The sequence below is a fragment of the Haliotis asinina genome, chromosome 11 (genome assembly GCF_037392515.1).
Source record: "Haliotis asinina isolate JCU_RB_2024 chromosome 11, JCU_Hal_asi_v2, whole genome shotgun sequence".
NCBI lineage: Eukaryota > Metazoa > Mollusca > Gastropoda > Lepetellida > Haliotidae > Haliotis > Haliotis asinina.
Window position 1 is genome coordinate 16,691 of NC_090290.1, and position 72,089 is coordinate 88,779.

Consider the following 72,089-nt stretch of genomic DNA (forward strand, 5'->3'; position numbering starts at 1 on the left):
ACACCAGCTCCAAGTAAAAAGTTCATCAGAACTTATACTTACTTCCAACGGTCCTTTTCAGGACCACCCAAATATCACAAAAGATCACTTGAAAACTTGATGAAAGCAGTACATGAATGAATGAATGAATGAATGAATGAATAAGTTAGTGCATGTCATCATACTAATAGCCACAAATTGGAAAACCCTACGAATCATGTAAAACAATGTATGATTTACCTCTAGCGTTCAAACTAAAATGTTAGGTTCATGTTACATTATTTCAACGCAATCACTTACCGTAAGTCAGTGAATGACAGATGCAGTAGTGTAGTGCAGTGCACAGTGACCTTTCGTTTCGTGTGCGCGCTTACCTCAGTCGGGTGAGATCGGGACGGGCTTGCCTTCCTTTCCTTTGCCGATGGGCGACGGTCGCACGGACGGGCCCGCGTCGTCGGGATGGAGAGTACACCATATCGAAAGCTTATCTTTGATTGATTGATTGATTGATTGATTGATTGATTGATTGATTGATTGATTGATTGATTGATTATTTACTTACACACACACACACACACACACACACACACACACACACACAAATACACGCATGTGTAATTCTTATTATTACTAATACATATAACACCTCTGACTCTTTTTTATAATTTTACACATACATGATGAACGTCACTTGTCATAGGTATAAGTATCCCGAAATTCTAGCTGCATAATTATATACAAAATAATGTTCACATTGACTGGGTGACACCGGGGTGTGCGTTTGAACTAAGTATGGGTGTCTGACATTCTACAACGAATAATCAGAATATCTTATTTTCCCCTATGCTACATTATCATATAGTGTAGAAGTATACATGTTTGACAATTTAGAAACGCCATTCAATGGCTTACCGACTGCAAGGATGACGACTGCACTTGTTTCATGGTGTAGATAACTTGATATAGACTCGTGACTGGTTCATGACTCTTCTTATTCAATACATATTTTACACAGAACTACACATTCAATTATTCAATCCCAGATCACCATATCACTGAGAAGTAATTATGGGCGTTAATAAGTTATTTAGTGTATACTTAACTATAAACTAAACCCTTTTTACTTTTCACGCATTCTAATGAAAGACTGGATGCCCAGGACATTCTTTTTCTGAATTGTAATCAAAGTGATATACATATATACATATTATGACATCATTGTGTTTTCATCACATGTTAAAAGTATTCTTTTGTGAAATTTGGTGGTCCTGAAAAGGACCGTTGAGAGTGTTGGTGAAAACAAAGTTTTCAACCTCCGAATCCGTAGAGGGTACGTCCCTGGCGTTTCAAAGCGTAGACGACGTCCATGGCAGTGACAGTCTTCCTCTTTGCGTGCTCGGTGTAGGTGACGGCATCACGGATGACATTCTCAAGGAAAACCTTGAGGACACCACGGGTCTCTTCGTAGATCAGACCAGAGATACGTTTTACACCACCTCTTCTTGCCAGACGACGGATGGCGGGCTTGGTGATACCCTGGATGTTATCACGCAAAACCTTCCTGTGACGCTTAGCGCCCCCCTTTCCAAGACCTTTGCCTCCTTTACCACGACCAGACATGATTGCGCTGTGAGAAATACAGACTGAATGCCCTGCCAAGTGAAATGTGACATTATATAGGAGGCGCGCGGACCTCGGAGAAGACAAGAAAGCATTACATTTCGTGCTTTTACCCTTTCTACACGAAAACATAGGTTCTTACGTCTATATTTGTCACAGGCGGGTATTTCTTACCATTTTCTATTAGCCTGTATCAGTTTTATGCTGTTTCGCAATGTCAATAGTAAGTTATCACAAGAAATCACACTATAATCACGTCTCGCCAGAGTGCATACACAACCATTTGCTGTACAAACTCGCTAACACAGACAGGAGCTTAACCGTACTACGGCGAACACAAACCCAGCCAATCAGGACCGCTGATTATAGACCAATCACTGGCTTCCCCGCGCAAGTCCGACTTCAAGAGAGCGAGCAGTAGACTTGTGCGACTCAGTTTCACTTGTGAATCGAGATGGCACGTACAAAGCAGACAGCCCGTAAATCCACCGGAGGAAAGGCTCCCCGTAAACAACTGGCCACCAAGGCCGCTCGTAAGAGCGCCCCGGCTACCGGAGGTGTAAAGAAACCTCACAGATACAGGCCCGGTACCGTCGCTCTTCGTGAGATCCGTCGTTACCAGAAGAGCACTGAGCTTTTGATCAGAAAGCTCCCCTTCCAGCGTCTGGTCCGTGAAATCGCCCAGGACTTCAAGACTGACCTTCGTTTCCAGTCTTCGGCCGTCATGGCTCTGCAGGAGGCTTCTGAGGCTTACCTTGTCGGTCTGTTTGAGGACACCAACTTGTGCGCCATCCACGCCAAGCGTGTCACCATCATGCCCAAGGACATCCAGCTGGCCCGCCGTATCCGTGGGGAGAGAGCTTAAACAGCAGTCTGCTCACAACCTTCATAACGGTCCTTTTCAGGACCACCAAATGTCACAAAAGAATGCTTGATCACATGATGAAAATGCTTACCAACAACACCAGCTATATGAATACTTATGGTTGTAATTATAGTAACAATAATAATAATAATAATAATAATAATAATAATAATAACAACCACGATCAACATCACCACACAATCGACACACAGGTATACAAATGTAAAATACATATATCTATATGTGGCGCAAACATGCACTGACGCATTCTCACAGCATATTACAAGAACTAGCCCCAGCCCCAGCCCCAGCCCCAGCCCCAGCCCCAGCACCCGACTCACACCTACATACATTCTCTATTTCCGAATGTCAAATAAATAACCCTCTCCCTGACCTTAAACTGAACACTAACCCTAGCCTGAATCCGACTAGACACCCCAGCCAACCCACACCATATCCATTATAAACTGAAAAGAAGTTTAATTACGTTGTACATATGTAAATGTACTATAGCATTTCTCTGATCATCCCGCAGACGGTTGTGATATAACATATAAAACCTCAAGAGTTGTCTCCCTTCCACTATATGTCGAGGGAGGGAGGGAGGGGTGGTAATACTTTGATACAACAAGTACACGACAAACAAATATACGTAGTTTCTTTCGAGATGCAGTGTAAAAGATGAGTGATAATACAAAGCATGACCCATCTTAGGCGGAGGGGGGCAATGGTAATCACTCTGTGTACCTATGATTTCGGTCTAACATACGGTTAGCTAGGGTTACGAATGAGGTACCTTGTGTTAGAAGGTGTTAAGACACCCAGTCCTTCGCGTTAAGAAACTTGCCTGTTGAAGACTTAATCTGAACAGTAGATCGACGGGTAGACCTGCGCATCCACTCGCAGACACCTGTAATTCCCTACTAGTACCGATGTGTGAATACAAAATAATGTTGTTTATTCATCTCAGTCTGTGTATGTATGTATGTATGTATGTATGTATGTATGTATGTATGTATGTATGTATGTATGTATGTATGTATGTATGTATGTATGTATGTATGTCTGTCTGTATGTCTGTATGTCTGTCTGTCTGTCTGTATGTATGTCTGTATGTATGTATGTATGTATGTATGTATGTCTGTCTGTATGTCTGTATGTCTGTATGTATGTATGTATGTATGTATGTATGTATGTCTGGCTGGCTGGCTGGCTGGCTGGCTGGCTGGCTGGCTGGCTGGCTGGCTGGCTATCCCTCCCTCCCTCCCTCCACAAGTTATTTATCTCTGATGCTATGCTATGCTATGCTATGCTATGCTATGCTATGCTATGCTATGCTATGCTATGCTATGCTATGCTATGCTATGCTATGCAGTAAAGAAGGAGGGAGCAAGGAATAAGGTTTGTAGGGTTATATATGCACGCATTTCTTTGATTTTCATCGAGTTTTCAAGCATTCTTTTGTGAGATTTGGTGGTCCTGAAAAGGACCGTTGGAGAAGAAGGGTGGCAGAAAATTTACTTTCCAGCAGACTTCTGGGTCTTCTTGGGGAGAAGAACAGCTTGGATGTTGGGGAGGACACCACCCTGGGCGATGGTTACTCCGGACAGAAGCTTGTTCAATTCCTCGTCGTTCCTGATGGCCAGCTGCAGATGTCTGGGGATAATTCTGGTCTTCTTGTTGTCTCTGGCGGCGTTACCTGCCAACTCGAGAACCTCAGCGGCGAGGTATTCCAGAACGGCAGCCAGGTAGACTGGGGCTCCGGCACCCACGCGCTCGGCATAGTTGCCTTTACGGAGGAGACGATGGATACGTCCAACGGGGAACTGAAGTCCGGCCCGGGATGATCGGGACTTGGACTTGCCCTTTACTTTTCCGCCTTTACCACGTCCTGACATTGTCGCTTATTGTCTGTAGAGAGATGCAAAACGAAATCCTCCGTGTAGTGATAATTTTAACCCGAAGACTTCATTTGAGAAACTTCGTTCTGCAAGTATAGCTGATGGTTTATTAAAGACATCGTAAGAGATACCCCTACAGCGTTTGAATTTCTATGGCATGATACCGAGGTGCTGGTGGGCTGACTCGGCTATTTCTATGGCATGATACCGAGGTGCTGGTGGGCTGACTCGGCTATTTCTTTCCATCGGAAGTGTGATACATGTGCTGATGTTTGATGCTATAACGAAAGCGGCATTCACCTGGAATAGTTGGTCCATAGATGAAATCACTTGCATAAACGTCAGCTGCTCAGCTTTCCATTTTACTGTTTCAGTGCTTCAGAATGAGACAGCATATATCTTTGTATTTTTATCACTATCCAGTGTATGAAATAGCATATGCCCGGCGACCCGCTGCTTCCTAAGTACGTGTCGGGCTTATAACTTTCTCTTATAGCCGGCCCTATCCGCCAGTACATTTTCCAAGGGTATACATTTGACCGAGTCATTCGCTACAGGAAATGTTTCGAAAATAATGAACAGTTCTGGCAACTTTGTGCTATCTGTATACCAGTAGTTCACAATCAATCAAACTCTAACCTGAACAGATAAACCGACCCATTTATAGAGCACTACATGTTACTGGCCTAGACAATTCTTTCAGCTAATACATAAAATCTTTCTTTTCTGATGGCATTGACAGTAAATGAATTAACAGTCACCACCAAGTCATTTCCTTTAACTTTACTTCACTACAAGTAATTCATTACTTTCTTTTAATACAATATCTCAACTTCATATCTTTCATACAGGGCTGGTTCCATGTTAACAGGGCCGTCAACATAGTTATCACCCCTGTCGGCTTCCTGTCTGTTTGTAGGAGTTTCATACACTGAACTATGTCGTTTCTCTGTCTTTTATATTGACTTCTTCACGATGTTTTGATACGATGAGATAGAGAATTAACAATTAAACTCTATATTATGTTAAATTCCTATTTAGCGTATGACAGCTCTGGTAACATGTATTTTTGACACTTTTTAGCCATTTCCCTATCGCCTACCAGATACCAACTGCTGCACCTTTCATACATACAACACCTATGTATGTATACTCCGCTACAGCATGCCATGCCATGTCATCCCATGGTATCAGTGAACATGGGGATTGTGATCGTGATGTATATACCCTCACACACGCATCATTTCGCATTCTTTCTGATTTACTTTTCTATTATTTCATCACATTTTATTTTCTATGGTTGTTAGTTAAAACGATGTTTGTTTCTACGTATGTGACCCTTGCGGATCGGCATGAACGTTGTTGATAAAAACAGCTGTGCACTATTATCCAGGTCATTACAGCGTATTTAAACAAACATATGTGAGACGTGCCCCAAAATCAAACAAAAGAGTGCTAAACAAAATAACACACAACGCAAGGTACACAGCGAGAACAATAACAAAAACGTGCTCATAACAACGTACCGGTCACGTGAAACACTACTGACACAAAAACACTCACAATTTTTAAACATTAAGAAAATGAGGACTACTTTATATCACCGACGGCCCTAGGATACACAACAAAATGTGTCAAAAGTTTCTCCGACATTTACGATACGAGCGAATACCCTTGCTCACTAGGCAATAGTCTTGAACGAAAGCGCGAGGACGATTACGGACGTTTACTTGAACAACGCACGCGCAGTTTTTCACCGATTCCCTACCACACAGGGGAACGTAATGGACGTTTATTCAACATGGCAGTATAGATAGCAGTGGAAAGCGAACAGGTAAGAATGCAGTGACTTCTTCATGACAAAAGTATTATATTTACTCAAACTATATTGGATAAATACCTAGACCAGCTTGTATCAATCTAAGCATCAGCTTTTTGCCGCCATTTTCCCTCCATAATTGAACTGACCTTTTCATGTTGTGTAGGTAACAATTTAATATTTTATCAAGTCTCCTTGAGCTTCACGGCACAGTCTAAGACGGGTAGGCATACTTCCTATCAGAGAGGTTAGTGTCTCGTGAGTTATGCTGTCCCAGTATCGGACCACTTCTCTCTTCATGTCTTCAATTTTTGTCAACCCCTTTTGATTCACACATTCCTTCATCATCCCCCCCAAATGTTCTCAATGGGATTTAAGTCAGGACTATATGCAGGAAATGGTAATGCAGTCACATTTTTCTCCTGAAACCACTGCTTGACATGTTTTGCGGTGTGTTTAGGATCATTATCTGGCTGCAAAATCCAGTCATTTCCATAAAACACATGTGCACTTGGAAGGAGAAAATTATCTAATATGTTAGTGTAGCGTTGACTTGTCAGATTTCCCTCAAACACAAACACCGGGGTCGTTCCTAATAAGGATATCCCTCCCCATACATGAAACTTTGGGCTGTATTTAGGTCGTCGATACAACGGTGCTGACGCAGACTTTGTCCATATTTTCACATTATTGGGATATACCCATATTCAGCTTTCATCAGTAAAAATCACATTTTCCCAGTCAAAGTTTTCATGTGCCAAACACCACTCAACACGCCTGTCTTTATGTTCTTGTTTCATAAGAGGAGAAGGAATTCCAGTCTTTTTCTCCCATCCAAGATCAATCAAATTTCTTCTAACTGTAGATTTTGATACAACTGTTGATCCCCTTTCTATCATTTCATACCTGATGTTGGAGATGCTTGCCCTTTGCTTTTTAGACGCTAAAATTCCCAGCCGGACGCGATCTGAGAAGTCCAATTTTCTGGGTCTCCCTGCTCCTTTCTGGTGCCCAAAATACTTTCCCTCTTTAAAATTCTTCCTAATTCTATACACAGTAGAAAGAGGAGTTCCTGTTCTCTCTGCCAATGTATTTACATCATCAATTCCTTGATTACACAACTCAAAGATCAACCTTCTTTTATCTTCAGCAGACATTGTTGACAGTGCTGAGGAAAATGACGTCTGCTACAAATTCAGGGGAGGTAACTCTAATTGTACTATACTCAGTAGGCCAAGATGAGTTACCTCCCTTATACCATTACTTAGTTTTAAGTATCAGTGAATCAGTTGAGGTGTTAGGATAGCTCGAAGTAAGAAGAAAAATTCTCAATAATTATGAACCAGACTATATATATATTATGAAAACAGAGTATACAGTTCTTTCACTGACTGAACTGGTAAAATGAGACAAGACCACCATACTAGCCTAGCCTAGTATTCAGTCTCCTTCATGATTTTCCATGATTTTCTTCTCAAGTTCTTGTACTGACGAGTGATTAACAGCTCACCTCATATACACCATTACTTCTGCAGTATGCAATGTAGGTGACTATGCAAGTAATGTGTCGATACTGTCAGCACTGTCCAGACAAACCCTTGTCACACTGCAGTGTTCCATGTTCACACTGATACTGACCACCTGACTTTGGTGCAGGAAACTCAAAGAATACAACAAAACTTAGATGTGATGGGAACTTCTTCATCTTTAGGGAGCTTTTTCAAACACTTGTCTACTTTCATTCATGAACTCATAGGCATTTCTTCATTTATGATATCAATGTCCTGACACAGGGTGTATTTCTCACACCTGAATCATACATTATCAATTTAAAACATTCCTCACATCTTAAACCAGATAATGCTATCATTTCCATTCTCCCCCTTTAACTGTATTCACGCAAACACTTTATATATTGCCGCGGACAATTAAAATGTTTATTCTTGGTTCAGTTCATAAATGCCAGGTTTTAACATCAGGGTTAGGAACTATCACTTCCTGCATAGACACTTTCACCTTTCACTCTTGCCTGAGAGCTATCTTATGATGTCAGGTGAGGGTTAGGGTTAGCGTTAGGGTTACTCAGTCTCAGGTCAGGTGAGGTGAGGGTTCCAGTGAGTGTTCCAGAGAAATCCCTTATCTAACTGGCATACTGGTCTACTTGGAGGAATTAACTCAGCAAAGAGTCCGAAGTCACAAGAAGCTAATTACAACTATTAACAAGAGATAGAATAACAAGGATGACCACAGAGAGTCGGTACAACCCTCTGGACTAAGGGCTAGAGCTGACCTGTGTTGACAGTATAAACTCTACTGATGGACAAATGGAGTTGTTGGAGGCTATTTAACTACAATTCACACAATACAAAGATTCTGATTTGCTGACTGATACAAAAATGGGTGTAACCTACAGTAGCCAATGACATACAGGATAAAAAAATGGGGTGTGTCCTACCAAAACAACTTCAATGACCAGACAGGGGGAGTACTTAATCTTTTAATCCTATTCTAAGTGGCATTGATCTTTTTGGCACATTTACTGGATACTTGATACTTGATTCCTGACTCTAAGCTGGATCTTTACCGGTGTTTGCATAATGTTATTTTACTGTAGGTGGTGGCATGTTTATATCATCAAAGCAGTTTATTAACCCGTACAGACATAACCCTTGTCTTAGTCAATGCTTTGTCTTACAGTGGTGTTCTGATCACCTCAGGCTAGGATTTTAACTCTGTCAAATTGTGTGGTCATAACTTATACCTTTTTCAATAGAATGTCTGTGATATAAGTTTTACTACTTTTTCACAGGAGTCTTTCCCTCAGGTATTACTGATACATGATGAAACTGATATTCTATATTGATATTTTCCTAATATTTCAGTCCTACTGCATTACTTGTACTGGTTACAATTAATAATGAATTTTGGTATAAATTATCATTTCATGATAGCTGTATGAAATACTTACACTGGAGCAGTGCCTGAAGGCCATATGCAATTACACATCACACAATACACATATACAAATAATATGGAAGGTAAATATTCAAGATTTGTATTGTACTATTATAAACTGTAATTATTCCTTTCACAATACTTACATAGCTCACATACAGTAGTATACTAAAAATCATTCTCCACTATGAATATTCAAGGTTGAGCAAGTACGTTCAGTAAAATATAGCTCCTTAAAAGTTGCTTTTATTTTCTATTTAAAAAGGACAAATGTGACACTTACAGAAGCCATAAACAGCTATTACAATAGCCTATAACACTTTTCTCCAGCCACATTTGACCAGACGTCCAATACCTCTCTATATTATTACCAATTGAATTAGAGAGACTGCGGCTAACTTATGACACCATACAATAATGTATTCTGCATTGCCAGTCACTTCAACATGGAAAGGCATCAAATTATCTTCCCACATCAAGTTTCAACATCTTGATTCATTTCTTCATTACTTCCATTGTGTGATGAGATAGTCTAGTCTGTATGCAGAAGAGCAGCAGTCATGTTGGGTGCAGCATTCATAGTTTCTTCACCTGTGTCTCTCTGTATCTGACTAAACAGTCGTTAGTGACATGATGTGCAAAGACATTAGTCCCCCCTCAAGGCAAACACACAAGCAGCAACAGCAGCAACAGCAGCAACAGCAGCAGTAGCAGTAGCAGCAGCAACAGCAGCAGCAGCAGCAGCAGCAGCAGCAGCAGCAGCAGCAGCAGCAGCAGCAGCAGCAGCAGCAGCAGTAGTAACACTGAATCTTTAGGTGCCATAATAATGTGCCTCTGGGCACAGATTGTACATTTGTCTTTTACAGATTGTACATCTGTCTTTTACAGATTGTACATCTGTCTTTTACAGATAGTACACTGTGTAAGTGTCATGTCTTCTGACTAGTTAAGTGCGAACTTCTGTGATGCAATGATACAAGTATACCACATGCTACTAACTGTTTCAGGATGTTCGTATCACACCATGACTGTTTTGCATTTGGTACAGTATTAGGTGGTAACGCAAGGTCTGTGTGAACCACTTGTGACAAGTTTCATTAAAACTCAAGCCCAGATGTTACTAGTACCTCTCCAGATGGACTTCTCAAAAACTGCATGGACAAAAAAAAGAGAACTCTTCCAGTGAAAGCCACTGCCATATTCCTGTTCATTTTCCTGTAAAATCTGCACAACAAGGATATTCATAGTATATTCTAAACATGAATAAAAACTTCATTTCTGTTATTTTATGTGACATATTTGCCTATATAACCTATATAGAATAAAGTGTGATGCGTTTCGGTTTATTAGCCACAAAAAAAACAACTAAAACAGGACCAGGACACGCTTCATTCTTATGTCTTATGGCAAAATCAGTTCTAATCCACATTTTCACGGGTTGGACACTCCCTGAATTAAGTATATGGGAAAAATGAATGAACACATTTTCACTAAATTTAGGCATCTCACTGGATGTAAGGATATAAGAATATAAGAAACAGTTAGAATTATATCGAGACTTAGCATCGAGAAAAAAGAAAAAGCATGGAAGAAATTGTCAGTGTGAGCTGCAACAGATCATATTTAATCACATACAAGACATCCACATTGCTCAACACAAAGTAAATAGAATTAGAAATCAACAGGGTTTGCAAAGTATACTTGCAACTTTTACATGTAACCCAACACATGTGCCTATACTTTTAATAGTGACAGGGTGTTAACATGGTATTACAGAATCAAAATGGTAATTATATTATTACTGAGATTCCTGTTACTGTGGACAATAACAGATTCACCCTGACAAATTCTTATGGACCTAATACTGATGATACAAATTTTTACGTAATAGTTTCTCACAACATTTCAACTTTTCATTACCTATCCATATACAATGTATAATGTTTTCGACTACAGTTTGCTCAATGATCCTTCAGCTGATTTTGAAAACTTTACAAATATCAACAATACTCAGGCCAGAAATACAATCTTAGACCAAACTCAATCCCTTCATCTCATAGACATTTGGAACGAACCAAATACTAATTTAGAAAAGTGTACCTCCCAAACAATATTGCCTACAAAACAAGCTGTCGTGTTATTGTGGTGCATGATTACGCATGCCAGGCTTGATGCACGATCAAGCGAGCAAATGACGTGACTTCTGTATCTCCACAGGTCCATACAGGAAGGACCATATTCCTATGCCACGCATATGTATGCGGTGGACTAGATCTGAAGCTGCTGACAGAACACAGTTCCTACCAATAGCCTATAGATTGCTTACTTCCTCATCAGCTCAGGGCCCTCGCCCCTTCTACACGCAGCCCAGACAGCGAATGGGACTTCTCCCAGAAAACACTGCCTAGTCAAACCCACCAAGAACTTTCCAGAGATTATGAAGGCTCCCCAACACTGCAGTCCTCTGCGTTACCCAGATTGTCAGAAGGCCTGTGCTCCCAGTGGAGAACCTGGGCCCTCTCTCCATCTGTGCCAAGAGATCAGGAGGTACCAAACCAAGGGCACCAAGAACAATGGTGAGCCTGACAAAAGTGTACTTGGGATGCAAGCATTTAAAAGCATCATTTTCCCGGATGCCCGGGACATGTTCAGGGTTGTACCATCGATGGGCCTTCGGGTCAAAACCACAAACATGGCGATGATAATAAAATTATCGAGCCATGCCATCATGTCTCTTAACATATGCTGTTTGTGGCAAGGAAGGGAGCCACTGACAAGGTGTTGGACAGTCTCTGTAAATTCATTGCAAACACGACATCTCATATTCATATTTTCTTTAAGAATAACATTCTCGCAAATGCAAGTGGGAAGTGACTTGTCCTCAACAGCAGAAAGGAAGCTCTTAGTTTCACATTTCAGACCAGCCAACTTCATCCAGGCGAAGGAGTCTGTTGGATTGCTGTTCTGTTCCACACACTGCATGTAAACACGATGCAATGGCTTCTCAGACAGCTTCTCCACAAAGGACCGACTCTGGGCAGACTTGGTGAAAGACTTCACCTGGTTTACTCCCATCACTGTACCGTCCAGCAGTACATCGCCATCAACAAAATCAACGTCAAATTTCAAATTGTCTCCAACAACCTTGGCACGCTTAAAGTAGCTGTGGAATTCCTTGCTTTCATCATGAATCTTGACGTGCATCACCAGAGGATCATCTGACAAATAAATATGTGCAAAAGTACACAATAAAATTCTGTCATGAAGAGCTTCCACATTAATCAAACCCCGTCCTCCTGAATTGATTGGCATATATAAACGATTAAGAGAGGAACGAGGGTGGTGTGCTCTGTTATCAGACATGATCCTTCTGGTCAGGCGGTCAAGACTCTGGATGTCTTGTTTTGTCCAATCAACTACTCCAAAGGAATAGGAGAGGACTGGCACAGCAAAAGTATTGGTGGCTTTGACTTTGTTTCGAGCATTTAGCTCTGAACTCCAGATTTTCTTTAAACGAGATTTATACTCGGCCCGAAGTTTATCTTGAATCAGGGCATTCTGGAGCTTGTCTCGAACTTGCATTCCAAGATAGGTGTAGGCCTGATCTTCCACAAGATGCTCAATAACTCCTCCCCCTTGTAACTTGACCGATCCATCATTAGTTACCTTGCCACGTTTCAAATGAAGAGTATTACATTTGTCGAGTCCAAACGTCATGCCTATATCATTAGAGACGGACTCGACAAGGACTATTATTATTATTATTATTATTTTTACAGATTAGAATGAAAATGCAGCAGAGAGGGTTCGGGTGATCCTGGCACAGTCAGGCTGGTCAAGCTCATCATCAGCTCAGGGCCCTCGCCCCCTCTACACGCAGCCCAGACAGCGAATGGGACTTCTCCCAGGAAACACTGCCTAGTCGAACCCACCAAGAACTTTCCGGAGAATATGGAGGCTCCCCAACACTGCAGCCTTCTGCATTACCCAGATTGTCAGAAGGGCTGTGCTCACAGTGGAGAACCCGGGCACTCTCCTGATCTGCGCCAAGAGATCAGGAGGTACCAAACCAAGGGCACCGAGAACAATGGGGAGCCTGACGACAGTGTACTTGGGATGCAAGCGAGACATTTCAAAGGCGAGGTCCGCATATTTATCATGCTTTTCCTGAATCTTGCCAATCACATTGCTGTCAAAAGGGACAGAAAATTCAATGATATAAATAATTTCATTGGTTTTATCAAAAAGGACAAGATCAGGTTTGTTGGCTGGAATTCGTCTCAGGCTGTATATTGGCCTATTCCAGAGAAGTTTAAAAGCATCATTTTCCAGGACGCCCTGGACATGTTCAGGGTCATACCATGGATGGACCTCGGAGTCAAAGCCACAGGCATGGCGGAGACGATAATAAAAGCAGCGAGCCATGCCATCATGTCTTTTAAGATAAGCTGTTTGTGCCAAGGAAGGGCATCCACTGACAAGGTGTTGGACAGTCTCTGTAAATTGATTGCAAAGACGACATTTCATATTGATGTTTTCTTTAAGAATCACATTCTGGCGATTGCGAGTGGGAAGTGACTGGTCCTGAGCAGCAAAAAGGAAGCCCTCAGTTTCACATTTGAGACCAGCCGACTTCATCCAGGCGAAGGAGTCGGTTGGATTGCTGTTCTGTTCCACACACTGCATATACACACGATGCAGTGGCTTCTCAGACAGTTTCTCCACAAAGGACCGACTCTGGGCAGATTTGGTGAAAGACTTCACCTGGTTTACTCCCATCGCTGTACCGTCCAGCAGTACATCGCCATCAACAAAATCAACTTCAAATTTCAAATTGTGTCCAACAACCTTGGCACGCTTAAAGTAGCTGTGGAATTCCTTGCTTTCATCATGAATCTTGACGTGCATCACCAGGGGATCATCTGACAAATAAATATGTGCAAAAGTACACAATAACATTCTGTCATGAAGAGCTTCCACATTAATCAAACCCCGACCTCCCGAATTGATTGGCATATATAAACGATTAAGAGAGGAGCGAGGGTGGTGTGCTCTGTTATCAGACATGATCCTTCTGGTCAGGCGGTCAAGACTCTGGATGTCTTGTTTTGTCCAATCAACTACTCCAAAGGAGTAGGAGAGGACTGGCACAGCAAAAGTATTGGTGGCTTTGACTTTGTTTCGAGCATTTAGCTCTGAACTCCAGATTTTCTTTAAACGAGATTTATACTCGGCCCGAAGTTTATCTTGAATCTGGGCATTCTGGAGCTTGTCTCGAACTTGCATTCCAAGATAGGTGTAGGCCTGATCTTCCACAAGATGCTCAATAACTCCTCCCCCTTGTAACTTGACCGATCCATCATTAGTTACCTTGCCACGTTTCAGATGAAGTGTATTACATTTGTCGAGTCCAAACGTCATGCCAATATCATTAGAGAAGGACTCGACAAGGAGAACCTGTTCTTTCAAATTGGTCTCTCCTTTGGCAAGGAGCTCGATGTCATCCATATAGAGGAGATGAGTAAGAGGTGTTGGGGATCTGTGCTGAGGAGGTCCGGGATGGTACCCTTCCTCCCCGTTGAGCAGGAAACTCAAAGGATTTAGAGACAGACAAAAAAGCAATGGACTGAAGGAGTCCCCCTGAAATATTCCCCTTCTGATTGGAATAGATTCCGAAGTTTTTCCGCCGTATTTTGTTCCAGCCCTACAAAGAGCACCAGTGGACAGAATCGCTTGAAAAAAATCAGGCAGATGCGCACCGAGGTGTAGATATTCCCCATTAAAATCTCTAGGCTGTGGGCCCAATAGCAAAGGGCAGATAAATCAAAATTAATTCAAACTTTTCAATTTGAAATGCAAATATGTCCAAAACTACTGCTGCAATGACTAACAAACTTCTTGAGCAGATGCGCAATCAAAATGTCTACAATTTTGCCTGGACGGGTCGAGTCGCTAAAATGCACCGTTTGGCCGCTATTTCCGATTGAAGTTTTTGCTGCTGTTTTTCAGCCCAATTCTGACTACTTTGCTCCCAAAATCTGCTGCACTACAACTACAACAGCTACCGCTTTCAAACTTGCCACACTTTGTCTCTAGGCACCTCCCTACGCAACGACACCATTGTTAAAATGCTTTGTTTGACGGTGATACACACTGCATTAGCTAAAAAAGAAGAGAAAACATTTGAGACGTACCCCAAATGAAAGGAAAGAGTGCGGAGGAAATTTATTAATATTTCTGCTTAGACCGCTTTAAATATCTATCGAAAGTGCTTGCCTCTATGTACACATCACCGTAAACAATACTAGCCATCAAAATCCCCAAGTGTCTGCATATTAAGAAAATGGGCACTACTTTTTATCACCGACGGCCCATGAATACGGGGCGGGATGTGCCAAAATGTGGTGCAGCATTTAATGTTTACCCCTTGCAAAGAGCACGAAAATCTGAAGGAAAACGGGACGACAATTACGGCTGCTCCTTCAAACATGTGTCTCACAGGACCGCACACCAGCACTCACTGTTGTCTATGAGTTCAGTCGTTTCGTTCAAAGTTGGCGATATGTATGAGTTCTGTGTATATAAGTATAACGTGCCTGTGTGTATGTCAAAAGTACTAACGCTTACCAGATACATTTGATCTGAGCTTCAATTGAAATTAAGTAGAATTATTTGCTGAAATACCTTTTATAGGCCTATGAATCTATCTGACAACTAACTGAAAATGCGAAAAAGTTAAAGGTTTTTGTGTGTTCTGTAGTGGATACGTGGATTTATAGAATTAAGTTCATCAGCAAGCAAAGGCCGAAGTGTATCGGTCAATATTGCTTCTGTTCTTGGCGTGGGGCCTCCGATGAGTCTCCTTGCTTAAAACAGTGTGGATATTTAACGATGCAGCGAGGAAACCATGAATGTAACTTATGATTACTTATACTATATTTTCGCTCGAGCCTCCGTATTCTATCAATATTATAAATAACTTTACATGCATTTGATTGAATTTCAAGATCAAGACTTATTGAAAATCAGTTTACTTCCATTTCTCTCCTTTTCACCCTCATTGTCTCTGCATGAGCATGAAATGCACGTGAAATTCATTCCAAGCCGGGAGATGACAAATCGGGAGCGTCTCGCCAAGCACCGATGCGACAGGCTGACTTGCTGGGGTCATTTAAAGTAATTAATCACAAATGGCATTGTTTTCACACTCAGTTCCAGCCCATGCTTTAATTAACGAGTTCACAGATGTTAGCAAATTTACACTGTGTAGCGTGTCGTACTATGAAATTTATGATATATAAGCGTTTATTAAACTTCTGACAACTTAACTTACGAAGATAACGCTTCTAAGCTTGCGAACCTAAACTACAATTATTTTCCACTTTAAAGAAAAACAGATGTAGGGAACAATTCCATGCGTCTCGCAAAAGATTATATATTTTTGAAAATCCCTCAATTTGTACAACCCTGTGGCTGCTCTAAAAATGTAATGAAGGTGCATAAAATATATGCATGTCATGTATGTACTGTGATTGTTTAATTGTATGAATTGTACCAGAAGTAAAATAACATTTTTTACAGGTCCCATAGATTTTTCACTCATCCTTTTGAAAATGGCAAAAATAAAATGTTGCTCCAGGTCGACGTGCTAGAAGGCGCTGAAATACGCAAATTCACTAGGTCTGGCAGTACTTCATCAACCAAATCTGACCTTGTTTGGACTGATGTTGTTACCTCTTAATGCATAGACTTTTTAGTGTAACATGGAGTAGCATATATGCGTTCATTCTCGAAATTCCTCATCTGTGAAACAATAAACCGAAATATAAGTGGAACTGCGGTATTTTGCCTTCTGTTCCATATACCTGTCTTGTTTTGATAGTTATGGTTTCCTGTTTAAATCACAAAGCAGGTTTTAACAGCACAGCCCGAAGAGCTACATTCCAAACATACACAACCATAACTTACGCCACATCAACCATAGAAAGATTAAATAGCCATTTTGTTCAGGTTTTATTAGTCATTTAAAGTATTCTGTGTGATTTAGCATATCTACAAACTGATGTATCTTGTGCTGATGATTTAGCGAAATAGTGTCACTGAAGCAGGTATAGCTGCTGTTAAGTTGTTTTTAAATTCATACACAGTCACAACCAGTATCATTTGGACTATAGTAACGTGCTATCTTCCTATGGTATTGAGCATTCAGCTGGTACTGGTATGATCTTATGAGTATTATAAGTCAAAGTTACATCAACTGAACCACGAAAGTGAACACACTGAATGGCGTTGTCTATCCATCTAGACTAGTCCTACGTGTGTGCTGGTAGTGTGAAATTTCCAAGATTAATCACAAGCTCAGGAACAATTCAAGTACGAGTATGTCAACAAGATCAATGGTGTTTTTTCCTGTATGTTATTGAAGTTAGATCAAAGGACATGTTTGTTATGTTCATTGATAAAGATTTACTTAATATAACATATATTATATATATATTTAAGTAACATAACGTGAATCACATTCACCTTAGGCTACCAAGTTTTATGTTTTAGACATTTTGAAAAGATTGTTGTGAAGTGTGCATGCTTTGATCACTGAATGGACAACCACTAAGTTTTTTCTCTTTTCATGTTATTTTACAAGTAGCATCTGTTTCAAAGCCAATAAGAATTGAAAGCGACAATCATTATGTTTGTTTGATTGATATCCTAATACGGGTAGCATTGTATTTAAAGCCAATATGAATTCAGAGTTAAACAATGACACATTTCCCATTACTGACAGTAGCATGTATCTATATTATCTGTAGCCATGACTACTATTAGAAGTACGTCACAGATGCAAATGGCTGTATTGCATAACATCCAAGAAGCCCTCATCGTTGCTCGCAGCTATATTTCACATTATTATCCCCTGCTTAGCACTAGTATTAGGCTCTGTCTGTTCCTCCATACATATGTATTGGGATATCATAAGAAGCATTCATAGTTCAGGAGGAGGCAGCAGAAAAAATTCAAATTGTAGCCTCCCAAGTACTGATTTTCTTGGGCACTATTTTCAGTTATAGTCTGGCAAAAAATGTTTCAGGACTGTGTTTGATAACTTTACTTTAAAACTATATGTGCTATCCATTTCCAATTTGGTATGAGGCTTTATAATTCTTCTACCATTGAGGATTTTAATTTATCACTCGATAATAAGAAAGTTGTCTATAAGAGCTGTCATTATTTCAAGTTATTTCTGAAACTTCCAAAACTCTTTCACCCATACTTGTCATAAGAGGCGACTGACGTGATCGGGTGGTCAGGCTCATTGACTTGGTTGACACATGTCATCAGTTCCCATTTCCGCAGATCGATGCTCATGTTGTTGGTCATTGGATTGTCTGGTCCAGACCCGATTATTTGCAGACCGCCGTCATATAGCTGGAATATTGCTTACTGCGGTATAAAACTAGCCTGTCTGCCTGCCCGCCTGCCCGCCCTCCCTCCCTCTTTGCCAAGTGATAAATCTGACAGTTTGAATATCATGGATATCGACAAGTGGTTTGTTTGAAACCTTAGAGTGTATTGCCGAGCATACAGATCTTGAAATTGTTCAATTGTTATTCCTATGTTCATAATTTATGGTGTCAGAGGAAAATTGTTTTGCAGCATTCTGATCTCTGCATAAGGTCACAGGTTCACTATAAAAGGTTTTGATGTTGTTTGCAAGGAATATACAAAAGTCTGCATTGTTGTTCTTTGGACCATAGAAACTGACAATAGCACGTTTATATCTGTCTAGTGCCATTTCAGTTATTTTTGTATTACCTTCTTCATGACAGCTTACCCCTTGCAGCTTGAAGTCAACTGTTTATCTATATAGCATAAGATTACTACGCCACAAGAATTACTCTTAAAAACATGCAAAAGCAGTTCTTATTTCTACATTCTTCAACAAAAATGTCAACAATTTTTACGTTTAAATTTGTCATTTATGTCCCTACAGTTTTATGATATGATATATAGTGTGTCAGCCATTGTCATTGATATCAAAAATGAACATAATGGATTGCATCAATGTTTGCATAGAAATCTCTACAGAAGCATATCAGAGGTTTTGTTCGAGCACATTTGGTTATGCAAAATGACATAATAATGTTCAACATAGTGAAAATGGAAAAAAGTAGGTAAAAGCAGTGAAAATGATCTGGCTGGTTGTAGCAACCTCTAACCCATAAACCACTCACAGCTTGTGATCCAATATATATGCTCCATATGGTCATAAATCAAACTGAGAGATACACAAACACACAGCTGAGAAAAACATATTTCATGCCACATGTTGTAAGCCACAGACAGATTTCTGTGCAGAGCATGCAAAAAGTGTTTGTGGTCGAACGTTAGGACTGGGCAACTAATTGCACAAATATTATGTAGTGTATACTAAAATTGTTCAGCTACTATATCTCAATATCATAGATGAAAATCTCTGTCTGTATTGATTCCCAGATGGTCTCAATACTGTGTAGTATCTTGGGGGTTGGGTGGTGCGCATCAGCTGGTTAGTCTGTGCTCACCATTAGGAAAAAAAAATCACATGCAGGTGCCTGTACTGCCTTGTCAGGGAGCAGGTTCCAGTCTTTTATTGTCCTGGGGTAAGAGGATTGCTTAAATGTTACTGTGTCACAATGCACATGTTTAAAGTCAAGTGTATTATGCTTTCTGGTTCTGGTGATGTTTGGATTCAGAGTTGATCTTTTGATAGTGACTGAAAAATCTTATCAGGTCACTTTTTAGTCAACTGTACTGTTTATCATAGGATAACTGTATATGGATGACAACTTCTTTAATACTGGAACACGACGTTTCGATACAGGTTCTTGTATCGTGTTCAAATGTAAATGATACAGGGAGAGAACAGGCGATATATATACATAAACTAATTAACAAGTGATGATAAAGACAACGGGTAAAAGGATAACATGGAAGCCAGTAGTGCACTGAGTCCAGTATGAATAGAAGTTAACAAAGTGATGATAACTAAGGAAGCCAGTGAGGTACACAGAGTGAGTTGTTTGTACTGTAGGCTAGAGTGGTTTGATGAGCTCATCGTAAGCTGTGGGGATGGGGTAACCTTGGTCTCTGTTAATCAGGGGTCGGTATCTTTTGATGTTGATTGCTTCAGTTATTTTCCTTTTGGTAAAGTCTGATTGGTTCTTTGAGAGGATGGTGTAGTCAGTCCAGTTGATTTGGTGATCGGGATGGGCCGCTATGTGATCTGACACTGCTGATTTCTGGTCCGATTTGATGGTAGATTTCTGATGTTGTCCTATTTACTTCCAACTTCTAAAATATGCCTCTCAAGCAAGTTGTACTGTTTATCAATGTCAAGGCAAGAATTCAAAACACATGCTCAGGTGTATTACCCACAATCCCTCATTACAAAAAGGCAGAGCAGCACAGTCCACAGTTAAAGGTCACATGCAACCACAAAATCAAACATAATTACAACACATTTATCACTTATTCATGACATATAATATACATTGCTGCTTTTTAAAAAAAACCAAACAAAATTATAAGCGTGCAATCGCGATTCAAAAGTGCAATATTTTGTACTTGGGCTTACTTCTCCCGAAACGAAGCCCTCGGGAGACCAAACCCAGTCGTAGAGGGTGGATCTGCACTCAAGTGTAACGACGGCTTCCGATTGGCTGTTTCATTTGCTGATATGCTGAGGGTTCATTGTGTGTACAGAAAGATGATCTGTTTGATGGGCACTTTAGAAGTATGGCGAGTCACAAGAAAGTAAGATTCTTTATTGATAACAACTTCTTTTTGTGTGCTTGATGCATCGTTTCAGTATGGATTCATATACTGTTGTCAAACAAAAAATCATATACACTAAAAGAAGTTGTTATCCATGAAGAATGTATATAGAGATGTTAGGTTTTGAAAATATATGTTCTCTGAATTTGCACTCGATCGAATCAGATATCATCTCAGTACAGATGGTAAACTACTGCATGGTTGGAATCTGCCATTTGTCCAAGTACAAAGCAATACTTGAAACTGAGAAGAGTTTGCACCAGTTTCTGTCAGATCCACTTTTCCAAAAAAAATGAATGTTTGCAACCCACAGACATAAAAACATGCCATGTGTATCACACCTGCCTAATTACATAATGTGGCAGACACGGGACTCGGGTGCACGAGTCATAAATCAACTTATTTTCTTTATGTCGTATAGTCTGATAGGTGTTAAGTTCAAATTGCACGTGATCAATGATTGAAGCTGTGTATTGCATGTTGTCTTTAGCAGACAGGCAGGCAGACATACATATATGTGTGAATAAACCAGACACTGATCATTCTCTGAGACAGGGACTGCTTACCACAATGAACAAGTTTTTTTACGTAATGAGTAGATTATTTACTCGTTTGTGTACACAACCAAGATTATACTACTGCTCACGACCTCAGACTCTGGGCATGCATACTGTTTCAAGCTCCACGAACCTATTCACTGCGCATGCATTATGGACGCAGCGCAGCACAGCTGTTGAAACCAGTTTTCCCCCCAGCGCTGGGGGAAATTTAGTGAAATGTTTGAACTCCAATTTCGCGGGCTTTTTTTTCATCGCGTTTTTTTCAACTTTATAGGTTGACTTGGCATTTTTTATGATTTGTTTCGGTAAGTGCATACCGAAAGGTACCAAAATCTGCAAAGTTGTGTTTTACGTTGCATGTGACCTTTAATGTTGAGCATTATTCCAATACAGATCTTACAAGAGATTGATAAGCTGTACTCTTTAGTGTCCTTGGGCACTGGCATAAGTTACACCTCAGAAAGCCAAGGGTTGAGTATGCTGTATGGACATGTTTGTTGATATGAGTACCCCACTTGAGGGAGTTACAATATGGATTACTCTTAAGTAAGGATTATTGTTAACTTCTTCTAAAATGGTGTTACTAATTTGATAGATGAAGGTGCTTGGAGCCTTAGATCTCGATACTCTGAGAATATAGCACTTCTTGGAGGTAAAAGATTTTCGATTCCTTGGCCAAGTGTTCCAGTGAGTTGAGGTCCACTTGTAGCTGAATGTGGTCCTCAAATGTATCTATAGCTCTATTGAGTAGGCAGTCATCTGCAAATAATTCCACTGATAATTTTATATGCAATAGTAAATCGTTGATATGGATGAGAAACAATTTCCTTGTGGTACTTTCTGGACTGGGGATGAGGCATTTCCTTCTACTGCCACGCTGTAAGTTCTTGTTGCTAAGAATGACTTTATCTATATTAATAAAGTCTTGTTGCTTCATGTCATACACTGACATAATATTGTGGTAGTAACTAGTAATTGGGATTGGGATTAGGGTTAGGTTGATCATATATACTTGATCTATATTAATAAAGTCTTGTTGCTTCATGTCATACACTGACATAATATTGTGGTAGTAACTAGTAATTGGGATTGGGATTAGGGTTAGGTTGATCATATATACTTGATCTATATTAATAAAGTCTTGTTGCTTCATGTCATACACTGACATAATATCGTGGTGGTAAGTAGTAATTGGGATTCATTATAAATACCTCAGATGGAAGTTCAGGTGTTCTGGAAACAGGTTGATTTTGTTAACTATGTAGATCGGTATGAATGTATAGTGTTGGCATACAGGAAAAAAGTCGAGTGTACGACTATAGGTGCAGAAAATATGTGTGTCAAGTTTGTAGGCTAAGTGCGTAAGTTTTTCAGTATTTAATGCCAAGTTGTGAATGTGTGAGGTAATATATATACATATATATATGAAAATATGTATGAAAGTGTGCATGTATGAATTTAAAAGTAAGAATGAGACTTTGGGCTATGACAGTATGGAATTATCAGTGAGATTTAATAGGTGATTCTGTTACCTATGGTGCTTGTTCAGAAGGGTTTCTCCAAAATACATCCATGTGTGAAACTGTTCATGTACATATCATTAACGTGACACCCAAACTCACCAAAAGGCACACATATCACAAAAGGCAGGTGCTCCACGTGGGATGAAAGAGGAAAAAACATGTCAGCTTGGCATTTGGGGCTTAAAATTCATTGTGAAAACTTGCCTCGATAGTGTTGTTAGAATATTGGTTTCTTGAGCCCAAATGTTAGAAATTTAGTATTTAGATTGTTAATTTTAATGCATTTGAACCTTAGTTGAGCATATTTCAAACAGGCCTGAAATTTACTACATTTTGTGAATGCATTTCTTGTTGAGTTACCATTCTGGGTCCCTTTAGTTGGTTTTCACTGAAAGTATTATTTCTTTTAGTTTTGTCTCAAGGTTAAAATACTACCTAAAGCCACCCAGTTTATTTTTACTTGCACATAGTTTCTAGTACCCTGTCAGTTTGTTTAGTTTGGTGCATTTCTTTTTTTATTATTTTTTTTGATAAAGACTTCCACTGTGTATTGCTCCTCTACAGTGGTTGTTTAGGGCCATCGCTTTCTTGCCTTAAATTTTGGAGCTCAATCGCCATTTGTAGTTTCTCAATAGTATTAAATGGTTTTCAGTAATGTTCTTGTCCATGAATGGCATTGTTTGACTTGATGTTTAGAGAATATCTGAGATAGATGTAGACTTTCCTTTCGCATACTATTTGAACATATACAATAGTCATGTCGTGAAATACCGGAAACATTCATTTTGTGAAGTGACTAAAGGAATTTCATATTTCATATCATCACCAAACTGGAAATGTCTTAACCAACATAAATGACACCAACCAGTTAAAACATGATATTGTATGACCAATGTGTTGGAAGTGTCAGATGAAAGGGAGGGACCAATGATAAATAAGGCATTGTGATAGCACAAACACAACCACCTCCATACCATCATCCTAAAATGTAGTCACTTCTTCAACCCACATTAAGTAAGTGAGATGTGATTTATGTCACTCTTAGCAATAATCCAACAAGCTCGAACTATTTATGTTTATGTCACTTTATTGTATTTCATGGTTATCAAAAATACAGCTGTACTTTCTTTGAATGAAGCCAAGTGTCCATGTAAATAACAACCCATTGTCCTGCATCACGTTTATCTCATATCATACATATCATCACTGAAATTACTTTATGAATATATTATTGAGACAGTTTAAATGACTTTTATATGTCGAAAGTTGATGTGTAAAACATCCTGTTTGCCATATCTGACCATCATCATCACTTATAAATACACTGATTTACCAAGGCAATCCATCTTTCTTCCACTCTTGGTCTGGGGATGATGTAGCTGGTATAAGTACTTGAGGATAAGTCCTGTATGGTGTTCAAGTCCTTTTATTGTAGAAGAATTTTTCAAACAAAGGTCCTTGGATATGTATCTGGTTTTCCTGGCTTACACAAAACACAGATACACAAACTTGGTCACTGACATAACTTCTGATTCTACAGGTTGATATGAGAGAGTTTCATCATACAGAGAGAACGTCTCTCGTCAACGGTTGGACCCAAAATACACCACAACTTACCAGACAACTGACAAAATAGAACCCATGAAAATTTTGGGTCCTCTCTTCCCCCACCCTCAAAATAGTATCCTACATCATACAAAATGACTCATATACCATCAGAATAACACAGTATTTCCATTAGTCCCTTTTGGTACTCCATTATATACCAGCAGGTTCTTTCATTTATGAAATGACTTCATTAATGGACCTTAAGCCAACCATAAATGTATCTAGGTAATATTTCCGAATGGTAGATGTCAGAAGGTGCTTCATCGACCCATTTCAGATATCATTCGGTTCCCTACTCTCGAGAAACTTACCACCTATATCATGAATATCCATCCACCTTGTGTAAAGTCACCTGATAATCATGTACAGCCACAAGAGTTAATCAAGCCTAACAACTCTCAGAATTGTTGTTCCGCAAGGGAAGTCAGTTACTGGGAACTTTCCAACTATGTTGACCCTCCCCAACTTCATTTCGAAGTTTCCTTAATTATTTATCAAATTTATTCTAAGTTTCCAATTTTGAATATCCTGGTTATATAAATACCAGTTGTTAAATAATCTGCGTATTCTTTGAACATTTACTCTCTCACATAAATTTTGAATGAGTTGATGCTGATACCATTATATGTTTACATAGATTGTCATGACTTTACATTTTGAGGAAAATAAGAGGCTGTTTATCTTTGTTTTCTTACTTAGTTGGGGTTAACTTAGTACTGTACCTTCACAGTGTCTATTCTAGAACTGAAAATCTAGGGGGGATTTGTCGCCCCCTCACAAAAAAGGGAGGGGGGATTTGGAAAATGTAGGGGGGAATGCCTGTATTACTGTCCTCAAAATAGTGGATATGTAACCAGGTGAATAAAGAATAACAAACAATTTAAAAAAAAATTCAAGCTGAATTCTCTTTCTCTAATGATTGAAATGATTACTAACCACTTAAGTAAGAACTGAACTTGATTCCTAAAATTCGCACCTTGAAAACTCTATTTAATGCTTACAAATAATCTGAAATTGGTCCACTTCCTGTCCACTCAAAGTCAAGTTCAGAACTTCTGATTGAAATTGTTACATGTTGAAAGAAAATCTTTGAAAGATTCTCCTTTGCTTTTTGGTCTTGAATTCCTCAAGAGCCTTCCTGGCATCAAAGGTTGAAACAGGTGGGCCCTCGATACTTATTGTCATCAACTCTCTGAGTGCCTTCTCACTCAATTTGTTTCTATGTGATGTTTTTATAATGTTCTGGCTTGAAAAACCACGTTCACAAATTGCAGTCTGAACTGGCAATGTTAATCCAATGCAGGCAAGCTTCAGGAAGTTTGGAAAGAGGTCTTTGTGACAGCTATCATTGATTCTCCATAACTCATGGAATTTGTCTCTTGGATGCTTCTGTTGAATCAGGAGGCGTTTTAACAAATCGAATTCTTGTCTTGCTGACCCTGCATTGATGAGGGCAGGGACGTCACCCTTATGGCTGCCATAATAAGAGATCAACACATCTAGTTTCTCTTTATCATGACTCTGAAGATTTGTTTCAGGAACAAATGACAAGTCCCTGAATGCCAGCACATCAAAAGATGAAATGACTGTAACACTTTCTGAGGGAAATATTGTGTTGAGATTTTCTATCAGCTTCCCAAGAAAGGTTGTCATGGCTGACTTCACAGCTGCCTCCTGTTGTTTGTTGTATTTCAGTTCATGCCCATAGAGGTGATTGTTATCTGTCAACAGAGACTGGAACTCTTGTGTGTAATGTCCATCATTTTCTTTCAGATACTGAAGTTTATGAACTGTGCTGGCAACCAGTGGTTTCAGTGATGCAACATCCAAACTGTCTTTTTGCATCACTAAATTAAGTTCAGTTATCACTGGTATTACATCCATAAGACTCCAGGTTAGAGCAGCAAACTTGAAGTTAGTGATTGACTTCAAAAGAGATGTAGCTTTTGGATCCTTTGATAGTTCAGTTGATTGAAAATATACAACCAGGTTGTTCCAGGATTTGTACATGGCTTCCAACACATTATAGAAGCTGAACCATCTTATATCATGCATTTCTCTTACTTTGCTGTGAGGCTGATTGAGCAATTCCTGTAGCCTAGCTAGTCTGCTGCTTCTAACTGATGACCCCTTGAAATAATAGAACAGGTTTGTGAGAGTAGATTTGTAGTGTTGCATAAGGTCAATTTTGGCAGCAGATTGGCTTGTACATATTGCAAGTCTGTGTGCAACACAATGGATATTGATAAGAAATGGGGATGATCTTCTGAGCTGTGCTGCTACACCATTAACAGATCGTGTCATAACACTAGCACCATCAGATCCAAAACACAGAATTTGTTTCACATCAGTGTCAAGATCATTGAAAATTGCAAGGAGTTTCTGGGTTATATCATCTGCGCCTTTTTCACCCAAGTCAAAATTTCCCAGAAAGTGGGACCTGACATTAAAGTCATTGTCAACGAATTTGACATAAACAGTGAGCTTTCCTGTCACTGAGATGTCTGTGTTTTCATCTATCAAAATTGCTACACAATAAGCATCCTTTAAATCTCCAATTATTTGAGCCATGATTGTATTGGCAATTGCTTCCTGAATGTCTTCAGCAAGAGACCGTGACCTGTATGTGGCATTACCCCCAACATCAAGGTTTTTAACACTGGTGCAGCCTTCCTTCTCCAACAATTTTAACAGAGAACCATACTTTTCAATAGCTATGTTTTCCTTGCAAAGCCAGCATACTGTGTCAATAGCCGACTTAACAGCTAATTCCTCATTGGATACTAAATTAGACACAGATGCCTCTATTGTGGTTTGTGACTTCGTCTTGGCTATAAGGGAAAGCTGGTGGTCACTGGTTTGTGCATGTCTAGATAGTGTGGATGTATGAAAGTTATTGCAACCACCACCAGTGAAACTATTGCTCATTTTATTTTGGCCACAATAGTCACATATCATAGCACCAAGCTCATTTTTAGAGAGCCATGGCCATTCTTTCAACCATTTTTTCTGAAAGACACTTGGTTTGGTTTTTTTAGAGTCGGAGGGACCGGGGTCAGTCTCGGGGTTTTGCTCGCCTTTCGATTCACATATCTCCTTTACGGATAGATCGCTCTGGAGAGACATGGCGGGCACTGTTGCTCTCTCAGTGGTATTTTGTGTAAAAAAGTCAGTTATTTTCATTCTTTTGCGTGACATTATTCACGCCAAATTACCACAAACCGTTGTAAGAATTTAGTAATCATTTGTCGTCTGCAGCTTCAAGTGATAATATTGTCAAGTGATATATTTCGAAAATGAAGCTAAAACGAACTTATGTTTTAAAAAATATCGACAAAACTGTTTTGCAGGCGTTATACACATGCACTGTATTTAGAGTTCATAGTCTAACATCAATTAATTAATTAAACAAATTATAACTTCATTGAAAAATGTTATCTATTTTGGTACTGATATGAATGGAATTTCGTTTCCCCAGTGCCAGTAGTGGTTTTAACCGAAGGAGGTTACTCTGTTATGTTTACATGTTGTCACTCAAACTGGACTCTGTGGCCGACTCTGATTTTGAAGTTATTCTTTGTCAGTATAAAGCTTTTTTCGTTTTTCGTATGTTTTTTGAAAGATAGGTAGGGAGCAAATTACTATGCGCGACAGTTCACACTCTGTTGTTTTAATGAGGGGCGATTTGATCGTTATTAGCGCGAATCGCGCAATCACGCATCCTAGAGTAGACACTGCTGCATCAACGTAATTCAGTATTTTATCAGCTGATCAATAGCAAAGATGAGTACTAGCTTCTGATCTCATGGTTGAAATTAGTGCAACACCTTGAAAGGTTCCTTTTGTTTTGAAAGTTAAGTATATAAATATTTCTTTGAACGGCATAAATATTATTTTGTGGTTCCTGTAAACTTAGGAATGTTCTCAAAATAATGACATGCCATTTTGTGTATGACATTCATTTAATTACTACTACTTGAACACATGTCATCCTGAACAGTTCAGCAGGATTCATTTAAGAAAATGAAACTCTCTGCTGTCGTAGGCAATACAAAAGCTATCAGGTGTCTGTATGTGGGATATATTATGAACGCTTCACTCACTTTGTGCAGTTGAATCAGTGAGCAATAGGGCTGCAAGAGTTACCTCCCTTGAAGAGATCAACACTGTTTCAAATCAAGAGTTGTTGGTGCTGGTAAATTGATCTATGACATATTTATGATAATCTTTTGCCTGATTATATTGTTAATATTTCAGTTTTTATGCAGAACTCCAACATTAACAGTGTTAGAACTCCTAGCCTATAGCAGGGCTGAACAAATTTTGAAAACTTCAGTCACCCTGCAGGGCGAGTACTTTTTTTTTGTACTCGTCCTGCAAGATTTTCACTCGTCCTACTTTTTAAATGAAATAATCTGCAATCTCACCATGATCATGATGTGTTTTCTTGAATAAAAGATATTGATTCCTATAGATTGTGTTATTGTCTTTTATATAGTCAGTGAACAAACATTATTCTATACCTTCTGGCTAGGATCCAAATGGAAGTTCAAGTATTAAAAATGACAACAGATGTGTGAGGTAACTGGTTTTTAATTGTCATGAAATTACATCACTGTAGTGACAATGGGATTGAACCAACATAAAACTAGAGCAGTTGTAAATTAAAAATAAACATAAATTAAAATACTTGAATAAAATCAACAAAAAGCACTGAGAATGTTCCACTTGAAGTTGTGTACTTAAATGGCACTGACTAGAAAAATGGACTGGACTTGAGTACTAACTAATAACTTTCATTTTCCTCAGTTATTCAATTTCAATCGTGAATCTCATCAACAGGGGTGACGGTCTCTTCAGACACAGTGACCTTTTCTGGCTTTGGTTCTGGACATTTATGTCCATGTACATGTCTACTGCCTTTTCCACAATGAAGCCAGTTGATTATTGACTTCTGGGGTTCAAATTCTTCAAATGATGGTCCATCTATGTTTATCCGCAACAAGTTACTCAATGTATCTTGGTTCATGGAAGTTTTCAGATTTGTTTTCAGCCTATTCATCCGACTAAAGCCTCTCTCACAGTCAGCTGTGCTTGGTGATACTGTCAGCATGATGTTAACTATAGAAAAGATGTTGGTAAGGTTGCTTTCTCTATCAGGACCACTGCAAACTAAAAATTCATAAGCATCAATAAGTGATTGGTTCACTAAGTCCTTCATGTACATCTTGAGGTCAAGCCACTCATCCACAGCCTTTGTTTTTTCTACATCTGTCAGGAGAGGGCTGTAGATCTTCACAAGCTTCTGAATCTCAGCATCTCCATATTCCCTGAATTCATCAGGCTGTGTTTCATAGTTTGGCCACTTCCTGAAATCAAACACACTGAAGAGAGAGTATGGTTCTCCACCAAGGTGTTTGATGAACCTCTCCTGAAGATCAATATAAATTGAGTCAAGAACACAGTCTATATCCTTGTTGAAGTTATCATAATCATCACCATGTTGTGTCTGTTTCGGTCTTCCTCTTTTCTCAGTTCTCATCTCTTCACCTCTGAACTTTCCTTCCTTGCTTTCTTCAAGAAACTTTTCAAACATTGGTCCTTTCTTTGACTTCATTTTCAGAAATTTCTCCCTTAGTGTCTCAATTCTTCTTTTAACTTCAGAAATGAGTGACTTTTTCGTTTGAAAAGCCTTGGAAACTTCACTTACAAGATCAGTGAAATCAATCATGAAATGTAACATCTTCAGAAATCTTCTACTTTTCAACTCTGCTAAGTAGTTTCTGGCTTTTGCTGAAGATTCATCCTTTCCAGAAGCAATCTCACCCAGATGTACAACAGTTACTTCAAAATTGTCAAGCAGAGATTTCAAAGCTCTGTGCTGACTTGCTACCCACCTCACTTCTTTGATTCCTCCATAATGTTTCAGTTCCTTGTCAAGATTTTCTGCAATAACATAGAGTTCTCTTCTTCTTTTGGGAGAATAATAGTACAGCTTGAAAATTCCTTTCAGAACATCTTCAAAATTCTTCAAATAATTGCACTCCTTCTTTGTGTCACAAACTGCCAGTTCCAAATTATGAGCAATACAATGCACAACTGTAATATACTGCTCACAACCAACAGCGTTATACTCCTCTTTCAGCTCATCAATAATCAGTTTTACTGCTCCTCCTTTCTTTCCAAGATTAACTGAAGCACCATCTGTGTTGATTCCGACTAACTTTCTCGAAAGATCTTCTTTTGACAGTCCCACAGAACTAAGCCCCTGAAAAATTCCATCTTTTACACCTTTTGCATGTCCATGTTCAAGGTCAACAATATCTGCAAGCCTAGTCTTCAGTACACCATCATCAGTGACATACCTCACATATACAATCTCTTGTTCAGTTATAGCACTGTCAGTTGAGCCATCTGATAAGACACTGACAAATCTACACTTCTCAAGTTCACTAGCTGTATTTTCCTTCACTACATTTGCTATGGATTGTACAAAAGTCGCACAAGCATTCTTATTCAAATAGTTTCTTCCAAGGGAGAGGCCATTCTTGGACTGTAATTGGCAAAAACTCGCAAATTTTGAAAAAGGTTCCCCTTCCTTGGCAACATAATAAGCTGTTGTAAAAAGCTTGTTATAGATCACGCTGTTTTTTTCGTCAACTTTCTGCATAGACTTAGTGTATTGTGCTGTTTGTGGATTTTCAACGACTTTCTCATGTTCACAACACTGAATGTGCTTCCTACTTTTGTCGTGGAATTTCAGTGTCTCCCTCCTAAATTTATCTCTAAGACCTATCACAAGTCCACATTTTGGATCTGACAGTTTGGGGTATTTTCGGCATGGAATACAAAATAATTCATCTTCCGACTCGCTAAATTTCGCCCACTTAAATTCCTTAAACCACGTTGGTTGTACTAAACGTTTTCGTTTTTCTCTGTCATATTTCTTTTGACTTAGCTTTCTTTGTTGAATTTGTTTTTCTTCCGTTTTCTTTTCCCCATCTCCTGCCCCTCCCACATACTTTCGAATGTCCATGCTGGCGTTTGTTAATGGTTCCACTACACTATATCAGTATCACATGCTGCCCGAGCGAGGACCGTATGGAAACAACTCAAACGGACAGAGGCCTGTGACAGCTGTGATTGGATGAAATAGTGTAAGATGTGTATGTGTTTTAAAAGCACATCCACCCTGTTATTAAAATTGACCACAATTTTAAGTATTTAGTGCTGTCATTTTTATCACCATGGGTTATGCCTATGTGTGTACATATATTTGGAAGTAGGTGACATTCGGTGCGGAGCTGGGGGTTGATGTGTTCCGCTTCCTGTGCTTGGCAAATGTGCCGGACAAGTTGGCCACAACTTGTGTTTTATTGTAGCTTAGAGGCCAGACTGTGCCCATGTGTACATGGAATGGCTGTTGATAGCCTGGATATTTTTTTAAAAAATATAAGGTTACTATAGAAGTCTATGGGAAAACATTTGGTGTTGTGTAACCTGTAGGGTTCGAGCACATTTCAGTAAGTCATACTTTACATGCCTTCCTGTGTTTATTTCACCATGGAAACAAGTCAGTATTAATGTGGAGGCAAATTTAAAGGTGATGGGAGTAAAGATAGGGTTGTTTTGAGTGGAATAGATTGTTCTAGTGTTGTGAATATGAACGTTGCTTCGTTTTGAGGCCCAACAGTGGTAATAGACCCCTATGGTGAGTTCTACCCTTGATTAATGGTTACCTGCTTCTGAATTTGTTGGAACTGATGAATTTGACAACAAAGTAAGCCGAAATAAACACTATTATAACAATGTGAGTGTCTGAGGTAATCCCCTGAGGGTCAAATTAAAGTTAAATGATGATAAAATCATGAAATATGATCATTGGACAGCTGAACATGTCACAAACCCTTGTTTTAAATGTAAACACTGAAACATATGGTCAATTCTTTCTGTCTGACCCCTTTTGCATGTGAATCAACTTAATTTTCTTTCCTTTTTTAAAAAAAAATCCCCCTTTTTAACACATATGACTTTCAAAATTATTTTTGGTTTTATCTACAACTGTCTCATTGCTGTTTTGGATTTTATGATTTGACATTTAATGTAATAGCAACATTATTTTCAGCTTGCAGAATGCCTGTTGATGAATGGGGAGGTGTGTATGCACACATACAGCAGAAACAGAAGCCTTCACATCCAATGTGGTATTTCGACAAGCCGGTCTGAAGTCTGTTGTTGACTGCGTCTAATCAAGCACACGCCCTTTTCTTCGATATGCCTTACCACCTTGTATCAGTTGCAGTACTTGGATATATAGGTACATACAGTACATTTAAGTACCCCAGTCCAGTTAAAACACCACAATGTCTGACTGGTAACTTCCACCACTCGGTCAGCATCATCCATTAGAGGTTTCTGACCATGCTCTCTTAATGCCTCACTGTGCAGTATTTCTTTTTGCCAGACATGAATTAACTGCTGTACAGGAACCCAAGAAGTTGATTAGATGTAAATAATAACAACTGACCCTTGTAGAATGGGTCTGACCACAAATTTTATTGACATGAGAGTGTGTGATGTCTTTAAATTATCTCCCTTGTTTACCCATAGACAATATGTGTTCTTGTCACCCAGTAACCCATAAATCATTGCAGAGAAACACTGTTTTTAGCTGATACTGTCAAATACTGCTAACTCTGAATAGAAATATTCAGTTTTGGGCAGGTTAACCAATCAATTTCCAAAATTATGAGGATATTTTCACTTTGTACCCTGCAAACTGGCTTATACATGAAACTGTCAAGTCTAACAACCTCAAAACAATACACAGTAAATAGTTTTGATTTCCTGGAAGTTTTTTAAAGTCTTAGCTTGAAGAATCAATAGATTCAAGCATAAGTTCCTATCATGCTGTGGTCTAAAAGTGACTTCATCCGTTTAAGGGGTCATTTGCCTTGATCGACGAACAGGCGGCAGGGTACTCTGATCAGTGTTCCAGACAGCTAGGCATTATGCATCTCCTCACTTAATACTTTCTGACAAACTTCATCAACCAGCCTTACATATGTCAAGATGCTAAAGCTGCTTAGTGTGAAATCTCTCCAATTTCTGGCCTGTATTCCATGATTTTGGTCTTTCAAAATATATTCTGGGTTGATATGATCTAGGCAGCCCCAGTCATGTATGGAATCAACCCATGACCCCCTTCTTTTGTGAAATAGGAGTAAACACCCATGGTATATACATGATTTGAAAACTTTCTCTATGAAAGCAGAAATGCATTTTTGCAAAGCTTTGATGAAGTAGACATGATGTAACTCTTACACCTCTATCTGTGCAGCAAATCTCTTTATTCTTTTGCCATAAAAGATATGTTGGACAGAAAAAAATATTGAGGTTTCATGCAGTTTTATTTTTTTTCTGAGAAGTTACATGTATATACAGTACATAAATCACAGATTGGCCTAGTGCAGATGCAGACCATTTTTTCTACAGGTTCCACTACACTATATCAGTATCACATGCTGCCCGAGCGAGGACCGTATGGAAACAACTCAAACGGACAGAGGCCTGTGACAGCTGTGATTGGATGAAATAGTGTAAGATGTGTATGTGTTTTAAAAGCACATCCACCCTGTTATTAAAATTGACCACAATTTTAAGTATTTAGTGCTGTCATTTTTATCACCATGGGTTATGCCTATGTGTGTACATATATTTGGAAGTAGGTGACATTCGGTGCGGAGCTGGGGGTTGATGTGTTCCGCTTCCTGTGCTTGGCAAATGTGCCGGACAAGTTGGCCACAACTTGTGTTTTATTGTAGCTTAGAGGCCAGACTGTGCCCATGTGTACATGGAATGGCTGTTGATAGCCTGGATATTTTTTTAAAAAATATAAGGTTACTATAGAAGTCTATGGGAAAACATTTGGTGTTGTGTAACCTAATGCTAGCAACAAGCCCCTTACATCCACGACAATAGCAATAGTAGAATTACCTCCCCTGCTTATGTATTTAACACTGTTATTGATTTATTATTGGCATAAGCGAGACGATCAGTATTAGTACGCTGTTGTTGATCAGTGCACGTTTTCGATTCTTAAATGGCTTGTAAGATACTTTGTTTAATAAATTGAAGATGTTATATGCTTTATTTGACAGCAAAAAAAACGGTACTCGCCCGATAGGACGAGTAATTTGTATTTTTAACTTGCCCGACATGAGGTACCACTCGTAAATACGAGCGGACGAGTGGATTTGTTCAGCCCTGTATAATAGTCTGTTTGGCTCAAAAGCAGATCAATGAAGTGCAATCAAACTTGAAAACTAAAACATTTAATACTCAATGAAACGCTGATCATAATTAAAGCATCACAACAACTCTGAAGTTTTTCAGAACTTTCATCTTAAAAATAAAAAAAAATTTGTTTCACAGGCTATCATTAAAATCTTGACTCACTTCACTATTTGTTACAAGTGAGGAGTGCAGAGAAAGGGACAGCCAGATGTATGAGAAAGGATGGCGAATAATGAACAAATAACTTAGTTGGCACTTGTGCACATGCTTCTTGAACACCTGGCTGTTAAAAAAAGTTGTTTAACAAATGATCATCATTTTCTTGTCACCTTTCACTATTTTGTATCAGGGGGGTCACTTGCTGGTAGAACAGCCAGGTAATCAACAAGCATGTGTTGTGAACATAGGGTCATCTCAAAAGCCGTTATCTGGTTACCACTTAAATGTTCAATGAGAAGATGCTGTTGTCCGAATCGGTTTCACTGATTTCACTGTCGTCAGAGTCTACCCTGATGGGGCCTGGCTTGATGGTGGCATGGTCCAGTTCACTTTGTTCCCAATAATTTTTTTTTTCTGTTTCATTCTGTTTCTCAACACAATTTTGCCATGTTTCCTGCGTGATGGTGTCTATTGACTGTCAGTATATCCGGAAGTTTGAATATTACATTTTGCCTGCCAACATCCGATTTCATGATACCCCAAACGAGTTCTATTGGGTTTAAATTGCAATGATAGGGTGGCAATCGCAAAACTGAGTGACCATGTTCTGTAAGGTACTCATCAACCTTAAAGACAGGTGTGGTTTTATTTGACTTTATGATGTCAAACAGAACAGGTTTGGTTGCTTTTTCTGGATACGATATTGATTTGTTTGCAACCATTATATCATGTCCCTCTTCTTACTGTTAGATGTTGGGGCCTTTGTATTAGGTACTTGAGCACCATGATGTGGAGTGTTATCCATGACAATCAGACTTTGGGGGGGGGGGGGGGGGCAGTGCTGGTACCAATTGATTTTGTACCCATTCTAAGAAAACCATCCTGTTCATTTCGGTATGATAGTCTCGGTTGTCTTTAGATTTTGCCATGAAGACTAGGGAGCAGCCAGCAACCAGTGTGGAGCACAATCAGTCGCTGTCCCTTGCCAAGTGGTAATTTTCTGGCACAGGACTCTGAAGAGAAGCTAGCGAACTATTGCGTCCCTGTGGTATGGGAAGCATTTACCCATGTTTCGTCCATATATACAGACCTGTAACCGTCTATACGTTTCTTTCGAATTGTGCATAAGTACTGGTTTCTTAGTTGAACAATATCAGACCTCTCGCACAGTGCACATCTATTTTCTCAGCCTACTTTTTTGTAACGGAAACCAAATTTGTGAAGCAACTTCCATAACAGATATTTTGAAATGACCAAAGATTGATTTGTCTCCATATGCTTTTTCAGAATACGCAGACAGACAAAGGTATTTTGTTTATATGGAGACTTAATGGCATTTCTAACCATCTGTTGTTGAAATGAATCGACTTTCTCACATCGTGTGGGTTTTAAGACGGTCCCCTGAGTAATGGCTGTGCAGGTTGAATCGGTGCAGTTTTTCAAGATAGTTTTTAACTTCCCTTCCGTCATCCCAACAGCATGTGCAGTTTGTGAACGATACTTAGCCAAAGCATATTGAGGCCTACCCCTTTCACCTTCGTTTTTAAAAAAGTTTGCAAATAAGTGACTTAGCGTCATGTGATAATCATATTGTTTCAGGTACTGCAATCACGAATGTCTGGTTTGCCGAGCAAATCACACGTGTCAATTTCACACGTGCATCTTGAACACCTGGCTGTTCTACCAGCAGGAGGCCCACCTCATACAAAATAGCGAAAGGTGACAAGAAAGTGATGATCGTTTGTTAAACAACTTTTTTATTCGGGTGTCCCCGAGACACATCATCAGAGTTGGTCTGTCGATGGCATGTGGCTGTACAAAAAATTGGCTTTGTTGCTATTTTGTATTAGCGAGCAATTCATCGGTCTCAAATGGAATCAAACGGACTGTAGTGTGGTATGCCTGTCTTTCAGCCAGGAATAGTTGTCAACAGCTTGTGATCTGTGACCAAGGTGAATTTCTGTCCATAGATGTACTTGTGAAACTTCTTGAATCCATATATGATGTCTAGAGCTTCCTTTTCAACCTGAGCGTAGTTCTGTTCTCTAGAAGACAATGTTCGAGAGGCATAAGCTATCAGTCGCTCCAATCCATCATCCATCAGATGGGACGGGACTCATGCTTGTTCCGTTAAAAAGTAACTGTTGTAATCTTTAGCGGTGTGCAGTTATACTCTCCTGTGCTAGGGTTAACTTTATGTACCATATAGAAGCACAATCGCGTGCCACCAGGGTTTTCACCCTATTCAAGACTTGTTACATCTACGAAACTGCCGGCTACCATAGTGTAAGTAGTCAAGGCATTGTTCATAAACTCATAGTTTAGTCACATCTCCGAATTTCGTTACTTCTCCATATGTAAGATTTCCTGTCACGGCCAGATTCTATTTTTAGATTACAATGATGGTATATGTTAGGTCAGCATTGATGCCACTACTGTACGGAATATATATCTATATATCTGCCTGTTTACTTGAAGCCATTTACCGTGTACAGTCAGCCTTCCAGTAATAAATGAAGCATGGATACATTAATTACACTGAAGTTATTTTTCATCGGGAGGGCCCGGGTAAACTAAACCGCTAGATCCCCTGTTCGGCCCAACTTTGGGGGTGAGATGGAACACTGTTACATTCGGGCCCCTGACTGGACTGAAAAAGCTACTGTCATGGCGGTTGAAACGTGTGCTTTTAATTCCAATTTTATAACTCTACAATGGTGAGAGTTTGCCAAGGGAAGCAACTCTTCACTGACTGGGTTTGCACAAGCAGTACAAGAAGACGGCAGACATAACGTGAATTTTTAAAAAGGTCTCTACTCATTGCTTATATTCAATCTTGATGTTCCTGACTATGCTGTCAAAAAGATCATGAATTCTTCATGAAGTTTCTTCCTGAAGAGTTCATGAAAACTTCATGAAGAATTCATGAACATTATATGAGACATCTACTTCCTGAAGAGTTCATGAAGTGTTCATGAAGATACTTCCTGAAGAGTTCATGAAGACCCCCTGAGATGTTCATGAAGACTTCCTGAAGAGCCTTTTTCTGCAACACAAGTAACATAATCTGACCATGCCATGCAAGCTGGCAGGCAACATATAAATTCATCACCAATAGATGTAACATAAATTAAATATCAAGCAGCAAAGAGGACACAAACAGAAAACTAGATTTTGATGGGATTTCCTTTTTATTCAAATCTTCAGCAGAAACTTCTAATTAATTATTTAAGAACAACACAAGAACCTGTATCCAAACATTGTGCTCTAGAATTAAAGAAGCTGTCATCCATATATACTTGTTCTATCTTTACTACAGATTGGATGTCAATCAGTCTGTATCCAGGAAAATGAACCTATTAGTAACACCATTTCATGCAGTAGACTGAAATATACAATTTCAGAAAGTGTAATCCCTTCAGACTATGTGTTTTTTAAGTAGACAATGAGAGTCACAACCAACAGAGAATTTACAACAGGGTCTATAATCATCAACCTGGAAGTTGTACATGGGGCATCACAATTAATCTCAGAAGAAACAGGATGGAAGAACCTTCAGGAAGAGCAGTGGTACCATCACTGAAGATGCCCACATTGGTTTAAGAATGGTTAGTGACTGAGTGAGTTGAGTTCCAGCAATGTTACGACAAGGAACCCAAGAGAAGGGCTACATACATTATACTCATGTGACGAATCAAACCCAAGTCTTCAGTGTGAAGTGTGAACACTTTGGCTCAGGAATATAATCATCGAACACAACTTCATCTTTGTGTTTCAACATTTAAATGATTAGGACCATTTCCTCAGAATCGCCCAGTGGAAATCTGAAAAACATTGAAACCAAAAACATTTAATCATAAGTCTTTCTATTTCAAAGAGTCTAAAGCAAATATTGAAACTTTGTTGTTTAAAGAAAATTAATTGCTGAAATTAAGTTTTCACCTGATTAATTAAACTATTTTAAATAATTTATTGATTTAATTTTCCACTGATGACCTTAAATTATTTTTTTTAATACAAAGAGTCCATATCAAGTAACAAAACTGGCTTCTAAATCACTAGTCTACATTCATAATCAAATATATTCTGAAGTATCTGCATTTCCCAACACTTAAAATAATCAGCACATCATAACGTATCTTCATGTAACTGAACCTATTTCCAACTCAAATAAATTGCTAAACATTGTGGCACATTCACTTATAATTTACAATCGTATTATTCCAAAACTGAATACAAAAACGACAGAGAGAAAATGAAACATCCCTAAAAGTGCCTATAGCAATTATCTCCCTTTTCATTTGAATTTATTTTGTTGTTTATAATAAAAGCCAAACAAACTTAGCACCAAACTAGCACCTTGAACTTTGACATCATCTGCATGTGCTCAGATAACACAACTCAAAATCACCAGCGTTACATGCCCCTGTGTAAGTCCCATCGTACACAAAGTTCACATTATCATTCAGTACACATTACTGACTTTCTGTTTGAGACTAAGAGACATACACTGTGTAAAAACAACACTTGATACATTGCTATATGTTTAAAAACTGTTCCTGTCATTCTCCTCAAAGAGAGTTGCTTATCCCTTCACCTATGTTTGTATATGCATATTCCGGCACTCAAAGTAATTTCAAAATTGTTGTTATTTACGTACCGCTCATGGAAATCAACATGGAATGCATCCACAGGTAGTTAATCTAGTCGATTCCTTTATCTTGAGTCAGTTCTTGACATACCCATCGTTGTATTATCCATGAAATGCGCGAATCGCAAATTCATTAGTGATATTCATCGCCTGAATCATTTTCTGTTTTTCGAAGTTACATTTGGCGCCTTCTGCCTCGCTCTCACGCTCGAAGACAGCAGCAATTGCGTCATGCTGGGAAATGATTGCGTCTTTCCGTATCGAATGTTGCAAGTTTGAAGTAAAGACATTTTTTGATAGAAAAGAAAAATTAAATATAAATATAAACCCTTAGATCATGAATAAAACACGTCTATAAATAGAATGAGCTGTATGATTATTGTTATCCGTTCTTGAAGTCGCAATAGATTTTGGAAGAACAAAGGACGTGGCAGTTTTGGCGCGAAAGTTACTTACTTCATCATACCATCAGTGTATAATTTCTCATCTTATGAACAATTAATGGCAGGAATTACAATATTCAGGTATCAAAATCAAAATTAGAACTTGTCAATATACATGTCGTATTTAATTGTCAATGGCGGGGATCCTGTAAAAACATGTTCTGAGTTCAGATTCCCTTGTCGATCATAACTTGGAAGAATAGTTTATGCACATGTCCCCGGTCGTAAATTTTATTTCATTAGTCTAAACTGACATAGTTTTAGGGTCATATCGTCCTGGACGGGGAGTGACAGTGGAATGTGGTGCAAAATCTAGAGCATTGAATGTTTTCAATGAGAAGATCAGCTTGCGGGTTAAGAAAGCTGTCAGAAGTATGGCGATATCAAAAATATTTTTTCACATATCTTTTATTTCTAGTACCGAGTCGACTGTTAATGTTTTTGACTGTTTTATGTTTTTGCTTCGTTATAAACTTTGCGGAAGATGTTCTTGCGATAGTAAAGTATCTGCATGTATGTCCGGTCGTGAGCAATCGCTGGAGAAATTAAAAAAACGAGACGATTTTGACAGGAAAACTTGACATCATGGAGTATATGAATAAGGAAGACAAGTAGAAAACTTCCACAGTACCAACTGCTTACGCAGCTATTTTAAGAAGGTAAGTTTTACCTTGAACTGTCTCTTTGTTACTAAAACAACTCCTGTTAGGCACAGAATCATTTAGCGTTCTTTCATGCATTGTTTGTTATATATATTATGAAACGACAACAAAAGTTCCTAGATAAACACTAGTAATACCACGAGAGATAGGATTTACAGATAATTTAAACTTAATTAAATATTTTGAAAGTACATTTATGCCTCATCTGTAATCGTTTACATAACAACTTATCTAACATGAATAAAAGTATTGTAGCTTGTAATATTTATTCTGTATTTTCTCTTTAATGCAGTTTACTCTGGAAATTTGTAGTGAATAAGACTAGACTTACTTCATGAACAAAAACTTCATGAAGTAACATATAACTTCATGAAGTGTGAAATAACTTCATGAAGTTGAAGAAGTCTTCATGAAATATGTCTTCATGAAGTAACAAAACTTCATGAAGTGTGAAATTTCTTCATGAAGTTGACGAAGTCTTCATGAAGTGTCTTCATGAAGTATGTTCATGAAGATTTAAGCTAAAGTTGATGAACACTTCATGAACTCTTCATGAAGTCTTCATGAAGTGAAGTTTAGCAGTGTATGCTTTGAATAGACTACTGCAGTTTGTATGCAAGCCACTTGCCTGTCGTATGTTCATTGAAAACCGATCAGATACCGAATGAATATTTCACAAGTCACAGTAAAATTTGTAGTCATGGAAACTGCAATGTTCGATCAATCTGGAAATTCTTAAAATACATTTTACAAATATTTAAGGAAAATTTGAAGTCAAGTAAGAAGGGTCAGTGTACTGGGAAAGTGCACTGACCAAGTAACCGAATTTTTATGGATTAACTTTTCTTAGGGGAATAGTAATTCCTCTGAAGTGACATAAACTAGGACCTTGGGATTCTACATGATTAGGCAGATGGACATTCTGATACTAATGGTCAGTTAGTCAAATACAAGGGTTCTGAAATTATTTAAGTATCTTCTGGCGCATACCAGTCGGAAATATTATTTCATGTTTTGTCAGATATGTCATCAGATATGATGGATGGCTTAAAGTTAATTACCGAAGATATTTGATACTGGAAGAATTTGATGGTACCGATAAAGTCTCGGAAAGGGACTAATGAAAGTAACTAATTATTAAGATTGGGTATGAGTCATTTTTGTATGACATAGGACATTATTTCGGGGGGAGGAGCCTAAATTGTCATGACTTCTATTTTGTTAGTTGTCCGGTGAGTGGTGTGCGATTCTGGGCCCTACCGTTGACTTGAGAGGTTCTCTCTGTATATTGAGAGAATGGCTCAGATGAACTTATAGTATCAGAAGTTGTGCGAGAAACCAACAAGTTCTTCCAGGACATAGTAAACTAATATTGTGCTTAGACCAGCAACTAGGAAATATTTGAGGGCCTCTGTGAAAAACTATTCCAAAAATAAAAGGACGTGAAATGTGTTTCCTCTTGAGAAATGCCCTGAGAAGGAATTCCACATACTCTGTGAATAAATTGGATGTTCAAGTGGAGACATTCTGTAACACAAATTTCAGTATATTTTGTTTTGGCTACCATGATTATAATTTTCTTTGAAAAAATGTACTAATAAAGCAAGTACTATTGTCTTAACAAATGCTGAGAGGAACAGATGTTTTTGCAAACAAGAGTTTGAGATGACTCACTAGAAAAACATGCAGTAATAGGAACAGTATTTTTTATTCAAACTGGAGTGTACCAGTTCAACATAAATGAGAAAAGAGGTAAAAAAATATTGATTATTTGAATTATGTTTACATGTTGGTGTCTTGTTCACTGACTTGGCCCCTTGGTTTAGGCTCAGGAGTAGCTGTTGGGTTTCCCAATTTTGGTCACTGACTTGGCCCCTTGCTTTAGGCTCAGATGTAGCTCTTGGGTTTTCCAGTTTTGGTCACTGACTTGGCCCCTTGGTTTAGGCTCAGTAGTAGCTCTTGGGTTTTCCAGTTTTGGTCACTGACTTGGCCCCTTGGTTTAGGCTCAGGAGCAGCTGTTGGGTTTTCCAGTCTTGGTCACTGCTAGGGCATTTAGGCTGTTTTCATTTGATGTGAAATGCTGTCATGTACATCATAAAAATCTTGAAAAATACCATTAAAGTAGCCTTTTAACATTTGCACAAAAAAAACACAGCAAAAATTACATTATCTAAATGAACACATTTCGCTGATTTCCCATTTTTGAAAGTGGGTTAAAAGTAACCTGTATACAGATGTCATGTTTTGTACATAGTGTTTATGAGAGGAAGAGAGAGAGTCAGTATTTTAATAATGCCTTAAAGGACAAATAAACTCAATTTTTTTGTACTCTTTTCTACCACTGCATATGAAAGACTTCTGGTTTGTCATAAATGGAACCCCCCCCCTTTTTTTTTTTGCACCGAAACACGGGAGCCAGGACAGGCGACCGATATCAAAGAGTTCAATTCACAGGCACCGGTCAAGGTGCTATGGGAAGGACTCTGACAGTCTAGACCAGTAAACAAAATACCACCACCATAATAGAGCCCACACCATGATAAAAGATGGAAAGTATAAGATAAGACACCACCACCAGTCTACTAGTTGCAGCTACAACGTCAAATGATCGTTCATCACTTTTTCAAGGTTAGCTCAATCGGCTAGGGCGCTCGTGCCTTGCCCCCTGATGAGAACTGACTGGCCAAACCGAGCATGCTTGCTTGACAGTCTGTCTAACTGGTAATGATGGATGAATAAGCCTTAAGGGTCTTACGGACATCTAAGACGTGAGCACGTTGAAGAGAGGTAGCGGGCGGCGAAGGCTGCGTGAAAGCAGGGAGCTCAATAGGCGCTGTTACGTGAAAGGTGCTATCTCTCTTAGGACGGTAAGTATCTGGCAATCGGATGCTCACTCTTTGTTAAACACTGTTAAATCTGGGTTGGCGGACATAGCATGTATGTCTCCTTTCCGCCTGCCAGAAGTTACCACCACAAGAAAAACAGTCTTCCATGTCAACAGCTGGAGGGAAAGAGCCGACAGGTTGTGAAAAAGAGGACCAGACAACCAATCAAGAACGACTGGCAAGTCCCACGGGGGACTAATCCCCTGGACAGACGGACGGATTCTGTCCACGCCTGCAAGGAAGCACTGAACTACTGGTAAACACATATAAGATGCTCCATGACCTGACAAATGACCCCAATTTGCGTACTTAGGAACACTCCACAGAATGATCCACTTGAAACAAGAGGGAGACAGGTTGTCTGATAAATATCGAGAAGTTCATTTTCCCCGTGCATTTCACGCATGAATTGTTATATAGCACACTCGATTTGGGAACAGGTACAATCCCAACAAATTGAATCAACACAATATACTGAGCAAATATGTTTAGGACCATCGATCCATTTCACGAAGCAAATGACATTTTCCTGGGTTTTTTTTAACAAAATTGTTGAATATCTAAAATGCTTGTCAATGCCCCAATCATCTATTTGTCTTCGTCTTAACTAAAGGTTAGCGTGGAATATCAGTATCTTATGCCTGAAATTGCAGTCTTATTGCACATGCATAATCATCAAGCTACCTGTAGCAGCCAAGTGTACTCGTCCAATTCTCTCGTAACACATACGTTTAGTGTGCAGGATCATCTAATATGTGTCTAACAGTAGAGGGTGCTGCCCCAATAATGCTCCGTCAACAGGAATGTGGAAGGCAGAGATTGACGTGGAGTAGCCTCTAACTGTAGAATCGGCCAGACCAGCTTCCAGCTTAGATTGTAGGAACTCCAACACAGATACTAGATCTGCAGAAAAGGGATCAAGAAGCCCCCTGTTGACACAGCAGCACGCATAATAGGCCCATCTATCCTCATACTTAACGTTTGTCGAATCCCTCCGCGAAGCCAGAATTGTGTCTGCAACTGGTGCAGGAATTCCTCTCGCATGGAGGCGATTCCGGACAGCGGCCAGGCCACCCACTGAATCCTGGGATTTGGGTGCGACGCTCTGTTCTGGGATAGCAAGTCCGGTCAAAAGGTAATAGTACAGGAGGCCGAGCCAGAAACCTTAGAATTACCGGAAACCAGCTTTGAGCAGACCAAAGTGGTGCCAGAAGCACAAGTAGCTGAGACGGGAGTGACCCGAATGCCGAACTGGTCGCACCACAGTAGAAACTGCCACACCTCTCCTGAAGGAGGGATGGAGACACTGTGCCGCCTTGCTTCAGGATATATGTCATAGTGGTCTGGTTGTCCATTTCGAGGCGAACTACTTGACCCTGCACTGACTCCACGAAGCTCTCGAACACCCGGAGGGCTGCTCTCAATTCCAACATGATGTGTAGGGTGACTTTGCCCTCGGCCCACCGGCCTGAGACTGATAGTTCGCCCAGGACTTCGAGAGGGAAGGTGTCAGTGTCTCTAATGGGATCCCCTTGGACAGATTTCCGACTTCCGTCCACCACCGCAGGTGAGGAATCAACCAATCGGGAGTCTCAAGAACAGTCTCATAGCTGGGCTAACGTCTGTTGAATGGGTCGCATCCTCAGCCTCGCATGCCAGACCATGTCCACTGTAGCCGCCATAGTGCCCAAAGTAGTTTTCTCATAATTCTGAGATGTAGTTGTATGCCTTATAGCACCTGAGGTAACATGATGTAACTTGTGAACTTGCGTACTACGTCAGAATAATAAAGCGGGTGATTGGAACTACTCGCATGTCGTGTGTGTCCCTGGGCAGACATGGATCCCAAGAAGATACTGCAATGGCGACGAGGATGGGATGCGTCGTAATGCCTCAAGGGAAGGTGATATACAAGCGACATGAACTATGTTAGTGATACAAACTCTCATTAATTGGTGGAACTTTTGAACAGAACTTTGTGTGAGAACTTTTGCACTCATGAAGACGCCATTTATTCTCGTGCATCACATGTATCTCGCCTGTCAGTGTCACGACTCGCAGTATGTCGCAAGTTTCATCTACAGTTGTCTACACCATTTCAACAACATGTTTTCAATGTGAATATTTATCATATTTGTCATCATGAACTGGGTATTGAGAACATTCTCCATATTTTGTTTAGTCGAACTTGCCTTGACATTAATAAACTTTGACTTTGCCAAACTGTGTAAACAGTGTGTATCCAATATGGCTGAACCTGAACTTGTCGCAGCACCTGTGAACTTAAACGTACATTTATGTCCCCTGCCAGCTCTAAATATGAATTCCACTGATATGAGTAATGAATTTACTGTTTGGATGGAATCTTCCTTATTTATGAGGTTGCCAGTGGTCTAGAAACACAAGAGGATAAGGTTTGAAGGGCAACATTGTTGCACTGTTTAGGTACTCCATGTCAGAGAATTTTTCTTACATTGCCTGGTCAAAAGGACACTTATGATACTGCTAAAACTGTTTTGAGTGCATACTTCAATCCAAAAAGAAATGTAGTGGCAGAACTTTACAGATTTCGTTCTAGAGCACAAGGGTCAGATGAGAGTATTGATAATTATGTTACTGACTTGAGAGAAGTTGCCAAAACTTGTAATTTTGGTGCTTTGCTTGATGAAATGATCAGAGATCAGATTGTTGAGAAATGTGCATCGAAACACCTCTATGAGAAACTTCTGTTGAAGTATGATTTAACTTTGGATTCTGCTCTTAAGGTTGCGAGACTTTATGATATGGCCATTTGCAGGAATTTCTGTTAAAGTTGATGTTAGCTTTACTCAGTCTGGTAATCAGTCTTATAGCCAGTGTTACAGATGTGGTTTTTCAGATCACAAGGCTTCTGAATGTGGTGCTATTAATGCCAGCTGTCTGTTCTGTAAAAAGAAGTGTCATCTGGCTAGAGTATGTAAAGCTAGACAGTCAGCTGGTAGTTCAACTCCAGGTAGTAGGTCTAGTTATACATCAAGGTTTCAGTTAGGTAAGTCAGATATTGATAAGCAAGCTTATTCAAAGCAGAAGCCTGGTAAAAAGAAAAAAGAAGGTGGTAAGGTTAAATTTCAGGCAACAGAATGATAAGCAGAAATTGAATGCAGTATTGATTGATGAAACATCTGAATCAGATTCATTTTCAGAAGAGGCTGAGTTTGTGTATTACTTTGATTCAGATCTGTGTACTTCTGTGAATGTCAATGGTAGAGATTTGGAGATGTTCTTAGATTCAGGTTCATATAGGAACATAATTTCAGAGGTGACTTATGATAGATATTTCAAACATTTCCCACTTTCTCCTACAGCTAAACATTTTAAAGCCTATGGTCAGAAGCAGCCTATGGTATGTCTTGGTTATTTTGATGTTTTTCTGAAAGTTGGTGATAATCAAGTTGAAGATAAGATTTATGTCATGTGTGGTGATAAAGTATCATTGCTTGGAAGGAAGTCTAGTCTTGAGTTGTCTTTGCTTCAGATTAACGTAAACAAGGTTACTTCTTCAACAAATCTCGATCACTTTTTGGATGAATTTTCAGATGTATTTGATGGCTTGGGTCAAATTAAAGATTTTACTCATACGATTAAGGTTAATGAATCAGTCCCACCAGTTACACAACCGCTTCGTAGGTTACCCTATTCTATGGTGGAAGCAGTCAGTTCTTAGTTAGATAGAATGATTGATGATGATATCATTGAAGAAGTACATCATGCTACACCTTGGGTTTCAAATATACATTGTGTTCCGAAACCAAATACTTCTGAGATTAGAGTTTGTTGTGATTTACGTGAGGTCAACAAGGCTGTTGTTTGTGAGAGGTTTCCTATTTTTACTGCAGATGATACACTCTATGCTGAGATCAGCCAAGCTTGATTATAAATGGGGATTTTGGCAGATTTTAGTGGCAGAAGAATCAAGAGATTTGACAAGTTTTGTTACACACAGAGGTATCTGTAGATTCAAGTCTCCTTTTTGGTTTGAATTCAGCTTCTGAAGCATATCAAAAGGCTATGAACTATGTTTTCCGTGATATTACAGGTTTGGAGAAATATATTGATGACTTTATTTGTTATGCAGATTCTCTTGAAGAACTTGAAAATTTGCTCAGAAAAGTTTTTAAAAGATGTAGAGAGTACAATTTAAAGCTCAACAAGGACAAGTGTAAACTTGGTATGACAGAGATAGAGGTTTTAGGACTTGTGGTTTCTTCTGAAGGTGTCAGACCTAATCCAAAGAAGGTGGTCCGTGGAACATTTCCACAAGTATCTTTGGGGAAGGAAGTTTATTTTACAAACAGATCACCGTCCGTTGATTCACATGCTAACTCAAGAGAAAACAGTTCAGTTACCCCCTAGAATTCAAAGATTTGCATGGAAGTTAAATGGATGTGATTTCCAAATTAGACATATTGCTGGCAAATCTAATATTGCAGATTTCTTCTCAAGAAAATCATTATCATCCAAGAATTGTGATAATGTGGCTGACTATTATATCAGATCTGTGGTTGACACATGTGTACTTAGACATTGATTCAATTACAATAGATGAAATTAGGAATTGTTCATCCAAAGATGGAGAAATTCTGAAAGTATTAAGTGCTATAAACTTGGATGATTGGAGTGATGTGTCGGTGGAATATCTGAAGTTCAAGAATGAACTCTCAACATATGACTCAATTCTTTTGAGAGGAGAGAGAATAGTGATTCCTCGATCACTAAGGTCGAGAGTTTTGAGTATAGCTCATGAGACACATCAAGGCATAGTACATACTAAACAATTCCTTCGTACAAGATTCTATTGGCCAAAGATGGATTTTGATGTGGAACAACTTGTTAACAAGTGTGCTACCTGTGTTCTGAATCAACCTTTAAGAAATGACACTACATTACAACCTGTAGATCCAGCACTAAGACCTTGGTCGAAAGTTGGTATAGACATCGTTGGACCTATTGACTCAGCCTACGTGTTAATGTTGATAGATTACTTTTCTTCATACCCATTTGTAGTGGTGATTAAAGACATTACATCAAGTGCTATCATTGAAGTTTTGGAAAGAATATTTTCTGAAAATGGTTTCCAAGAGAGTATAGTTTCAGATAATGGTCGCCAATTTGTGAGTGTACAGTTTGTGAAATATTTGAGAATGGCATTGGGATTAAACATATCCATTCCTCACCATATTTTCCCAAGAGCAATGGAAAGATCGAACGCTTTCATAGATTCTTGAAGAATGCATTCTGTTCTGCAGCAACTGATGGGAATGACTGGAAACGACAGTTACCCAGAATTCTACAAATGTATAGAGCTACTCCACATCGAGCTACTGGTGAAACTCCAGCTATGTTATTGCTTCATAGGAACATTAAAACTAAGTATCCAATCCTGTACTCCTCAAAACCTGATCCATTATTATCAAGAAAACTCTGTTATGCAGACAAGCTGAAGACATAAGCAGATGTGAAGAACAGTGTGAAACATCATATGTTTAGTGTTGGTGATCTGGTGTACATTGCTAATTTTGTGCGTGGTAAGTTAACTCCAACGTACAAACCTGTAAAATATGTGATCATCAACAAGAAACAACGTGATACATTCCAGGTTGTGAACTGTGATGCAGGTGTTATCAGTGTAAGAAATGCTAAATTTCTTAGACATGCTCCATGTGAGGATCCAGTGAACTTTGATAATGTTCCAACGTACAAACCTGTAAAATATGTGATCATCAACAAGAAACAACGTGATACATTCCAGGTTGTGAACTGTGATACAGGTGTTATCAGTGTAAGAAATGCTAAATTTCTTAGACATGCTCCATGTGAGGATCCAGTGAACTTTGATAATGTTGAGATTCCTGAAGATATGATTCCGAGAAACTTAGTATCAGACAGAACTGAGTCACAAGTACAAGCAACTTCACTGCCAACAGAGAACTTTAGTGTTCAACAGGATAACTTGTGTACTGATCCAGCTGTAGATATGAATACTAATGTGACTGAAACTGAAGAAGAAAATGAACTGAGTGGATCTGCTACAACCATAGCCGGTGCAACCCCATGATGGCCCCCATCATCTGGCTGGCACAGCACCTAATGCTGCTCCAGATAGAGTGCATGTCTGTAAGCTGCCGGCCCAACACTGCCGACTGCCCCTGCAAAGCAGAGAGGTAGACCACAACTCGCAGCATGTGGGCCGCATACCTATACAACTCCTCGAAGGAGTGATAAGCGGACCTCAGCACCGGAGCGGCTATGGAGAACGGAGGCAGCCGCCGGCCCTGACAGGCCGAAGCCGAGGAAGAGGAGGAGGAACCCCCAGGGTGACCGAGGCGTAAACGCACCCTTCCACCACTGGCGGTTCGAACTGCGAATCCTCCTCTAACTGATACTGGCGGCTAATCTCCGGAAGATCGAAACGCAACCAGGTACCCGAGAGGAGGGGATTCACTATATCCCGACCAGCGACGGAAGCATGCGTAACCTCGCCTCGGCGACCTTAGTAATCTCTTCTTGCTCCTCGGACAGGGATCTCTCGCCATAAAGCGAACCTGCCGAGGGCGTTACCGAAACCGAACATGAGGGAACAGAGGGACTGAGAAGAGCCGAGACACTTGGCCCACCCCTGCCGGAGCCTGAACTAGGTCGCCTGGGCACCTGAAAAGAGCTCCCTACTGGAGGAGTAACTCGACAGCCCAGGGATAGGATGGGGTGCCGATGCCCCCAGCGGCTGGGCAGCACCAGGCTGGCTGCCCACTGTGACACTAGGCGTGCTCATGACCGAAGTCGAGCTGCCGACACCGGGCGTCGTTGCCCCGCTTGCCCCGCGGGCCAAGCTTTGGCCGACTGTCCTAGGCAAGTCCGTCTGTGTGCCCGAAGCACAGGACGACTGCCCTGAGGGAGGAGCGTCCTCTGGACCCAAGCCCGGGCTGTGGCCTCCCTCAAATGAACCACCATGCACTCCCAATGATGATCGGGCGTCGAGCTCCTTACGGAAGCCCGACAACACTGAATCGATCATAGATTGGACAGAAGACATTTGCTGCTGGAACAAGGCGTTAGTTGATTCAAAAGATATTAACGGTGCTTGTGAAGCAGGGGGTGGTGCAGGGGATACAGCAGCAGGCGAAGGGGAAGGGTCCCTAGCAACCCTGGCCTTCTTGGCTGACCCCTCCAAGGAGGAAGCTGCACTCTTTTTCTTATGCGAGCTCTTAGAAGGAGGATCCTGCGCCCAAATATCCACCCCTGCCTTAAGCAGATTTTAGTGGAACAAAAAGTCTGCGTGGCAGGACTTTCTAGTTTGGGGAGTAAATACCGCACATACGTCACATGTTTGGTCATCATGGTGACACTCGACAAGACACCTCAAGCATGCATCATGGAGGTCTTTGGTGGGAATGGATGATTTGCATGTTGAGCATGATTTAAACTGCAAAACAACAAATAACCCCTCTAGTGTTGTGTAATGTAATAATGATGAAACAAAACACGCATGGGCGCAAAGCTAACTAACTAGTACTACTATGTCCTCCATCTTGCCAGCCACGTGGCTAACCGACAGGGACAGGAAAAGTTACAACATTTTAGACAAGTACACTGTAAAAAATGATTCCTAGAGCGCCCATGCGTCTAATAAATAAACCATACATACAGTTTGACTCTCTGAGGTACTCATCTTTGAACTTGCCTTTGCTAAGTATGTAAGAACGTCTGAGCACGTCCGGACATGCGGGCGACAGAAAAGGAAGTGTTTGGCTTGAGGCTATAGCCTAAGGGTTACCTGCTATTGGCTGTCACGGGGCCAGGGGCCCTGTAGGGGTGGTCTCACAAGACAAGAATGATGTTTTTTGTTTTGTACATATTTTTATTTCAAAAATATGGTTACAACTGTCGCAAGAATTTAAGGAACATTTAAATGCTTATAAGTACCCCAAGGAGGATCTCTATGGAAAAGAATGGATAGTTCACCCCTACCATGCTTCCAGGATAGAAAATGGAGTTTCATGAATAAAACGCTCTTATTCTGCGGAAGCGACGTTGTGGTTGAAGTGACAATATTATTGTAAGTAATATTATATTGACTATCTTCCAAGAGTTAAATTGTTATGTTATAAGCAATGTCATGTAAAATCCTATTGTCCATAAATAAAATACATATTTTACTACCAGTAGAAAGTAATTTTGATTTTGTAGTTGGTGAAAACAAAATTAAATAGCATTCATCCTCAGACAGGGCGCCGCCATTTTTCAAATCGTGAAGTCACGGACCAAAGTCCGTTTGAATTAATGAGATTATAGTTTGTTTTCGTCAAGTTAGAAAATCAAAACTACTTTCTACTAGTACTAGTAGTTAAATATGTATTTGAATCATGTCCGAAAGGAGTTTGCATGACACAGCCTGTAACATAAGCGAGGTCGGGGCGAAGTGAAAATACTGCACAATAAATTTCTTCACTTGCTAAATTTACTTGGTTTGTAAATGTTCACTCACCAGTTTGTAGACACTTGTCAGTATATGTCTTTATATTTGGCCTCATAAACTTAATTACTTTATAATCATACATGTATGCATTTTGAAACTTAATAAAAAGAAGCGATCTGCGAATGTGTAACAGGAATGTAATATCTGGAGATTTTATAGTCCGTATATATGAATCATAATTCGCACACATGCCCTAGTGTATGTCGTCTGTATCATTACACTTCATAATGAAAACAATGATTCTGTTGAAAGCTACGACAACGTAATAAAAACAAAATGCAAATATTAAATTAAAACAAATTAAAGTTATAGGAGCAAAGTCAGGCTATTACTGTGTTCAGGAATATATCCATCAATATCCACAAAAACTATCTGGTCGAAAATAAGACATGAGCGCAAATAATGACCTACTTGTACATCAACTGTTTCTTTATATTACTAAAGTGTTTATGTTGCTCCAAAACCACAACATCTATCTAAACTCACTCACTAACTTTCGTTTCTGGAATGCAACTCTCTCGGTCTCTGTCCCCAGTTTACATTTCGGCTGCTGTGTTTTTTAGAATGTTGAAAGGAATGCCCAATATATAGCATCCATATAAAGTTTTGCCTGTTTGTATCCATATTTCGCCAGCACTGTGGTGTTTCATAGCACCTCTTCAAAAATGTAATGAACACACATGACGGTGCGTGGTGGGTTCACAAAATCCACACGATGACAATAAGCAATCTATGCCCTTCTTCATGTCAAATAGAATTTTTCAGGAAATGTACACTCATGTTGTTTACACAACTGGTTAATCATCAAAACTCGAAGTGCAGTCGCCAGTTTCCAGTACATAACCACAACAATGCTTTGTTCAAAATATTGCGCTTCGTGTGACTTTCAACTCGATGGCATATACACTACTGAAATGTAAACACACAGAGCAGACTCTCGGGTATGATGTCACACCCACAGATGTCAGAACGCTAAAAGCAAAAATATGCATATGGATGGGTGGGGCTGAAGTGTTTTTTGTTTTGGAGCATATTTATGATTTCTAGGACTTTTTTTCATAAGTGAATGGTGCAGATGTGGTATATTTTTATGTTTGAATGAATGTAATAAAAACGCAGGGTCATGAACCTTTTTAAAAATCCTTTAAAAATACACATCTCCTCTCAGCCTAATACAACTGTAACCATATCAACTTTGCTATAATCCTAGTTTATATATGAAGATAATTATTTTGTGGAAATACATGGGATAATCCACAAAAATTCAAATCTCTTGAAAAAATTATACATATTCTGAAACCTAACCTAAAAGTCATAATATAATTCAACCAGATAAAATACTGCAGCTGTATAAGACTTGACCTGAAAATTGTGCATTGAACACCACTTACTTGTTCACAGATCAAGGCGAACTTGAGCTCGCCTTTCCCAGGATTGGATGAAATCATTCGGGAACACCATTGACGCCTTTTTCTTCATCTGTCTGACAAGTATTACTGGCTTTTCGAGATTTTGGAATGTTCACTTATATTTCTTTTTTAGCTGAAATTGTAACTTCTGGAGTCAGAGGATTCTGACAGGCTGTAATTTGATCTGCATGTCTCCTCCACACTGTTTTAGGAGCTACCTGCACCTCATATGACACTTTACTAGTTCTTACCACACTACTGGGTACTCACTTTTCTCCCTCCCGATAGTTCAAGGGTAGAAGTCTGCCGGTTCAATCTCGAACTTCTCTGTATGCATGTTGCTTTTACCTCTGTCAACAATCTGCCTCAGCTGAGCATCTGCAATGATTGATGGCTTTATCACGTCAAGTCTTGACTGTAGATGACACCCCATCATAGCTACTGCGCTGATTCTTATCTTGTTGCACGAGATATGTTTTGATTAGAATGGTATACATCATCTGCTGCAAACTGAAATCTTTGTTCTGAGTTCTGAGACCTTGTTTCAGTGTTTGTACAAACCTTTAAGCTAATCTAAGCCTGGCAGAATGGTTTTGTCGCTGATGTGATATGTTTGATTCCATTTATTCCTATGAAAATCTTGAACTCGTCAGCAATGAATTGAGGGCCATTATCACTAAGAATTGCTCTGGCAACCAACACTTGCTGAACATATACATGCAAAACCTCAATGGTTTAGACACTCTCCAAGACAATCGCTGTGTAGATACAAGAACAAAAAGATTCGATACTTGCATCAGAGTTTATTATATCTGTGTCTGGTTAAGCTGCAGAAAAGAAATTAAATGTTTCCTTTTCAAAAAAGTATCAAGGTTGGTAGGACTTTAAAAAAAAATTTGATTGAAAACAAGTGACGAGGGAGGAACTCATTTGTTTCTGTCACAAACAGAGATTGGGAAGTTTAGCACATGTAAATGGGTTGTAGATTCAGCCACATTCATTCTTACAGACACTAATTCTTATAGTGAACAAATGGATGATCAGGATGTGGCCAAGTCAAAATTATATTTTCTAAATGTTAATAAAAAATTGTTACACACACAAATAGAAGTGCTTCATTGACCGCAGGCAGGTGTCAATATTCCTGTATTTTCAGTTCCTGGGTGTGGCTGTCCAGTGTGCTCAGATCTGTTGGATGCCGACTTCCACGTTGGTTCAATGGTTCAATGCCCACGATTGCCGAAGTGGTTCCAGACTTCTGATCTGAACAGACTTCTGGTCTGAACTGGTGACCTTCCACCCACGTTGTTGTAAAGTAGTCCATGAACACTTGATCTTTGGGATCCCAGAGCAGAACTTTAAACAGTCCAATGTTTCTTCACTAAAGTTCAGGTCAGATCAGACAGGTCTGATTGAGGGATGTAACATTTCTACACAAGGCAGGAAGTGTAGATATTAGGTGTACAGTACAGTCGCCTTCATGCTGACCAAATATATTTGAAAAAATGTTTGAAAAAAGTTATGCCAAAGGATGACAGAGTAGCTCTGAAGCTCTGAGTCTTTTACACCTGTGAAGGTCCCGGGGTAGAATAGGCCTTCAGCAACCCATGCTTGCCATTAAAGGCGACTCAGCTTGTCGTAAGAGGCGACTAACGGGATCAGGTGGTCAGGCAAACTGACTTGGTTGACACATGTCATCGGTTCCCAATTACACAGATCGATGCTCATGTTGTTGATCACTGGATTGTCTGGTCCAGACTCGATTATTTACAGACCAAAGCCATATAGCTGGAATATTGCTGAGTGCGGCGTAAAACTAAAACTCACTCACTCTGAGTCTTTTAGGGGAATCTTGCAAGAAAACTGGAAATAGATTCACTATAGGTCTACCTTGGAAGAGAAACATAGAAGTTCTACCAAACAACTATATATAGGCAGTTAAACTATTGGTTTCACTTAAAAAGAATTTACTCGCAAACCCAAAGAAAGGTACACTGTATCAACTACATTGAGAATAACAGGGCAGAAGTTGCTGACAAACCATTGCAAAGTATTACAGTATATTACTTACCACTGTGTATACAGAAGGCTAGCACCCCTCAAAATTGAGGGTTGTATTTGACCCTTTGAAGGAGTATCACTAAACTCCTTCCTGTACAAAGGACCATCCTTACTGGGAGGTTTACTCGCCAGTCTGCCAAGATTAAGAGAGAAACCGTTCCTCTTCCAAGGAGATGTGTCAAAAATGTTTCTTCAGATATGCTTTCCTGAGTCGGACACTGATGTTCACAGAAATCTATGGAGAGGTCTGAATGTCACAGCTACCAACACCAACAGTCTGTCGCCTCAAGAGAGTAACCTTTGGAGAAAATCTTCACTGAATATGGCAAACTTTGTCATTCTGAGGATGGCTAAAGAACATAGAGACAGACATGCTGCAGATGTCCTCAAGAATGACCGACACATGGATGACATTATCCATTCAACGGATATCGGAGAAATTGCAGATAATCATATGAAAAGTGTTGATATCATACTTGCTATAGGAAATTTCAAGATATAGAAATGGTACAGTAACTCAAAAGCAGAAAAGACAATTTATGAGAGTGAATTGTGAGATATAACGGACATTTTAATCCCTGGGAGTACAGACGATAAGCTGAAAACACTTGGAGCATTTTAGAATAGAAGGAGTGCCACAATATGCTTCAGAGTAGACATAAAATATGAGAAAAAGCTGACAAAAAGAGTTGTTTTTGTCACAAATCTATAATCCTCTGGGACTAGCAACAGCCAGAACCATCAGAGCTCGATCACAATTCTCATAGCTTCTGGAAGATGCAAGGCTTACAGTAGGATGAATCACAATGTGATGTAATCTATTTCAAGACTTAGAAAACTTGAACGACATCCAGTTTGACAGATGCTTGAAACCTCATGATGCGACTGGGATCCCTGAGCTTCATTTATTGTGTGATAGTATATGGAACATGCACTTGTGTGTTGTGACCAACGTCACAGGAACCCAGCATCAAACTTTCAGCAGCAAAGGCACGCGTTTCACCGTTGAAACAGACAACTATGGATTGACTCACAAATTGTCTTGCACTGGCTGTATTCTGATTCAACATCCAAGAAAGCATTTGTAGGAGTTATAATTGCAGAAATTCAGCCAAAGTAGGATTGTAGCGTTTGTACTCTAAAATCACAATCTGAATCTGAATCATGTTTCATTATTAGATTGAAGTACATTCGGATTTGGCATTTTGTATTGGACCAATTTAGATATGCATTGGCATGCACAGTCTGTACAAAGACAGAGTTTTTCAATAAAGACCTACACATGTGGAGAAGCAGCATGTCTTAAATGAGATTGAATAACTTGGGAAGTTACACATGGTACAATTGGTGTCAAGGTAAATTGACAGTACAGTTGCTTCTGTCAAACTGGCTGACATTGCGGGTATTCTTGTGTTTAACTGTTCTAAGACATCCAGTCTCGTGCCATAATGGCGGAGATCGTCGTGTGCATTCAAATTTTTGTTCCGATGGAAAGGGAGTCAAGAATGCAGAGTAAAAAAAGGCTCTGTTACTTCATATGGCTGGAATGGAAGTGCAAGACATATTCTACGTCAGTATTCACAGATGAGGGTGATGTTTACAAAGCAAAAGTTTGCCTTGAATGAATATTTCTGACCATGTGTGAATGTACCATATGAGAAGCACGTTTTTTGAGCTTTGTGTCAGACGAATGACAATTGTGAATTTAGAGATATTGCAGCTGTTGACGAATGAATTCGAGACCAGGTCATAGAGAATGTTCCTTACACAGGTTGAGAATGAAGTGGTTGGAAAAAAAGGGGGAGATTTAACATGAAACATTTTGGTGTTGATGGCTAGAGCGCCGGAGGAATCGGAAATACAAGCAAAGGCTATTGAAGGTGCAAGTGTCGTGAATGGTGTGAGAAGTTCAAACTGATGAGACAGCCGAAAGTCTGGGAACAAGGGAAACTCAAATGTGAATAAAAACAGGAGTGATTTACCTTGTTACAGATGTGACATCATGGACCACTGGTCTAAAGACATGAGCTGTCCTGCACTTTTAAGAGGATGTGTAATAGTTGCATGTTATATAGGACATTATGAGAAAATGTGTAACATGAAATTTGCAAACAGGGAGAAAAGGTAGAGATCATAGTAAAGTGAGACAAGCAACAGATGAGACACCCAAGGATGCAGATTCTAAAGAAAAGGAATTTGTTATCTGGAATTGATAATGAAGCTAAGGAAATGCTTGATGGCACAATTACAGTCAGTGTTGGGGGTGTATCTTTAAAGATGTTGATTACAGTGGATTGATGTTCAACGTTGTGGGACAGAAAACGTGGAACACTATGAAGAATGATCATATTAAATACACATGTGAGAGAACTACTAGGGACATTATCCATATGGGGTAAATGAACCATTGCCAGTGTTGGGTATATTTACCAATGACATTTCTGTGGGTGAAGCAAAGGAAACAAGGCTGAATTTATCATTGTGTAACATGATGGACCTGGGAAAGGATCTATCTCAGGAACTTGGAGTTTTGGCTCTGGGACACAATGTTAATAAGTTGGAATCTCCCAGACACTTTGTAAAAGAATTTCCAGACCTGTTTACTGGATTACTCAAGGATTAACAAATGACAATTCCTATTGATGAAACTGTGGAACTAGTGGTATAGCAACTACACAGAGTTCCAGATCATCTCGAGAGCAAACCAGAAGACAAGTTAACAGAATTAGGAAACCTTGACATCATAGAAAAAGTTTCAGGACCGAGTGCCACCAACAGTAATTGTACCTAAACCTGGTGGTGAGGACATTCGGATATGCATAGACAGCAAACAATGGGATAAGATGTGAGACACAATGTAAGACACCAGATGCCTACTATTGATGATGTATTACAGGATCTTAACCTAAGTGCAGTGTTCAGTAAACTTAATGTGAAGTGGGCATAACATCAGAACAAACTCTCTACAGATTCACGACAAATCACAACATTCAGCAATCACAAGGGTCTTTGCCGGTGCAAAAGACAGATGTTTGGTGTTTGTTGTGCTCAGAAGACTGTCCAGCAAGTATTGCATGGATGTGAAGGTGTGAATAACATGGATTTCATCGTTGTTCATGTTGCTAATATTGAAAACATGACAGGAAATGGCGAAGGTTCTGTCAGTGTTGCAGGACAAAGAACTGACTTTGAATCCTGGGAAGTGTCAATTTAGAGTGGAAAAGCTACTGAAACACATCTTATCCAAGAAGGGAGTGAGTCCAGCGGATGATAAAATCAAAGCAGTTCTCGAAGCTCGAGAACCAACCAACACAAAAGAAATCAGAAGCCTCCTAGGATTAGTCAACTTTAATGCAAGGTATATAGAAAACCTTTCAACTGTGTTGGAGCCGTTGAGACATCTAACAAGAAGCAATGTGAAGTTTGTTTGAGGACCTGGGTAACATACTTCTTTCAATCAGCTGAAGAAATACTTGACTAGTGCGAAGGTATGAGGATACTGATAAGAATGTACCAACACAAGTAGCTGCAAGTTCTGTTGGAATTGGAACAGTAGTAGTTCAGAAGCGACAAAGTGTGCACAGAGTCATATCTTATCTAAGCAAGAGTTTGTCAGACACTGATAGACGGTATTCAGAAACAGAAAAGGAGGCGCTGGCTGTTGTGTAGGCACGTGAATCAGTACCTATATGGTGCACCATTTGAGTTGTTGACAGATCATCGACCGTTGCAATATGATTATACAGTGAAATATATCGAAGGGCAGAATAACATAGCTGGTTATCTGTCAACCACTCTGTGGGAAGTAGTATTATTAATGGGGTTACTAAATCATCTCAAATATAAGCCTACCATATCAATAACATAGATCTAGACCCTCTTTCAAAAACACGAAAACCAAAATGACACAACCCGTCTCCCTTTAATGGAGCCTTAAAATCTGTAGGGTACTATGAGTTTCGGCAACCCTAGTGCAATGGAAAGGTACATGCAGACGAAAAATATACATTGTTTGTAGTCCAGATGAAAAATATACATCATTCATAGATCAGACGAAAAATATTACTCGTTCGTAGTCCGAGGAACATGCAGACCAAAAATATGGATCGTTTGTAGTCCACACAAAAACATACATCGTTTGTAGTCCGAGATGCATGCAGACACGAAATATACATTGTTTGTAGTCCGCACAAAAACATACATCGTTTGTAGTCCGAGATGCATGCAGACACGAAATATACATTGTTTGTAGTCTGATATGCATGCAGACAAAAAACATACGTTTGTAGTTCGAGGTGCAAGATATATGCGAACAAAAAATATACATTGTTTGTAGTTCGAGGTGCAAGATATATGCAAACAAAAAATATACATCATTTGTAATTGGAGGTGAATATATTTTAGTTCATGTGGATGGGGTCCTGGACTTCACATCGTCTTGTTTGTGTATGGGGTGCACAAACTGTGAATCATCTTGTTTGGTTGATGTGCAGTGCTTCCAGGAATACCTTCCAGAGAAAAACAGCAGCCAGCAAAAGGTAGGTCCACCTTTGGGCTGTTTCTAGCATCAGCCGCACCTTCTGGATATCCAGACGGGTCTCTTCTTGTTCCTCCTCGATGTCTTCTATATTCTTCTCGACTTTTTCCATATCCTCTTGGAGTTCTTCCTGTCCAGCATTGAGAAGATGTCGACCAACAAATTTGTGGCAGCCTGCAATGTATTTGTGGTTGCTCCACAAGAGCCTCGAGCCTCCCCAAGCGGTTGTAGAAGTCCTGGATGCTGGGCGCAGTAGGCGGCGGTCCTCAGCAGGCAATACGTTGTCGGTACACGGGGGCAGGATGGTCGCAGGCAATACGCTGCTGGCAGACGTCTCACTAGCGGGCAAGATGGCCGAGGGCAAAGCATCTGTGGACACCGGATTTGGAGATTTCTCTCCGGTTGTGTTGTTAGACAGTTCTGTGGCCGCACTCCATATTTTGCGTAGTCAATTGGAACGAATACCAAACCGTTGTCTTGTTTCTTGTGCTGGGACTTTTCTACGCATCTTGCAAATCTCCTCCACTTGGTCTTCCGATAGTTGTCTTTTCAGAGGCATTTTGGTTGCAGTACCTATCTACATTCGCACAATTGTCCATATGGAAAACTAGTGCAAACTAGTATACAGACTAGAAAAACTACTGTACAGAACAGGCAAACTAGTGCAATCTTTGGTGTTAGTCAAATGGTGGGTAGGGCTTTGTTTCCGGAGCAGAACTCAAAAACTGTTCAATATTTTTCTTCAAAACTTGGTAGCTATATCAATCAGAACCTCAAGTGGTGCCTTTTGCTATGTACAGGTTTTTGTGATTTATCATTTTCTTTGTGACCCAGTTGAAATGTTTTGGACTTCGTCTCAAAAGTGATAGGTGTGTTTCGTTTCTGGAGTACATCTAAAAAAATATCTGTCAGCAAAAGTTGGTAGATATATGTGGCAGATCCCAAAGTGGTGCCTTTTGCTCTTTACAGGTTTTTGTGATTTATTATTTTCTGAGTTTCCATGGAAAATTTTAAGATTTTTTCTCAAAATGGAGGGATGGGCTTCGTTTCTGAAGCAGACTGTTTGTTATTATTCTGCAAAACTAGGGTCATATACCAATGAGAAGCTAAAATGGTGCTTTTTGTTATTTACAGGTTTTTGTGATTTCTTAGTTTCTCGGTTTCCATGTAAACAATTTGGACTTAGTATCAAAAGTGAGAGGTGTGTTTTGTTTCCAGAGCACATCTCAAAAAGTTCCTAATATCTGTCAGCAAAACTGGTGCCTTTTGCTATTTACAGATTTTTGTAATTTAGTATTTTTCCAGTTTCCTTGGAAACGATTCTGACTTCTCAAAATGGAGGGATGGACTTCGTTTCTGGGGCACAGCTAGAAAACTAATCAATATCTTACAGGAAAACTTGGCAGATATTTGAAGCAGACCACAAAGTGGTGCCTTTTTCTATTTCCAGTGTTTTGGCATTTTTATTTTTCCTGGTTTGTATTGAAACAATTCTGACTTAGTCTCAAAATGGAGGGATAGACTTTGTTTTCAGAGCACAGCTTAGAAAAACATTTCATATCTTTCAACAGATCCGGGCAAATATATGTGACAGATATTGAAGTGGTGCCTTTTGCTTTTTTACAGATACTTGGCATTTATATTTTTCATGACTTCCATGGAAACGATTCAAACTTAATCTAAGAAAACATCAAGTAACTGTTGGATGATTTGTCCTTTCAAATATGTGGGGGCCGGGGGTATATGTCTTCTTCTGATGACTTTTGCTTCTTTAACTAGTTTGACATAAGCTTCATCATGTAGTAGTGAGTTACCAAAATCCTTTGCCTCTTTGTGTTTCAGATAAAGAGAGTGTTATTGAAATAAGTGAATTGTCTGAATCCATGCTAGGTAGTATATCTGTATTTAGCTTACTTTTTTAAAGATTATGAGACGCCAAATGCACCTGTTTAAAAGGAAATGGCTGGCGCCAGATATGGATCATCTTCACAAGGATGTGCTTCCCTCCAAGGTTCCTTCAGGTCTAGAAGTTCAATGATACTATAAACTTTTCTCGTGCTTTGGGGTTGTTAATATTCTTATAGTAAAATGTATCCTTTTTTTTGCCCAATACTAAATTCTAGATTCCAGTCTTCCAGAAAATTTGATGGTATTGTCAAAACATATGGCAATACCCCTTGCATAACTTTTGTATGAGCTCATGTAGCATTGATTATATATCCCCATTGGTGTATTATACATTGTTCTTGGTTCTTTGAGGAAGGAGTTTCTTGAAGGGAGTAAACTGTTGCTCTTTTATGTAGGAATTTCCTTTTAAATGCATTATTCAATTCCCTACAGTTTTAGGACATTATCTTTAATTTCTTTCCTTCACCCATTGTCTAGATGTTCGATTCTCCAAGGTATGGTAGTAACTCTGTTAGCTGCCAGGTAGATGACGTTTTCCTGACAGAATCCCGCACCTGGGATGGCGTGTCCTTACCCGAACTATGGTATACCCCCGTACTTCGGTCCTGATGATAGGGGATGTGCGAGAGGTACAATGTCAGTACCTGGGGGCCCTTGGAGTTTACAACCACAAGACGATGATCTTCATTTAATGGTTTATTTAAACTAACTGTGTTGCTGATCAACCCACTCCATGGTCACTCTACAAGACTTCAGCCGCAAAGCTTCCGTCGTAAGCCGAATGCTGGTGCCTTTTAAGATAGATTTTTAGACGATTCCTTGTGACCAAACACCAAGAGTGTGAGTGCACCAGACTCCCGACTCTGGACTTTGGTACCGCTTAAAACTGGGTCCCTACATCACATCCAACCCTCTTCTTTTTGCCCATGGGTCAACAACCCCTAACCCTGCATACTTTTTCACTCCCCCCTCCTTATTCCGTACCCCCAATGCCATATTTGTGAGGCTGCGAGGTGGATTCCAAGAAACTCAATGTTTCTACCTCCTAACCATATATGTCTCGTGGAATACTACGAACTGCTGCCGAGGTCGGTGGACAAGTGGCTCCATCTGGACAGTACCGTCACTTTCCCTTTACCTACTCTATCAACCATCTAGACTTGCCCCCAATAAGCTCTGACGACTTACTTTCGTGCTTATTTCCTCTGCAGCCGATTACCAACCTCTCTTACCCTGTTTATGTTTTCTACATCACAGGCCTTTATTTATCATTTCCCATTCTAAATATACTATTAGAACACCTTGATCACTTATTATTTATAATATCATCCCTAGATTTAAATATTATAACCACAATCATAATTCCTCGGCCATGATTATTATAACAAAATCATAATTCCATGCCTCTGATACGATCCCCCTCTGACGGAGAGTGTGTCCCCACACACTAAAGAACTGTGATGTCGAGAGCCTTTATCAGCGATCCTGTTAGTTTGGCATTCTGCCTATTCTTGTTGTGACCATGGAGTTAATTGTTCACAACCATATAATACAGGTTACAACATTATAAACCAACAATTCGTACATGATAATATATATATATATAACACGGGAGTATGCCTCTGATACGATTACTTTAATGTACAAGGAGAAACATTCAATAATGCATAAAACTTTAAAACATTTTCTTACAGTTGAGAGTAGGTATTTTTCAGAAATAAACATTGAAATATAAACACGAGTAGATTCACAGCAAAAATAACCTGGTTTCCGCAGTGCGGAAACCTGATGGAAAGTGGACTGAAACTTAAGTTTCCACCAAGAATCCAGTGAGTTTCCGTTCTTTTACACTGAGTTTCCGCAATGACGGAAACTTTCAATTACCCACTTTCTAAGGGTTTCCGCACGGTATCCGTTACCCATGCTCCAACAAGTTTCCGTCGAGTTTCAGTTAAGTTAGAGATCCATCAGGTTTCCGCAGGGTTTCAGTCACCAAGACTCCATCAGGTTTCCGCAGAGTTTCAGTTATCAGGACTCCATCAGGTTTCCACAGAGTTTCAGTTACAAACTGACCTACATAGTTTCCGCAGAGTTTCTGTTGCCAGAAAACTTTCCACAGCATTTCATTTACTCGGGTCACAGGAGTCATTCAATGTGTGTCATTGCATAAAACATTCTTGTTACTCCTGGTTGGCAAAGACAATATAAGGAGTTTATGTACAATCATCGAGTATACAGAAAGAAAAACAAAAGATACAATAAGATTCACTGTTTTATTTTCAGACAAATATGGATCAAACATATATCTAATAAATAATAAAAAGATATAGCACTAGATAACAGATCAACATTTGTAACTTATGACAAAAATATTTCTAAAAACATGCTATAACAGTTGCATCCCTTGACTCCTCCTGCACCTCCTTACGCTGACACAGAAAAACACACCCCAGTCAGTCAATGCTAAACATATAATAACACACACCATGCAATACAATACAACAATGAAATGAAATGCAATAAAGAACTTAGGTTAGTACAAAAAATGTATTTAAAGTAAATAAAGGTCTCTTTGAAAATAGATAAAAATTAAGATTGAATAAAATTGTATTAATTGAAATACAATCAGAATATCAAAACTATTAAAGTTTTACATTGAGAATAATTCAATTTTAATTGATCACAGATAAAATTGCGTTCATGTGATCGATTAGCTATTTACTAGCCCACTTGGGCATCCTTCAGCGGATATCTCTGTCATTCTGGTTGGATGCCGCATCCTGGTCTTAGCTTGTTGGCCTTAGCTTTGGTGGTGGCGTTGAAAATTGTGGTTGAGTCCAGTGCAGACGTCTTGAGTTTAGATTCCCAAGTAAAGGGGTAAGAGAGCAATAAATTGGCATCTTCTTCATCACTCACAACTAGTGAAGTCATTTCCAAGGTAAGTATAGTTGAAACCCTTTCCTTTCGTCGATCTGGCCAGTCAATAGTTTTCAGGCTTTTCATGCGCAGTGCAATTTTCTGAAAATTAAACAAAAATCAATCAACAGATAAACCATAATGCCAAGATGGATTGCAAGTTATTAAAAAGGAAGTGTCGTGAAAAATCATTTACTTTATTAATCACCCCAACACAAGTTAAGCAGTTCATCACATTTAATGACATATCCTATTTTCTTATGGACACACAATCTGTTGCTCGGAAGTGACATGTAGTCACTGAAGTGTAGTAACATGTTTATATGTCATCATTAACTGACTTGATTCTTATGTTATGATTTATGAAATTATGATCTGAATCATGTGTTACATATCTTAAGAATGTAAAAAGCAATAATCCATAAACGTTTTAAATGTATATTTCCGGAACTTAGAATCTGTCATCAGACATTGTAATGAGAAGAGTTGCTACATGTTAATATTCGAATATACTTACGGATTTTTTGGGGTTTTTTTTTGTTTTGTTTTTTTGCTGCTGCTGTTCTGTGTGACACTTTCTTTCCGGTTTCTTGTCTACCGAGATCATCACGCCTGTTCCGCCACACTCTACAAAGCGCTTCTGAAAATAAATGTTTAAAGTACTATACAGCATGTTTCACACATTTCAGTTCATCTGTTAGGCAAAGGTATTTATATATGCCATGCTGGCTGGGTTACTGAAGTTAACACCCATAAATCTGTCTTTACACTATTAATTAAATCATTAGCTATTTATAATGACAGGCAGGTGAGTAAAAATTAAAGTGATATAGTCACTTGTTTCTTTGACTACTATATTCATAGAGTCCTCGTCATCGGCTTTACTGAAATAAAAACAAATGTCATTTTCCTTGCACTTCATTCAATCATGCATCCAACACAATGTCTAATTAAAATTAAAGATCGTCAGTGAAAATTATACAACCAAGTAAACTACAGATTTATCACTTTGAATACATATATTGTTATGAAAGTTTACCATTTTTTAGTTAAATGATTTGAAATAACCTCCAAAAAGGCTAACCATCCTTTGTGTTATTTCATGCAAATTCTATATACATCCTGTTTGCCAAAGTTATGCAACCGGTAAGTGAACAACTGACATAAAGATCATGATAAAAGAAGTTTATTTATATCACATGACATAACCTTGCAGCAATTAAGCATTGTAAAATCAAGGGGTCAGTTTGATGGCAATTTCACACAGGTGTAATGTTAAACTGATTTAGTTTACCGGCTATTCAATTCCATTTGCAAATGATACTTTCATGTTTTTTTTTCATTTTGAGAAAACGTACGTAGGGAAGTGAATAAATGAAATATTCAAAGTGAAATTACCTAGTAACATGAGCACATACCTTCGATAGACAAGGGTGATCGTCCAGGAGCAGTCGTGTCAAGATTTTTCTCACAACAGCCTGAAAGATTAAATCAAATACGTTAAATATAACAGGTATATATATAACAGGTATATATATGATTAAGCTCAACACATATGTATTGAATTACTGACAAATTACATGAAATTTCAAATGTATCCTACGCAAAGCTAACAGTTTCTTATATGAATTTAGTGTTTGCCTCAAATAGTTCAGAAACACAACTGACCCCTCTGAGCGAATTTGGGGGTAAACAATTTAATTTCACTAATGATCCAGGATTGCATTTAAGAAACTACACCGAAATGTTGCATTGTAAAAGCCCATCATTTTTATCATTCTTTAAAATATATCTGAATTGGTGAAATATATCTTGCAATACCCAGTACACTCATGAGTGAACCACTACATATGGCGGATCTTTGTGATGCAGATCGTAATTCATCCCCACTCCCCAACACCTTTTGTACAAGTGTTAACCGAGTTGCAACGCAAAAATTTCATTCACTAATGATCCAGGATTAACAGGAGCACCAAAATCAAAAGTCTGCTCCTTTAAACTTAAATAAATACTTGTGGTTAGTACTAAGATAGTTACTTACAAATACAAGCTTGGTGTATTCTATACCATGTCGATCTATTGAAATGAAATATAAAAAAACTTATTTTTCAGGCCTATTTTACTTAGATTTTACGATAACATTTAAAAATAATACGAGCGAAAATATGCATTCGCGGGATAAACTTTAGAATCTATCCGGATTTCAGTCATTGACGCAATAATTCTTAAAACGTTATTTGACAATAAAAAAAAACCTCGGTCTTACCTGACACATCCGAGGTACTCCGAGTTCCTCGCATCCGTTCTCTGCTTTCTTCTCCAAGTCGCGAATTCTTTCGTCGAGTGCTTTTTGGGAAAGTGAGGTGGCCGTGGCAAAGTTTACACGACGCAGCCATCTTATGCTTAAAGTTTTGAAAATAATTGCTAGGAAAACAAATTTGTTCCTACCCGCCAAACAAGATGGCGTCTCGCTAACACTCACGGGAAATACACAGCTTTGTCATTGTTTTTTTAAAAATAAATCTAATGTGACCATTTGACAGTAGATTTCCGCGTTCTACAACAAAAGAAGAGGGTACTCCCTGTTGTGAGTTGTTTTTGTAACAATTAGATAGTCTCGCGTGGACGTGATCCTGTCGCCATTCGTTTATTTGTTTACATTGCCGACATCAAAGGGGAGTGTGAAAAGTGGAATTCAGCGGATTGAATGTAAGTACTCAAAGTGACAACAGTGGGCAGTTATGGTTTTAGCAGTCTTTTCAGTTTTTTAGCGTCACTGATTGTTTTTTCTCAGTGTCAAGCATCAATATGTAGGCCTTGTGATTATTAACAGTGATTAATTGTGAAAACGTGTTCACCTTCCTTTAACAGGCCCGAGTCCTACTGATTTAGCACTCATGGGAAACTTTATTGTGGCAAATAAGTTATTTTCTAAGATCCTGTCAGGAGAAGGTAGTATCCGGATATATTTCTACTGGATGGACCCCCCCCTCCCCACGTACCATGTAAGTAATTTACGCACAGTGCTCACGGGGGTTAGAAATATTAACATTGTTTGCTCTTCTCAGTTATACACCCAGATCTACTATCCCTATCTACCCTTTACGTTAACTTGATGAATACCTTTACTACTATTAATAATATAATTTGGTGATGTGTCAAAATTTCTTTCAAACCTTAATTCATTTGACAATGTGAATGAAGAATAAAGTACAATCCCACTGACCCTTTGGTTATGATTTGTACATGCATAATTTCTGTAGACTATTCGTGGCACTTTCTGCTGCAGGGACACAGTTCTTTGTGGACATTGCGACAAGTAATTGTCAAGAAAGACAGCCTAAAATCACGAGAAATAAGTTTCTGAAATATGGTTGGTTTCTACAATATTTGTTTTAACATGGGTACCCAGAGATATTCCGTATATATGTCTTCGTTATATCTATTCATATAATCTGTACTCCAGAAATATTTCAACCAAGTCACATCATACATTTATTAGTTCATCAAATTATCTAGTATCTTATGTTCTGTGACAGTTCTGTGTATTCAGTTGTCCCAGTTAATCAGTTTGATTTGATATTTGTTTTATAACCATTAAAACCTTGTCCATCAGTACATGTTGCATGTGTTAGCCCTACAATGCATTGACATTATCATCACACCTCAAGTTTCATATTTCTGAAGGAATCATTGTGTCAGTTATTTGATTTACAGATATGGATTGTGGACCAACAAACTCGGAGAATGACAAGACGCCTTCATTGGTATTTATAATTCACGCTATATTATCTGTTATATGCCCGGTAAGGGAATCTCTATTATAACAATATTATTCATATAGCTTTATAATGAAGCAGACACTATGTAAGTGCATACAACAAACCTTTTTGACCTCACTCAAAGTGTAAAGCGTAATATATACATATATTTTAAATTCCAGGAGAAATACGGCTTTTCTGTCCTCACTGCCAGACGTCTGTTTCAAGAAAAACACGTTATCTCCATCTCCGTAACGACAAGATGTTTGTTTGTTTGTAAAGATTTTTCGGGTGAATGACAAATGTTTCATCAGGTAAGTCATCCAAGAATTTTTAGATTTCACTAAAATCGAGTTTGCACTGTCACTTTGCTATCCATGTTTAATATATTTAATGTATGTATCATACATGTAACTGTAATAACTGAAAGTGAGCAAATGGTAATACGTATTTAATATTTGTAATACATGTTATCTGCATTATCATATATATTGCTGTGTTTCATTCATTGGAAATGTTAAGATTTTACAAGCTTTTCTTCAGTGAATTGTCTTTCAGTTGAATTGATGATTCAAACTGAATGTCCTTTTCCTTTCCAGACACTGACAGTGACCAAGATATTAACAGCACATTCAAGGTTTGCGAGCTATTACCACCACAATGTGAGAGCCTGATTGATTCGGATTCAGATGTTTCGCCAGATATTAACCAGGACTCGCATACACCAACAAACATCTACAGAAGAACAAAGCACTTTGTGTAGTGACTAGCTCGTCTTCATTCAGTGTGCCAACTTCCTGAGCAATGCTTGTGTGGAGAGAATTCTGTTACTCTTCTCTGAGCGCGCCAGTTTCTTAATACAGCGAATTGTGTACTACTGCAACTGCCCTGTTGCATTAAAATGTGACCTTTTCTAAGAAATGAAACAGTTGAATCATAACATTTCCAGAGTTTGTTTTTTGTTCAGATAAATATGTAATAAATATAACAAGATAATACAACATATTTCAGCTTTCTAAACTAACCGAACTCTCATTGTCATCTTCCTTGTACAAAAACCTAGCGGGAACCTACATTACCCAAGATCCACAAGGTTTCCGCAAGACCAGAAACTAACTCACTCCAGCTATAAAGGTTTCAGTAAACTGAAACTAAATGGAAACTTCCAACTACAGTTTCAGTTGACGGAAACATGACGGAAACTAAGACTTGTTAGTTTCAGTTGTGGAAACTATGCGGAAACTCTCATTGCGCGTTTCCTGAAACTGAAACCCAGCGGAAACCTACATTACCCAGTATCCATCAGGTTTCCGCAAGAACGGAAACCGAGTTATTTTTGCTGTGATTGGAAGTGAAACAACCATCTTTTTTCATACATACCATCACTTCCTGATATGATACTGAAATCTTTTCAGTCCAAATGTTTTAAATTCATATGGAGCAATAAACTGGATAGAGTCAAAAGAGTAGCTCCAAGCATGCCACCAAAGCATGGAGGACTAAATGTTTCTATTATAAAGGAAATAATTTGTGCTAAAGAAATATCATGGATGAAACGACTATGAGAAGAAAATGCTAAATGGAGAATACTGTAAGTGTATTATATAACTTGCAGGTTTTATTTTTGCACTGTTCATGCAACATATTTTACTGATTTTATAACATACTATGAAATTCTGTTACACACATTGTGAAGAGAATTGGACTTAGAACACAACCTTGCTGGACACCACTAACTGATTTGAGGTAATCACCAATCGACGAATAACTGAGACGAACAGAAGCCAGAATCTTGGAATACATATTTCTTAAAGCTGAAAATAATCGACCCCGAATAACTTGTGTAAAAAGCGAATACCACAATAATGTTCTATTGACTGAATCAAAGGCCTTTAGAAAATGAACAAATAAGCAATAAAAACGAGCATCTGGATCTTATCATAAGACTTATATCGTGGCATGGTACAAAGTCAATAATGTGTTTAATGTCACCATTTATCATCATTTTACTGGCAGGTCATTAGTAAAACAATTAAGCTTTTGTTGCCAAATTCCACTGTAGACAACTTGAATGTGTTGTCTAAGAGGGTAAGAGGGCTGACCATTAGACAACTAACACAGTGTTGCATCTGGACTGTGTAATTGCGTAATTTACTCAGTTTCAGTTAAACAAAACACTATTTTAGTTTTTGATGCGTCACACATCAAGCAAAATTAATCTTATGTAGGCAGATTTGTACTAATGAAGTGTAAACTTTATATTTATTATGACCAGTACATGTGGTTAAATTTAGTATCGAATATTTGAAATGAAAGACAAACAAATTTAGGAAAAAACCATTGCTTGAAATAAATACAACCTAATACATATCAAGAAGTAATAGTTGTTTTGTTTGGCTTTCAGATATCATACTGTGTGACCCAACCAATGACTTTGATCAGAACTAATGGCGTTCTCAAGCATGGTGGTCATGGGTCAGCATAGTTAAAAATATTACAGAAAGTTTCAATAAGTGGAACTTTGAATGTTTTCTCAATAACAGTGATGTGTGAGCCTTAGAAACGATGCATTACTGAATCTTTCACAAAACATTATGTAAGTTGAAATGCTGATATGAATGCCAGCGTGTGCCGATCGAAAATGGAAGTGTGAAAGATTGCGAGGTAGTAAATGCTCCAAGTCTGTTTTCGTTAAGATTCTTACAACTCGCTATATACCCATATTTGAAAAGGTGATGAGTTGCATAACTCACATTTGTTAATTCTTTGATGCAATACTGCTCATATATATGTGTTATTCTACATGCAATCATCACAGCTCATTGGAAAACACATCCTGTCTGCTATAATCACAGCTCTTTGGACAACACATCCTCTCTGCTATAATCACAGCTCATTGGACAACACATCCTCTCTGCTATAATCACAGCTCATTGGACAACACATCCTCTCTGCTATAATCACAGCTCATTTGATAACACATCCTATCTGCTATAATCACAGGTCATTAGGCAACACATCCTGTCTGTTACAGACCATTGTTACAGACCACTGATAATTGTCACCATCAGGGTCTCCTCACTTTGCCACCACCTATTGCTTTCAATTTTGGATGCACTCAAGCATGTTGATTAAGGGAACAATAGAACACATTGGGGTCGTCTAAAAGTTTTATTCCCTCACTGCCACCTGTTTTGCCATGAGTTTGTCAATCTTGGTAAATCATGTAAATCAGGCAATGAAAA

At 39.0% G+C, this 72,089-nt stretch overlaps 7 protein-coding genes and 2 long non-coding RNA genes across 9 annotated transcripts in view; 4 read left to right on the top strand and 5 right to left on the bottom strand.

Annotated features, from left to right (window-relative positions):
- LOC137255950 (histone H2B, gonadal) overlaps positions 1-94 on the top strand; it is a 505-nt gene extending 411 nt beyond the window's left edge. The window contains exon 1 of the mRNA XM_067793558.1: positions 1-94. This exon is cut by the window's left edge and continues 411 nt beyond it. Coding sequence (XP_067649659.1) covers positions 1-17 — 17 coding nt within the window. The 3' untranslated portion in view covers positions 18-94.
- Positions 95-1,287: 1,193 nt separating this feature from the next.
- On the bottom strand, positions 1,288-1,599 carry LOC137256404 (histone H4). Its single transcript, XM_067794248.1, has one exon. It carries the CDS (start codon positions 1,597-1,599, stop codon positions 1,288-1,290), a length of 312 nt encoding a protein of 103 aa, XP_067650349.1.
- A 391-nt stretch (positions 1,600-1,990) lies between these two features.
- Positions 1,991-2,464, top strand: LOC137255861 (histone H3). Its single transcript, XM_067793438.1, has one exon. It carries the CDS (start codon positions 2,054-2,056, stop codon positions 2,462-2,464), a length of 411 nt encoding a protein of 136 aa, XP_067649539.1. The 5' UTR covers positions 1,991-2,053.
- A 1,513-nt stretch (positions 2,465-3,977) lies between these two features.
- Positions 3,978-4,377, bottom strand: LOC137255881 (histone H2A). Its single transcript, XM_067793463.1, has one exon. The coding sequence runs from the start codon at positions 4,360-4,362 to the stop codon at positions 3,982-3,984; it is 381 nt and encodes a 126-aa protein (XP_067649564.1). The 5' UTR covers positions 4,363-4,377; the 3' UTR covers positions 3,978-3,981.
- A 21,335-nt stretch (positions 4,378-25,712) lies between these two features.
- Positions 25,713-27,770, bottom strand: LOC137256405 (zinc finger protein 862-like). Its single transcript, XM_067794249.1, has one exon. It carries the CDS (start codon positions 27,768-27,770, stop codon positions 25,713-25,715), a length of 2,058 nt encoding a protein of 685 aa, XP_067650350.1.
- A 1,693-nt stretch (positions 27,771-29,463) lies between these two features.
- LOC137256406 (zinc finger protein 862-like) lies at positions 29,464-31,680 on the bottom strand. The gene has a single exon (XM_067794250.1). The coding sequence runs from the start codon at positions 31,678-31,680 to the stop codon at positions 29,464-29,466; it is 2,217 nt and encodes a 738-aa protein (XP_067650351.1).
- Positions 31,681-31,716: 36 nt separating this feature from the next.
- On the top strand, positions 31,717-34,237 carry LOC137256604 (uncharacterized). Its single transcript, XR_010954571.1, has 3 exons — positions 31,717-31,801; positions 32,770-32,961; positions 34,140-34,237. It is a non-coding gene; the product is annotated as an uncharacterized lncRNA (long non-coding RNA).
- Positions 34,238-62,850: 28,613 nt separating this feature from the next.
- Positions 62,851-67,555, bottom strand: LOC137256143 (uncharacterized). The gene is made up of 4 exons (XM_067793847.1): positions 67,350-67,555; positions 66,502-66,561; positions 65,601-65,723; positions 62,851-65,185 (listed from the first exon to the last, which is right to left on the bottom strand). Exons 1-4 carry the CDS (start codon positions 67,356-67,358, stop codon positions 64,925-64,927), a joined length of 453 nt encoding a protein of 150 aa, XP_067649948.1. The 5' UTR covers positions 67,359-67,555; the 3' UTR covers positions 62,851-64,924.
- Positions 67,556-67,710: 155 nt separating this feature from the next.
- On the top strand, positions 67,711-69,784 carry LOC137256262 (uncharacterized). The gene is made up of 5 exons (XR_010954558.1): positions 67,711-67,792; positions 68,373-68,456; positions 68,801-68,850; positions 69,027-69,158; positions 69,444-69,784. It is a non-coding gene; the product is annotated as an uncharacterized lncRNA (long non-coding RNA).
- The last annotated feature ends 2,305 nt before the right edge of the window (positions 69,785-72,089 follow it).

Coding starts and splice junctions, on each gene's coding strand:
- LOC137256404 (XM_067794248.1), bottom strand. CDS start 1,599: ATGTCTGGTCGTGGTAAAGGAGGCAAAGGTCTTGGAAAGGGGGGCGCT.
- LOC137255861 (XM_067793438.1), top strand. CDS start 2,054: ATGGCACGTACAAAGCAGACAGCCCGTAAATCCACCGGAGGAAAGGCT.
- LOC137255881 (XM_067793463.1), bottom strand. CDS start 4,362: ATGTCAGGACGTGGTAAAGGCGGAAAAGTAAAGGGCAAGTCCAAGTCC.
- LOC137256405 (XM_067794249.1), bottom strand. CDS start 27,770: ATGTCTCTCCAGAGCGATCTATCCGTAAAGGAGATATGTGAATCGAAA.
- LOC137256406 (XM_067794250.1), bottom strand. CDS start 31,680: ATGGACATTCGAAAGTATGTGGGAGGGGCAGGAGATGGGGAAAAGAAA.
- LOC137256143 (XM_067793847.1), bottom strand. Junction 65,724..66,501: donor ATCACCCTTGTCTATCGAAG/GTATGTGCTCAT, acceptor ATTTATTTTCAG/AAGCGCTTTGTAGAGTGTGG. Junction 65,186..65,600: donor AAAAAAACCCCAAAAAATCC/GTAAGTATATTC, acceptor TTTAATTTTCAG/AAAATTGCACTGCGCATGAA.